Source organism: Macaca nemestrina, chromosome 15 (genome assembly GCF_043159975.1).
Source record: "Macaca nemestrina isolate mMacNem1 chromosome 15, mMacNem.hap1, whole genome shotgun sequence".
NCBI lineage: Eukaryota > Metazoa > Chordata > Mammalia > Primates > Cercopithecidae > Macaca > Macaca nemestrina.
This window is the reverse complement of record NC_092139.1, coordinates 63,357,135-63,429,223: the sequence shown is the minus strand read 5'-3', so window position 1 is coordinate 63,429,223 and position 72,089 is coordinate 63,357,135. Positions and strand designations below refer to the sequence as shown.

Genomic DNA, 72,089 nt, shown 5'->3' with positions numbered 1-72,089 from the left:
CCTGGCCTTGCCCTGCCATGACCTTGCCTTTGGCATGCCCTGGCTCTGGTTCTGCCCTGGCCCTGCCCTTGCCCTGGACCCTCCCTGGCCATGTTTTTTCCCTCGTCCTTCTCTGGCCTTGCCCTGGCCCTGGCCCCATTTTGGTCCTGCCGTGTTTCTGGCCTGCCCTGTCCATGTCCCAGACCTGGCTCTGGTCCTGGACTTACCTGTCCCTGCCCTGCCATACCCTGACCCATTCCTTGCTCTACACTGAACCTGGCCTGCCTTGGCCCTGTGCTACCCTAGCCCTTCCCTGACCCTCTGCTGGCCCTGGTCCTGCCATGGGCCTGGTCCTGCCATGTCCCTGCCCCGGCCCTGGTTCTGCCCTAGTCTTGTGCTGACCCTGACCCAGACCTTGGCCCTGCCCCAGCCTTGTCCTAGACCTGGCCATGGCTGTGCCCCTGCCCTGGACCGGCGCTGGCACTGGCATGGACCCTGGCCCTTGCCCCGGCCCTTTGCTAGTTAAGGCCATACCCTGGCCCAGCCCTGTTTCTGATGCTGTCTTGGCCCTAATTTGCCCTGGCCCTACCCTGACCCTGCTATTCTGGCCCTAGCCCTGGCCCTGTCCCTGTCCTAGCCCTAGCCCCATTGCTTGTCCTGCCATGGCCCTTGTCTTGACATTGCCCTTTCCTGGTCCTGGCCCTGGCCCTGCCCCAGCCCTGCTCTGGGCCTGGTCTGAACCCTGGCCCTGCAGTGGACCTGCATGTAATCCCGAATAGCTGAGATTACTGGCATATGCCACCGTGTCCGGCTAATTTTGTATTTATAGTAGAGATGGGGTTTCTCCATGTTGGTCAGGCTGGTCTTGAACTCCCACCCTCAGGTGATCCGCCTGCCTTGGCATCCCAAAGTGCTGGGATTACAAGTGTGAGCCACCATGCTTGGCTAAAAAATATGTTTTAAAAAATGTATTACAAAAAACAAACTAGCTAGATGTGGTTGCAGGCACCTGTGATCCCAGCTACTCAGGAGGCTGAGGCAGGGAGAATTGCTTGAACCTAGGAGGTGGAGGTTGCAGTGAGCTGAGATCATGCCACTGCACTCTAGACTGGGCAACACAGCGAGACTCCATCTCAAAAAAGAAAAAAGGAAATAATAAAGTAGTATTCTTACCCTTTTCTACTGACGTTCCCACTGAGCTTATTAGTATTATTGGCTGATGTTTATCCTTCCACTCACATCTACTTACCCATACATTCAAATGCAAAATATACACATGTAGGATGGTTGTGGTTGTATTTTAAAATGAAATTATTTTATGCACATTACTTTGCATCTTCCTTTAAGAAAATATTTTAGCTGTTCCTCAAAGCAGTTGATAGAGATCTAACACATTCTGAGTGCTCAGAAGACAGCTTGTGAAGGCAGCACCACATCAACAGTTACTCAGAGGGAACTGATTCAGGAACCTCAATTTAGCAATAGAGCCTAGGGTTTTTCAGCTCAGTGTCTTTAGCCTGTCTCTGCTCGTCATGTAAGTTACGTACTATTCAATCCAGGAGGCGCTATTTACATTGTAGTACATACATAGTCATTGCCTACTGAGTCATACAGATAGAAAAGTCAGTTATAAATTTTATGCCCCCCATTTGCTGCAGCTCTCGGTGAGAAGAATGAGTGCAGCTATAGGAGACTAGTTCCATTGGCATGCCACCTGCCTAATATACACAATTTTGTTAAGATATACAGATAGAATTATTATGCTAATAGCAAATATTTTAGGTAGCTCACTATGTTCCATGTACTCTTCTAAGGGCTTCATGTTCGTCCCCAGTTAAACCTGGTTGGGGGAGGTGACTCATGCCAGTAATCCTAGCATTTTAGAAGGCTGAGGCAGGAGGATCGCTTGAGCCCAGGAGTTTGAGACCTGCCAGAGCAATATAGTGAGACCCTGTCTCTAAAAAAAGAAAAAAAATTTAAACACTTACTGAGGCATGGTGGTGCATGCCTGTAGTCCCAGCTACAATGGGAGGCTGTGGTAGGAGGGTCACTTGAACTTGGAATATTGGGACTGCAGTGAGCGGTGATCAAGCCTCTCTTCTGCACTCCAGCCTGGGTAACAGAGCGAGACTCCATCTCATAAGTAAAACATTTTGTATAGATTCCCATAGAAATGAGTTAGACATCAGGCATAGAATTATTAGCCACTTCATGTCTGCCTTGAGTGTAAAACATGTAGTAAGGGGCAGCTTTAAACCATCTCAATCAATAGCCTCTAACTTCTCAAGAAGGTTCTTATTTCATTAATTTCTAAGCAAGAGACTACCTGGATTAAGACATTTGGTGGAGGACTCTGGTCTATTCCATTGGTCTATATCTCTGTTTTGGTACCAGTACCATGCTGTTTTGGTTACTGTAGGCTTGTAGTATAGCTTGAAGTCAGGTAGCATGATGCCTCCAGCTTTGTTCTTTTGACTTAGGATTGTCTTGGCAATGCGGGCTCTTTTTTGGTTCTGTATGAACTTTAAAGCAGTTTTTTCCAATTCTGTGAAGAAAGTCATTGGTAGCTTGATGGGGATGGCATTGAATCTATAAACTACCTTGGGCAGTATGGCCATTTTCACGATATTGATTCTTCCTATCCATGAGCATGGTATGTTCTTCCATTTGTTTTTCATTCCATTTGTCTTTTATTTCACTGAGCAGTGGTTTGTAGTTCTCCTTGAAGAGGTCCTTTACATCCCTTGTAAGTTGGATTCCTAGGTATTTCATTCTCTTTGAAGCAATTGTGAATGGAAATTCATTCATGATTTGGCTCTCTGTTTGTCTGTTACTGGTGTACAAGAATGCTTGTGATTTTTGCACATTAATTTTGTATCCTGAGACTTTGCTGAAGTTTCTTATCAGCTTAAGGAGATTTTGGGCTGAGACAATGGGGTTTTCTAAATATACAATCATGTCATCTGCAAAGAGGGACAATTTCACTTCTTCTTTTCCTAACTGAATACCCTTTATTTCTTTCTCTTGCCTGATTGCCCTAGCCAGAACTTCCAACACTATGTTGAATAGGAGTGGTGAGAGAGGGCATCCCTGTCTTGTGCCAGTTTTCAAAGGGAATTTTTCCAGTTTTTGCCCATTCAGTATGATATTGGCTATGGGTTTGTCATAAATAGCTCTTATTATTTTGAGATATGTCCCATCAATACCGAGTACTTTTTTAAAATTTTGCTAGTGATACTTTGTCTTTTTAAATAAAACTTAGACTTGGCATAACAAACATTTTGCAATAATACTGTTCTTTATTTGCTTTTTGGTTTTCTTTTTTTTTTTTTTTTTTTTTTTTGAGACGGAGTCTCGCTCTGTCGCCGGGCTGGAGTGCAGTGGCCGGACCTCAGCTCACTGCAAGCTCCGCCTCCCGGGTTCCCGCCATTCTCCTGCCTCAGCCTCCCGAGTAGCTGGGACTACAGGCGCCCGCCACCTCGCCCGGCTAGTTTTTTGTATTTTTAGTAGAGACGGGGTTTCACCGTATTAGCCAGGATGGTCTCGATCTCCTGACCTCGTGATCCACCCGTCTCGGCCTCCCAAAGTCCTGGGATTACAGGCTTGAGCCACCGCGCCCGGCCTGCTTTTTGGTTTTCAACTTACAGCAATTTATTGTTAATATTTAGAGAATAAGTAGTAAAATAATTAACTTATTAAAAATGTTCTTCCTATAAAATATTACTGTACACATCCAATAAATTATGTGCAATGGTCTCACTCACAGAGAGAAGATTTTCTAGTCCAATATCCAGGTCTAAGAAGGTTTTACGTATGCTCTACTTACTGCCTAATTCTCTGGAACTATTAAAGAATGAAGCATACAATATATTCTAAACTTCAAACTGCATTATCATCATATTTGTTTTACTTAAACCCTAATAATAAGTTTCACTTTTGACACCTGAAATTATTACAATGGGCTTCCATCATGCCAATCTCAACCTCTCAATATTTCTGGCATTTGCAGTATTTTTCTGAGATATTTAAGAAGAATCATCTGAATAGTATTTTGTTTATCGGAGCCTCAATGAATATATACATAAATTTTTGGTTAATACAGACCCTTAATCTCTAAATACAAGTACTAAAATATGTTTTTATTTTTTTGGCTCAACTTTTATACTTCAGATAGCCCAGGATTGGAAAGACCTGTTGATGTCTATTACTGTTTTATTCTCTTAGTTCTTGCTTACTTGTTTTTTTGTTTTTTTTTTTCCCAAACTGAACCTATGTTCTAAAATTCTGAAATGAATTTTTTCATGCTAGTATGAAGAGGGTTTAATTTGAACTTTTTTTTGCATCTGATCAGGGTATGTAAAAATACACTTAGAGTTTGTACATATAATCTCCAGCTAAAGATAAATATTAATAGTTTTAGTATTATTGTGTTAAATTTTCTGAAAGTATATATATCATCAATGTCTTCTATAAATCCATGATTTTTTATTTCCTCTTGTTTTTATTTCTATCAGCCACAATATATATTAATAAATTAGGCTGTATCTCTAACCTATTATCATATTCTGTTTTCCTTTTCTCCAAATAAATCATTAGTAAGTATATTTTTGCTTACTATTAAAAATGTTGGCCAGGCTCAGTGGCTCATGCCTATAATCCCAGCATTTCGGGAGGTCAAGGAGGACAGATCATGAGGTCAGGATTTCGAGTCAAGACCAGCCTGACCAACATGGAGAAACACCGTCTCTACTAAAAATACAAAAATTAGCCGGACATGGTGGCACCTGCCTGTAATCCCAGCTACTCAGGAGGCTGAGGCAGGAGAATCACTTGAACCCAGGAGGAAGTGGTTGCAGTGAGGCAAGATTGCACCACTGCACTCCAGTCTGGGTGACAGAGCACGACTTCGTCTCACAAAAATAAACAAACAAAAAAGTAAATAGTTTATCAGTTGTCCATTTTTACAATATTTCCCACTTTATATGTTACTAGTATAAGACATGTTTACAAGGATTTTAGAGAATCGTTTTATTTTAATTGTCAATTTGAGCTATTATTTATTGGCTTTTTTTTTCAAGTGGTTATGGATTTTGTATTTGCCCATGTTTAATGAGCCTTACAACACTGGTATCAGAGAACATGAGTTATTTAATTTTTTTTTTTATTTTTTACATTGACACCTAAAACATGTTTTTCTCATTTATAACATTGAGTTATCAATATATATTATTTTCATTTACTTTATTAATTTTATTACTGATAACTTTACAACTTCTAATTTATACATATTTTATAATATATATACAAAACCTTTCAGTTTTCCCAAAGTAAATATATATTGAATGTATATTAACTATTATACCATTTTCTATTATTAAATAAATGTTTTGGAAACAACTGAATAGTAAACACATTTTCATTCTAAATTATATATCTCAGTGTTACAAATAAACTAAATCAGGGCATTCTTAGAGATAAAGAACAGTACAGTGTTTACTACTATAGCAAACAAGGAGATATTTAAAAACAACAAAAATATTTAAATTAATTATAATATCAAAATATTTTTAAAAAGTATTTGCTTTAAGCAACAACAGTTGAAGATAAAACAAAATTTGTTACATATGTTATCAGGATGTTGTTGGACCATCTAATAATTGCTGCATTAATTTAAGAGTAGTCATTTTAGTTTTTAACCTTATAAATTGTATTCTTAATGCAAAATTTAGGTAAATATGTTTTCATGGAAATTACCTAGAAATTTTATGACAGATTTTTTTCAAAATAAGATGGAGTTGTTCTTCATTAAATGTATAAACTTTACATGTGTAATTGAAATTAAACCAGAGTTCAGTAAAAATCAGTGACAAATTATTAAAACATCAAGAATATTATTTTTAAAATTTTACTTTAAGATGAAATTAAACTACTGCCATAATTTTTAGAAATTAGTTTCTTATTTATTGTTTCTATAAGCATAGATTTGTTGGACATCAGTTTGTAACATGAATACGTTAAATGTTTCTTTCCACCTCTACAAATTAAAGAGAAAATAATGTAGATAAATTATGCCAATAAAGTTAAATTAATATGCTAGTTGAATTTTAAAGAATATAAGAAGGTGATTAAAATGTAAAATGAGATATATTATGTTAACATAAAAAATATAAGTGCAATGCATGAATACTATAGAATATTGATATACCAAAGTAAACACTAAGAAAGAGAGCTAAATTATTTATAACACTATAAAGTTATATTGGGCTCAAATATACAATGGAAAAATAATACTGTAATCAGTTATTGTGGAATTAAATGTCAGTGAAAACCATTAGATTGTAGCTTAATTTTTCTAGGTCATAATTCAAAACACAACCATTTTTCATATTAAGCCTACATAAATAACACTGTAGTTATTGGCCTGAAAATTATACTGTGTTACTAAATAGGTTTGATATTAAATTACCTACATAGGATGACCGCACAAAACTAATCTACCACAAAAACTCAAGTTGCTATGATTCAGAGAAACTGAAAGGAAAAAGGTACTTTTAAAGTCCTTTTTGGCTCATTTTACAAACAAAGGAATAAAAAATCCACAAAAATATTTGATTAACATATATTGTAACTTGTTTGTAAAGATAACCTGATTTCTGCTTTTGTCCCTATTCTGAAAAAAAAAAAAAAAGACAGGATTTACTTATTATGCTGGTGCTCTCCAGTGAGGCCTCTTTTGTAAAAGTTTTACAACTTTTGGTCCTGATTTCCTCCCCTCAAAAAAAGAAAGCAATGGGGCTAAACCTCCATTGCATGGAAATCCACACAAGAATGGCTAATCTAGTGAAAGTACCAGCCTGTGGCTCAGTATCTACCCTCTAATAATATTATTTAATTATTACTCCTATGTGAACAAGGCTAGTCCTTAATTTTTCTTCCACAAGAAAGCCTCAATGGAGAACATTAGCATAGGATGCAGCCATTCAGAGAAAGCAGACCATACAGTCTCTACGGATACAGAGAGATTACAAAGGTGTCCTGTTTGTGCTGTTACAACAAAATATCTGAGACCGGATAATTTATAAAAAGCAGAAATTAGTTTTCTTACAGTTCTGGAGGCTGCAAAGGTCAAAGTCAAGGCACTGGCATGTTTGGTTGTCTGGTCAGGGCTGCTGTCTGATCCCAAGATGCTTGGTTGGTGCGTTCTTTGTAGGGAAAGGGTACTGTGTCCCCACAAAGCAGAGATAGAAGGACAAGAAAGCCGAGTGCAGAGTGAAGCCTCTTTCATAAGAACCTTCCCATTCACAAGGGTGAAGCGCCCAAGACTGAATTAAAAAATAAGGAGCATATTGAAGTTCAATTTAAAAATTATTTAAAAACATAGCGTTAAGTGTGAGTAAACATGCCTATTCCTGTACCAATAATAGAAAACCTAAGGCTTCATGCTTACAGAAATTCATCAGATGAGGCCGTGATCCTAGATAAGAAAGATGAAGCTTAAAAATAAATAAATAAATGCCACCAAAAGGCCAAACGTATGTTTACAACTACCACAGAGAGAGTACAATGGGGTATTTTGTGTGTGTGTGTGTGTGTGTGTGTGTGTGTGTGTATGTGTATGTATTTTCTTACTGTCTAGTTCCTTGCTTTAAAAGTTTGGGTAGGGACAAGAGGGGAAAAAAAAGAAAAAAAGAAAGAAACTCAACTAAACGTTTGTGGCAAAACCCTATGTTTGAGCAAACTTAGCAATTTACACTCACATTATATCTTTGGTTCAGCAGCTTCAACCTAGAATGTGTGTATGAACTGATAATATCTCTGGTTCACCTAGTAGAATTGAAACAAAAATAAACGTAGAATATAGAGACAATGTCTCGTATCATTTCAAAAATTCATTTTTTTTTTAGGATCCATTGCTAGAGAATTACTGTGTTTCTTTTGAAGATGTCATAACATTTTGCTTTTTCATAGGTCTAGTATTATTACACTGATTTCTTCACACCTGAAGAAGCAGTCACTTCTTATTTTTCAATTTACTTTCATTGGGGCAGGACTTTTTTTTTCAGGCTGTGACTAGGATGTATGTTGATGGAGGTCATTTGGCTTCGCCTCTGGGGTGCTTCAGTGGCGAATATTCAGTGTGGTTTTCTTGATGATAAATAGCCTTAGGGCCACGGCATTCTCAAATGCCAGTTGTAGTAGTCGTGTACTGGGCAGGTGAGTGGGCTCACAGCCTCCTGTGTAGCTGGGATGATGTGGGTGATGGTAGTAGCAGAGAGCAGAGGTAGTAAGAAGCTTGTCTTTTTCCCAGGCACTGTGCACTTCTGTCAACAGATGTGATAGACTGTGTAGGCTGACTCCCAGGCCTGTAGGTAGTACTTGCAGGTGACAGCCAACTGCAGCAGTGACAGTGAGTTTATGCTTGACCTTTGTTAACCAGGTGGGGTACTTGGGTGTCCCAGGTGATAGGTTGACCCATGGAATACTCAGTGGTTCAGAGGTCCTATGCTCGGCCTCTGAGGTGTAGGGCAAGGGTGGGAATCAATGAAGCTGGCAGGGCTAAGCCAGACAAGCCTGCACTTGGAACCTGCGATAGCAGAAGCAAGTGCCAACCCAGAGGGGTGTGAGGCTCCACAGGCAAGTGAGCAAGAGTTGGACCCATTTGACTCTCACACTCTGGAGCAAGTGAAGCTCCCTTCCACAGCACAACCGCAAAGTTCATGTCAAACCTCACTCAGTTAGCACGGATAATAGTGCTCTAAAGATAAATAAATCATCCCAAGTCAGAACACAGGAAAAGCTTATCCTCAGTAAATAAGACTGCCAACACAATCAACAGCCAAATTATTCACAGCAACACGTTTCAAATTAAAGTAGTTTAGACAGATTTAAAAATAAATTTATATGCATACATAAAAAATCCATTAAGGGGGCCACATTCTGAAAAAAAGCATTGTAACATTTAGAAATAAGAAAAATAGAACTTAAATAACAATTTTATATCCGTATATATTTATGTTGAGTAGATTAGCCATTGAGATTAAAATGAAATGGCTATATAAAGTAGAAAGTTAGGTTAATCTATAGCTAATTAGTAAAAAGAAAGATATGAAGAAGTCATTCATAATAAAGCACCAAGTGATTAAACAGCTGCAATATATAAAACAGAGGTAATTCAAAATAGAATCCAAAATGATACAGGTCAACATATTTCAGATTTCCCAGAAAATGATATCGCTTTGGGGACACAATATTCAAACGAACAAAGTTAGACCATTTTCTGGAATTGCAAATGGGCAGAAATGCTCAAATTCAGGGAGCATAAGAAAGATAATTCACTCAGAGATTTTACAGCACCCCAGCAAATGCAAATTAGTACATCTGTAGATAAAACATATCTAAAATGTAGATTTCTCAGCCTCTGTTTCAGTCATGGGTGTTTATGTGATTAGATATCAGTTTAATTCGACATAAGCACATCTGATGTGGTCAATTTTCAGAGTATCTGCAAATTAAAGAAAAGCTGCTTGCTCATGAGTTCTTCTTTGCTCCCTTTCTATGGTCTGCAATGTGATTGCGGCAGTGAGCACTTTTCACCTTGAATGCAGAAATTAGAGTAAAAATGAGATCAATGTCCTAGGGGGTAACAAAGCCACAAGAAAATGGGGACGAAGGTCCCTGCATAACCAAATAGAACAGAGCTTTCCTATTAGCCTGGGTGAGCATGGAAAGAGATTACCACACATAAGCCAAAACCGTGAGATCTTTTTGTAATAACATCTTGGTATTTACTATCATACAGATATTTAGGTACTCATATTGTTTCATCATTTGAGGAGAAAACAATAGCGAAAGGGAGAGAAAGAGAGAGAGGGTAATGAGTGGGTAAAGTCATAGGAGAGGGGAGAGACAGAAGTTTAGACTTTGTAAAATTGTCTCATGAAATTGTTTTATTTATAATAAAAAATAAAGTGAGAGAATATCAGCTTAGGGAATCCAAATACATTGCAGCTATGTGAAATTTATAAGTTACTCCCAGAAAGCTTAAAGACTAAAAACATTAAAATTAAAGGTTGGAAAAATACACAACCAACAAGCAAAATTACTACTAGCCAAAAAAAATTGTGAAAATGATATGAACAAAAATTGGCTGAAACAAGCAAACCTAAATGGCTAGCAAACATAAAAAGTGTCAAATTTGCTAGTAGTTATTGAGAAATAAAATTGACATATATGTATATGTATATTATATATATATGCATAAATTTATATATTATAGATGTATATATCAACGTTTAATAATTAAACTAGTAGAAATCTTAAGGAGAGAAAGCCTTGGCAAATAAACATTTATAGTACATATTGTTACAAACATTATAGAAAGAAATCTGCCAGTGTCTATTTAAATAAAAGTCTATAAACATACTAACCCAACAACTCCACTATTAAAGCTCATCTGTGTAGAAATATCCATATAGCAAAATAATAAATGTGTCTCATTAAAAAACAGGATTCAGGTACATAAGTTGCTAGGGCTGCCATAACAAAGTATCACAGACTGAGTGGCTTAAAGAATGGCCTCTTAGCCGATAGTGGTGTCTCACGCCTGTAATCCCAGCACTTTGGGAGGCCAAGGTGGGCAGATCATGAGGTCAGGAGGTCAAGACCATGGTGGCCAACATGTTGAAACTCCATCTCTACTAAAAATACAGAAAAACTAGCTGGGCGTGGTGGCATGTGCCTGTAGTCCTAGCTACTCGGGGAGGCTGAGGCAGGAGAATTTCCTGAACCTGGGAGGCAGGGCTGCAGTGAGCCAAGATCGCGCCACTGCACTCCAGCCTGGTGACAGAGCAAGACAACATCTCAAAATAAAATAATAATAAATAATTAAAAAGTGACTAAAAAATAAAAAAGAATGACCTTTTACTTTCTCACAGTTCAGGAGGCTACAAGTCCAAGATCAAGATGTCAGCAGAGCTGGTTTCTTTTTGAGACTTCTGTCCTTGGCTGGTAGATGGCTCTCATTTTACATGGTCTGCCCTGTGTACACAACTGTGTCCTAACCTTTTGTTTGTATGAGGACACCAGTCATTAAATTAGAACTCACTCGAATGACTTCATTTAACTTAATTACTCTTTGAAAAGCTCTTTCTCCAACTACAGTCACATCTTGAGGTAGTGAGGGTAAAAACTCCAACACATAAACTTTGAGGGGACATAATTTAACGCATAATATGGATGGCTATTCTAATGTATTTTTAGTAATAAAGCAGAAAAATTCTGAATTACCATTAATAGAGAAATCATTATGTAATATTGTAAGTCATCTATAATACAATAATTATACAAATTTAAAATATGATTTTATTATATTAATGTGTATGGATATTCATAATATGTTATGCTATGGTTTGGATATTTTTGTCCTCCAAATCTTTTTTTTTTTTTTTTTTTTTTTTTTGAGACGGAGTCTTGCTCTGTAGCCCGGGCTGGAGTGCAGTGACCGGATCTCAGCTCACTGCAAGCTCCGCCTCCCGGGTTTGCGCCATTCTCCTGCCTCAGCCTCCGGAGTAGCTGGGACTACAGGCGCCCGCCACCTCGCCCGGCTAGTTTTTTTTTTGTATTTTTAGTAGAGACGGGGTTTCACCGTGTTAGCCAGGATGGTCTTGATCTCCTGACCTCGTGATCTGCCCGTCTCGGCCTCCCAAAGTGCTGGGATTACAGGCTTGAGCCACCGCGCCTGGCCCTCCAAATCTTATGTTGGAATGGAATATCCAGTTTTGGAGGTAGCTTGATGGGAGGTGATTGGATCATGGGGCAGTTTCTCATGGTTTAACACCATCCCCCTTGGTGGTGTCAGGGAGAAAGTGAGTTCTTGTGAGATGTGGTGGTTTGAAATTGTGTGGCACCTCCTCCCTCTCTTCCTTGTTCCGACTCTCACTATGTGACGTGCTGGCTTTCCCATTTCCTTCTCCCATCATTAGAGGACTTTTCCAGAAGTAGATGCTGACACTGTGCTTCCTGTTTAGCCTGCAGAGCTTTGAGCCAATTAAGCCTCTTTTTCTTCTTTTTTAATAAATTGGCCAGTCTCAAGTTTTTCTTTACAGCAATTCAAAATTGGCCTAATATATCTGGTCAGGAGTAAAATGTAATGGTGTTAGTTTCCTAGAAGGGAACATTTTTCCATTTTGCTTGCTAGAACTTAATTTGATTATTTCTTTTCTTTTTTTTTTTTTTTTTTTTGCTATTGAGTTGAGTTCCTTTTATATTTTGGGTATTACCTCCTTATTAGATGCATATTTTGCAAATGTTTTTCTAGAAGGGGAATCTGTGGATTGTCTATTATGTCAATTGATCTTTTTGATGTATGGAAGCTTCTCAGTTTGATGCAATCTTCTTTATTTATTTATTTTTTTATTTGGTTGCCTTTGCTTTTGGGGACATAGTGAAAGAAAAAAGTCATTACTTGGTCTAGTGTTGTAAAGCTTTTTTCCCTATGTTTTCATCTAGCAGTTTTACTGTTTCAGGTTCTACATTTAAGTTTTTATTCCTGTTTGACTTAATTTTTGTGTATAGGGTAAGATAAGGGTATACTTTTAATCCTCTGCATGTAGACATTCAGTTTTTCCAACACCATTTATTGAAGAGACTATGTTTTTCCTACTGTGTGCTCTTGCCTTTGTTTGAGGAAAATTAGTTGGCCTTAAATGCATGGATTTATTTCTAGGTTGTCTATCCTGTTCCGTTGGCTGATATGTCGGTTTTTATGCCAGTATCATGCTATTTTGATTACTATAGTTTTGTAACATATTTTAAAATCATTTATTGTAATGCCTCTAGCTTTGCTTTATAAAGAGTTGAAATTATCACAGGATTTAGTTATTGAAGATCAAAGAACTGTGATGAAATTGACAATGGCATATAGTTATACTGTGGTATAATATGTATCTAACTTAAGGCATGAAGAAACAAAGCATAGTGCATGTCTTCTTGGAAATAAGGTCCTGTAGTGGGAGGAAAGAAAATGAAAACAACATCCAAGGTAAGATTGAACTACTCATGGTCAGTATCTTATTCAAAATTCGCCAATTAGGTAAATGTTTAAATATCAACTATTACATCATGAGTGAGGACAAAGTAGAAGCCAGGATTCTCAGGCAGTGGAGATTCTGTCAAAAAGTAAGGTAACGTCAGGAGTAGAAAAGAGGTAATCACTTTCATCAACATTTACTTATGAAAGATCATGAATCAAGAGTCATTTATGAGATTTATGTACATGTGAACATATCTGCATTATTGAAGAATAGCACATTTTAAAATATAGTAATATCAAATGTTTGAATACTCAATTGAATGCATTCTTCTTGTTGATTTTACATATATATTCTATATTTTGGATCAATATTTTCTGTCATTTTAGGTATAGTTATAGAAAGCTACACTCTTTGGAAATATAGAGCAATCAATATTCTATGCTAACAAAACAGTTATGAAAAAGCTTAAGGACATTTTGAAATGATAATAAACTAAAAAGTAATGCTACAAGAAAATAAAAGCATCATGTATTGGGCAAAATCACTGACTTTCACTAGTTTTTTTCAGGTTCCTTTATCTACTACAATTCAGGGTAGTATAATTTTAATGCTTAACAAATCATCTATATTAATGTCAAGAAAATAAAGTTAAGCAACAATGTTAAATTTTTTCTGCATTTTTTTTAAATTTGTAAGATTTTATTTTTCAATACACCAACCATTTTCTGTTGATTTCAGTAGTGGTAAGTTGAGGTATATTATTATATTAACAGACTAACAAAATAGTTATATTGAAGTTCCAAGATACATTTTTTTTTCTTAATGTGCTACTAGCTAAATCTATGAATTTTGAAAACGTACAAAATATCCTTGTTTAGATGATGTTTGATGAATTATTAATTTATCCTCCTTCTTCTTTTTGTATGTACATATCAATTTGAAAATGCCAATTCTCAATATCTCAGGATTCCTGTAAATTAGAACTCATCATGTGAGAAGTAAGCAAAGGTCTCTTGGAAACCTTTGAGAACATTATGTTTTCCTTGATAAAAGTGGTTGGCAAAGCTTCTTTCCTGACATGCCTAGACTTTAAAGACTGAAGTGATGACAGACATCTTGTTACAATGAGAAAAAGATTAAGAATGTTTCAGAGAAAATGGCTCCGCTCTAGTCATTTTATTATGTGACACAAATGAATTTCCTTTAAATTTGCTTTTCGGCCATCTGTTGGGATTTTCCATTACTTATAATCAAAGCCATTTCTGATTTACATATAAAGTTTCATTTTTCATTTGAAGCACATATAGGAAGTACAATAAAAGAGAAGAAAGATTTTTAAGATTTAACATAATATAAATTATGGTATATGGGTTTTATTGTCTCAGTTATTCATATTAAACTGATTTTCATGAATTTCTAAAAAAAGTGTTTATAACAAAACAAACCATTGCATATTTCCTACAGCTATTACTGAATAAATGCTCAAGAAAAGATAAATCCTGGAATCTAAAACTTCTAGGCATGGCAACAAAAAATTTTGAAAGATACATAAAAGATACATTTTTTAGCATGTATCTACAATTCCTTGAATTTTCTTATTATAGAATAGCATTGTGTGTCCAAAATGTGTTCTTCATCTTTAAGGATCTTTCTTGAAACAAAAACAGAAACTGAACAATACTAAGCCAAGCAAGTTACAACTTATTGATTACTCTTCATCCTCCCTATCAATCAATTAAAAATGTATTTTTCCTACTATTTATTTTCTTCTATTTAAATTTTTTGCAATCTAGGAGACAGAATATAGATACATACCCTGATGATGGTTAGAAAATTAGGAATATAGCTACATAGATATTATAAAGTATCACTTGACACAACCAGTTCTTATTATAGTTCAAACAGGGTTTCACACTCATATTTTTTCTATGTTCTTTCTTAATATCAATATATTATTAATACTAAGTTGGTCATTTAAAAAATATCTTATTTCACAAAACCTCTATGTAAGAACATTTGCTATACTAATTTTTTCAATGAGTAATTGAGGCACAAATAGCATAATAATTTATTTAAGTTCACACAATTAATAATTGGCACAGATAAGATTTGAACTCAGACAATCTCACTTCAGAAACTAACTTTATCCTATAAAGTTTTACTGTTTCATTTTTTTTTTTAATGTTAAAGTCTAAAACAGGTACGCTTTTTAATGCTGACATTCTTGCTTAGAAATAAAAAATTATTTGAAGTTTTCTGGTCAAAAAATAAAGTATTTCTATACTTCTGCTTTTATTTTTTGGCAGGACATTTTTACAGTTTTCTGTCATTATAACACATGAACAATATGTTGTAAATAAGATGTCATTTTAATATAACACACATTGTTTTACATTTTAATAACAATTATGTTACATAGATCAGTAAAGGAAAACATACTATTTTTCTGAGACAAAGTCTTGCTGTATTGCCTAGACTGGAGTGCAGTGATGTTATGGTTGACTGCAGCCTAGACCTTCTGGGCTCAAGCAATCCTCCTACTTCAGCCTCCTGAGTAGCTGGGACTACAGGCATGTGCTGCCACATCTGGCTAATTTTTTGTAATTTTATTTTAATTTTTCTAAAAACAGGGTATCCTTATGTTGCCAAAGCTGGTCTTCAACTACTGGGCTCAAGGGATCCTCCCAACTTTGCCGCTGTAAGTGCTGCAATTACAAGCATGAGCCACCGTGCCTGGCCCTAAAAAATACTTTTAAAGTTTTTATGAAACTTAATTTCAGGCTACATCTGAAATCTCAAAATTAGTGTGTAAAGTTTATCATATTTTCTGAAAAGTATTTTAGTTTATATTGGCTTTATAAGCAAATATACAAGTTACTTTGTCTAATATTCTTTATAAAAATGCACTAATGTAATGAGATTAAAATATAATAAACATTAAATAACTTAATAAATTAGTACATAGAAAAGAGTCAAATGACAGTGTATAAAACTTATTTATGCCAAAGAGGAGCTGGAAAAACTGAAATTAATGTCTATTTTTAATTAGAAATTTTTTTTTAAAATTGAAAGTTACCTAATTTAAAAATTACTTTTGGAATGCAAATACATATAATTCATAATCCATATACATTAATGATTTATTTCAATATTTTAAAAATGGAGCCTTCTATACCAATGGAAAAGAAAAAAACAGGTGTTTTAAGTATATGTTTTCATAGTTGTCTCCACCATGACTGATAATTGATTAGCTATAGTTTTTCAATGACTAAAATTAAGATTTATCTGTCTGTATGAATGTTCCATTTCCTTTCCATAGCCTGTTGGAACATGAGTGTTCAAATGTTAACATAGTATTTTATACTTTTTATACTCTTAATCATAATGTCAACCAAAGTTTTGTAAACTGAATATCTGTGATTTGAACTGTGGGGACCTGTATATAGTAGAAGGATCTTTAGGAGTAAGTGGTTGATTGTTTTTGGCTGTCCCAGTAACCAACTAAAACCATTATACTTTTGACCACCATTCTCAGTTTTCCTAAGGTGTTCTACCAAAGCAAAAACAAAATCAGAATAAATTTATAATAGAATTACTTCTGAAATAAAATGAGTTGAAAATGTACAGAAAAACAGTAGTACAGTAGCCCTCCTTATCCCAGTTTCACTTTCCACAGTTTTCAATTACCAGTGGTCAACTGCAGTTTGAAATTATTCAATGGAAAATTCCAAGAATAAACAATTTCTACGTTGTGAATTGCACACAGTTTTGAATAGCACGATGAGATTTTTACCCCATCCCAGGTGGAACTGAATGTGAATCATCCCTTTGTCCCACAAATTCATGCTGTCTGCGCTTCCTGTGGGTGAATCACTAAGGAGCTAGCTGGGTTATCAGATCAACTGTTGGTATCACAGTGCTTGTGTTCAAGTCACCCTTATTCTATTTAATAAGTGCAAGAGCAGTGTTGTGCAGCAATTAGGATATGTCAAAGAGAAGTTGTAAAGTGTTTCCTTAAAGTGAAAAGGTCAAAATTCTCAATAGGAAAAGAAAAATATATATACACTGAGGTTGCTGAGATCTATAGTACAATAGAAAATGTTAAGAGAGGCCAGGCATGGTGGCTCACACCCACTTACTCCCAGCACTTTGGGAGGCCAAGGAGGGCGGATCATGAGGTAAGGAGATCGAGACCATCCTGGCTAACATGGTGAAACCGCATCTCTACTAAAAGTACAAAAAATTAGCCATGCGTGTTGGCACCCGCCTATAGTCCCAGGTACTCAAGAGTCTGAGGCAGGAGATTCACCTGAACCCAGGAGGTGAAGGTTGCAGTGAGCCAAGATCACAGCACTGCACTCCAGCCTGGGTGACAGAGCAAGATTCCATATCAAAAAAGAAAGAAAGAAAAAAAGAAATGTTAAGAGAGAGGGACCATATTCACATAACTTTTATTGGAGTATATTGTTATAATTGGCAAATTTTATATTAAATAATGTTGTTAATCTCTTTCTGTGCCTAATCTATAAACTTTATCATAGGTATGTATAAGAAAAATCATAGTACAGGTATATATAGCTTTCAGTACTATCCATGGTTTCAGGCATCCACAGAGGGTCTTGGAACATATTCTCCATGGATAAGTGGAGACTACTACTGTCCTGAAATCTTAGAACATATAATCTAATAATAAAACAAAAACAAAAACTGGTTACTGGTGACATAGGATATATTTTTGGAAAGCAGATATTTACTATATGATAAAAACTATGGAATTTCTTCATATAAAGATACTGTATTTCCCTCTTCTTCACATATAGGAGCAGGTTTAGAAACTATAATACATCACATTATATATCATACTTTCTATGTATTTGGAGGGTAAGGAAGGAAGTATCTAAATAGTTGCATCACTTCGGATATATTTGCAATAATTGTCATTTAAAATGCTTAAATTCTTTAATGTTTATAAAACTACAATATGAAACTTTCAGCCAAATCTAATATTGTTAATATAAAGACAGAAAAAATATATACACAGACAGACTGCACAGTCCTTGTAAACTATAAATCTAAATATGTGTCTTAATGATGGCCCTGAGTGTAACATACTTTTTGTGGTTGAAAAATAATGTATTCCTAACATATCCTTGCTACATAAACGATTAATCTAGGAAGAAATAAAGGAATAGAGAGGATTCTTACTAATACAATTTCTCTTGACCTACCTGTGACAAAGACTCTTTCCTTTGAGTAAACCTTTAGTCAGGTATTTGAGTCCTTCTTAACTAGTCCTGACCTCAGACTTTTCTCTGTCCTTGTAGAACCCAGTTTGAACAAGAATCTTGCTAAGTCAGTGAAGGAGTTGAAAAGATTCCACCACAAAATATGCTACTCTGGCATATTGACTATTTCCAATAAAAACAAAGCCCCCCCCAAAAAAAAACCCAAAAAAAACACAAACAAACAAAAAACAAGCAAACAAAAAAACTCAAGGCAGGTTCAAGATCACTCTTACTTTAACTCTGTTTTTTTTTAAAAAATGAGATGAAATTACCATGTGTAATACATATTCTCTATACCAAAAGTAGTAGCGTTCTTGCCATTAATGATTGGAAGGTAAAGCTGAGGAAAATCTGCACAAATAAATCTTGTTAAACTAACCTTTTTCTTCTTAGTCACTTCTCTAACCAATAAATTACTGTAACCCAAGCCCCTTTGACTCACCACATTTCACACCCACTCATGTTTAATTCAATAAATAACGAGTTGGACTCTTAACCACCTCTTTGGGTCTTCATTTCCTCATATAGGCTTTTATGCTGAGTAAAATATATACAGTTGACCCTTCAATAATGCGGATATTAGGGGTGTTGACCCTCCACACAGTTCAGAATACATGCATAACTTTTGATTCCCCCCAAAATTAACTACTGATAACCTACTGCTGACTGGAAACCTTACTGATAACATAAATAGTCAATTAACACATACACACATACCTCATACATTGTATGCATTATATACTGTGTATATAATCAAGTGGCCAGTGGTAAAGAAAGTTGGTCAAACTAACGAATGACATTTTAGATTAAAATTGACTTTTATGTAACCCAATTATTCTTACCCTATGCTCACAAAGTTGAGTTTAAGGTAGTTCGATGCAGATGGTCACTCCATTCCAAAGCCTGGGTCCAAATACCCTGTTTCCAGGAGGAGCCAGCTTTCTTCAGAAGGTGGCAAGAGCATTGCAAAGTACTGAGGAAAACTTTTTTTGCAGTATCTTTTTTCATCATTCCATATTTTGCTCTTTATAATTGCAACTTCTCTCCTTATACATGTCTCTTTTGAGACTTCTCACTTCTCTAAGGTGCTATTTTCCCTCCTCATCTATTTTTTTATATGTAGCATGTCCCTCCTTATTGTGCTGAAAAGGCTTCAGACTTGCTGTTCTTGCCAGGAAACATTTCTGCAGTGCGTATGGGAGTGGAACGACTTACAGATTGTCAGGGCAAGTCCTTACATTTGTTTTATGCTTAGGACACAACACAGAAGATAATTTTCTAAGTTAAAGATTGTATGATTTTGTCTTGACTTCAGAAACTGGTCATACTTTTTACTTTAGTTTCTAAGAACCTCAGAGCTGAGCTTGAAACAACTTGAATAATTCCAATGAGATATTTGTTATTTATCCTTTTAAAAAAATACTTCTAAAAAAATAATAAATCATTTTATTATTGCTCTAAATTTGCCAGGTTCATTTTAGAGTTTTATAAACTGTCTTAAAACTAGTTTACGGCCAGGAGCGGTGGCTCACGCCTGTAATCCCAGCACTTTGGGAGGCCGAGGTGGGAGGATCACGAGGTCACATCAAGACCATCCTGGCTAACACGGTGAAACTCTGTCTCTACTAAAAAATACAAACAATTAGCCGGGCGTGGTGGCGGGCACCTGTGGTCCCAGCAACTCGGGAGGCTGAAGCAGGAGAGTGGTGTGAACATGAGAGGCAGAGCTTGCAGTGAGCCGAGATGCACCACTGCACTCCAGCCTGGGCAAGATCCAGACTCCATCTCAATAAATAAATAAAAAAATAAATATAAAAATAAACTAGTTTACATTAAGTTGGAATAAAGTTAACCAAATTAACACAAACATGTTTTATTGCACTTCTCTTTATTCACAGATATGGCCTTTTTTTCTTTTATTTACTAATGAAATGTTTGTGACAACCCAGGTGAAACAAGTCTATTGGTACCATTTAATAAACAGCCTGTGCTCACTTTGTGTCTTGGTTTCACATTTTGGTAATCCTCACAATTTTTTAAATATTTCATTATTATTATATTTATTATGGTGATCTTTGATCAGTGATCATTAATTTTATGGGAGGTGGAGTTTGCAGTGAGCAGAGATCGCTCCATTGCACTCCAACCTGGGCAACAGAGTGAGACTCCGTCTCAAAAAAAAAAAAGTTTTTATATGTAGGGTACAAAATAATATCTGACCTTAAGGTGTGTGCAAATTTTTCTGAACTAATTAAGACTTAAATATTAACACGAGTGATTGTTTTTGTTACAATCGCCAGGTTCTGATACTTTCCCCAGAAGAAAGCATATACAAAATTTTCACATAATTTAAAAACATCCACAGATATGTACTATGGATTCAGTTTATGAATCAATAATTCAGCTCTTCAGAAGTAAAAGATGACATGAGAAAATATCTGATTTTGAGGTGGCAAGGAATAATAATGTTGAAATGTACCTTGTTAAAAACTGCAAAAGTTGTGGCTAAGTAAGACGTTGTGTGTTACTGAGATGCATCCATGTGCCCAGTGAGAAGACTTGTAAGAATCCGTTTGGGAATAATGAGAACATGAGCATTCCCCTCCCTACCTCCACCACTCCCCTCCTGCCATTTGAATGTTGTGAATATACCAAACATGGTGATTTAGGTCACTTTTATTATTTCAGAAATTCCAGATACTTTACTACTCATATTAAATAGGCCTCGAAGGGACGTTTGCCATTAATTAATGTCTAATACGAAGAAAAGACAAATGTATGTGATCTGTAGTGAATAGTAATAATACAATCTGAATAATACATTTAAAATTTTTACTCCACTTTCCAAGTAATAAAGCATTGATTCTAAATATATTCTCTATTTGTCAAAACAAATAGAAATTATTTAGTGTTTCATTTAGAAAAGTAATTAATTAATGATGTCTCTAAGTTAATTTTTTTACCTCTTTCCCCCATATCATTTTTGTATTCTATAAGAGAGCATATTTTTCTACTCTATCTTGGAATTAATTAGCAAAACATAAAGTATGATATTTAACCCACGGCTACCACATTTTATTCAGTGTATTTAGTAGGCTCTCATATATCTGGAAAAGAAAACTTAAGATATAAACATAAGCAAACTAGAATAACATCTTTTTTTCTTCTATTTACTTTACTTCTTGAATCCAATGATACAATATGGCTTCATCTACCTCTGAGAATACACTTAAAACTACAGAAGCAAATTAACATTCTCCCGATTCACAGGTAGTGCAATATTGAAGATTTCATCTCGTTGAACACATGTTGGATCAAATTTACAATACTAAAGCGCTCTTCTAAATACTGCAATGTGTAGATGGAAGACAAGCTAGTCAGGTGGCTGAGTGAACATCATGCTGGTAGGCCTTTTCAAGCTGTCACTTGCAAGATGTTTGACTGCTGAGAATGTTAGCCATAATTAATCGCAGAGATAGGAGGCTGCAAATGGGCGAGGTAATGTTCAAACGCATGGAATGAACACTAGTCATGGTAAAAGATAATAGATGTGGCCTCATTGCTTTGAGAAAATTTAGAGAATATTTTGGGTCACACGGATACATTTCTGCCTTATTTGTGAAATGTATTTAATGAAGTTACATCACACATGTAGACTTCCAGATCCTGTGTCTAACGTACTTTCCTTGGCTTTGTGGGAGAACACATATTCTAATGAAGCTCATTTTAAGGCAAATATTTTTTGAAAATCCAAAACTGATAGATATATGTATGCAGGGTTCCTTCTTATATGTCTTTTATAAACAGTGAGGTGGTATTTCTCCTTTAGTGTTTAATGTGTTTCATCACATAATGTCCTAGAAGTTTTATCAAATTTTTCTCTCCAGCTTTTGAAGGTGTATGAGAGCAAAAAAAATGCAGTCTGCTGCTTCACTAATAAAACTAGGACAAAGGCCATTCCGACTGAAATATGTGAAACACTCACTTTTATTCATTTCAAGCATTTAAAACTCTAAATTTGGACTTGAATAAAGACATTTCATAGAAAAACAATTATTTTTTATTTATTTTTTAATCTTTATAACTTTTAATAGTTTACAGCCACAGTGGCAGCTTTTATATGTGTACATGCATTTAAATACAGTTTCGTACCATAAATAGCCATGTGGAAAAATATCTGCCTCTAGGCAAAAAAAAAAAAAAAATCTTTGCCACTACATAAATACCTTTAAGTAATACTGAAAATAGATGTGAGGTAATTTTTTTATCTAAAGTGACTGTAGCCTATATTAAGACATATTCACTGTAACAATTCAAGTTTTAAAATCCTTGTTTTATAACTTGAAAATGTGTCTTTTTAGAAAAACATCTTTACATTTATCGCTATTGTACATTTATTTGGTAGGAAACAGGGATGTTTGATGTCTTGCAACAGGGATGTTTGATGTCTTGCAACGATAAAATGATCATATTCAATAGAAAATTATCTCACATTCTGCATAACTTCTGAACATTCTATAAGACAATTACAGAAGTGAAAAACCAATTTGTAGATAACTGAATGAGTACGACCATTTAATATATGTGAATAAAGGCATTTCAGAACATTTTAATGTACACTACACTTTCCGATAGTAAGATTTTAGGTTGAAATAAGATTATACTTTAAAAAGTTGACCATTTTGAAAAAATCATATCACTGTTGGCAATGCCATTTTCATACTTGAGATGCTAGTCCAACATATTGCTTATCCACTTGATTCTGTTTGATTTTATTGTTATTACATTCATGATAATGCTAAAATACACACACACACAATTACTTGGGGTTTTTTTTGTTTTGTTTTGTTTTTAATAAAAAGCCCAAAGAAAAATGCTGACAACGTTCAGTTGAAATTTTGAAACTGGGTTTTATAATTCTGCCCACACAGCAAAAGCTGAAATGGTCTATGAAGATGTAGTTTTTGAACTAATGAAGCAAGTAGTAAAACTGACAAAACCAAGTGAAAATTATACAAGGAAACACAATAATAAGTTAACAAATGAATTATATATAATACAGTTTTTCTTCATGTTGACAAGACATCATTTAATCCTTTTTAATATTTTCCCTTCTCTTATAAATAAATAAGCTTATTTGTTAATACTTTGTCTAACTCTAACTTTTATTCTGTTACCAATGTCAGTAATACTTTATTTTTCATTATTTCTCTTAAAAGTGACTTCTGATCTTGCTAGTTTGTTTAAACTATCACAAGGTCAGAAAACCAAACACTGCATGTTCTCACTCACAGGTGGGAATTAAACAATGAGAACACTTGGACACAGGGCGGGGAACATCACACACAGGGCCTGTCATGGGGTGGGGGGCGTGAGGAGGGATAGCATTAGGAGAAATACCTAATGTAAATGAGGAGTTAATGGGTGCAGCAAACTAACAAGGCACATGTATACATATGTAACAAACCTGCACGTTGTGCACATGTACCCTAGAACTTAAAGTATACTAAAAATAAATACATAAATAAAATAAAAAAATAAATACAAACATATTAATCATAAGTAAATGAAATATCTGATGATCTTATTATGTCTGGTAGTAATGTCATCTAAATATTTAAATATTCATCGATATATTCCTTTGCTAAATTTTCTTTTATTTCTCTTTTATATTAAACTTTTTTTAGAGAGCACAACTCCAAATCATCTTTTATTAATGTAGAAAGGTCATATTTAGCAAAAGACACAAGGCAGGGAAGTGTCAGGCCTGAGGCCTGAGCCCGTGCTGAGGGAGAAGGAGGCTGGGGGCACGTGGGAGAAGTGCTGGGAAGGGCTGAGTGGTGGGGCCCACAGAAAGTTCCAGTGGGCAACACTGTGGGCAGGTCATGGGTGGGACTCACGGGGACCTCGCTGCTAACTCTTGTTGCTTTGGCGGAGTGGGGTGGGGGGAAGGGAGGATCGTTAGTGCTGCCACCTGGAGTGAGAGCCACCCCTTGGTTTCTGAGGGCACCATCAAGGGACACAGGACCCAGGAAGCCCAGGATGGTTAGTGCAACTAGGGATGAGGGCCAGGGAGAAGCAGGTGCTCTGGAGTGGCCGGGAAAAGTCCAGACACAGAGGCTTAGGAGCTTCCTGTTAAGTGTGTGGGTTCCGCTCTGTCTCCGCCAGGCACTCTGACTAGGGATGGATGATCCCTCTCTTCAGGCGCTCCGTGGTGCTCTTGCTGCCAGCGAAGGTGGTCCGGATCCCTTTGCCCATCTCCCCTGTGACCGACAGCAGTTCCGTGTGGGTGCTCTGGCAGCTCTGGGCGCCAGGTGGTTTCATGGCCTGCACGCAGCCCATGGAAGGCGGTCCAAAGTCGTTAAACAGCGGTCTGAAAGGGACAGCGGCTCCTGGCACTGAACCCGACGGCGACAGGACGCTTCCTGTAGGGACCGGGGTGCCCGGCCCAGGGGTGCTGGAGCCGGGGGTGCTGCTGGGGGCAGGCATGATGGATCTGTAGAACATCCTCAACTTCTGGGCACTGCGGAGCCAGCAGGCCGCTCCTCGGGGGTTGGCTGCCTGGCCGCTCAGCCGAGATCTGATTTGCAAGCTGGCTGCACACCCCGTACTAAATCTATGTTAAATTTTTTAACTGCCGTTTTTATTAATCTAAATACAGTTCAGATATTCTCGATGAAAATTTCACATTTGAGTTGAGACGTACTAAAATGTAAAATACACAATGGATTTCAAAGATTTCATAAGAAAAAAGAATGCAAACTATCTCTAGTAATTTTTACATTGATTACATGTTGCCACAGTATTTTGGATTTATTGAGTTAAAATATGCATTATTTTTTTAAAAAATCTATGCTACATTTTTGTTAAAAAAATTTAAATAAACTATGAAATTACTTCTTGGGATAGAAAAGGGGACATTATTAAATATTTACCTAAATTTTTTTCAAAAATGTATCTTTAACAAAAACATTATCAAACAAAACAAAAGTATTTTAATTTTGAATAGGTAAAATAAACTTATTCCTGCTGAAATTCAATCCTGGTATGATTTCTTTTTTACGCATTTGAGGACTCTGTTTATAACCCAGATAAAACATAAAGCTTATGAAACTCCTCTGAGAATGTCGAACACAAATTACCTGTATAGATATCAGGGTGCAGATGATGCTGAGGCCGGGCTGGCTGAAGAAGAGCAGGATGAAGATGCTGTACTGGCACAGGGGCTGGCCCCAGGTCACCCGCCCTTCATGTACATGGCGATGGTCACCTGGCTCACCAGCAAAATGAACAACAGGTCGTTGGTGGCCAGCCGCATACCAGTGTGTAGAAGGCGGTCTCCTTCTGCTCCTCGCGCGACTTGCACAGCAGCACGATGGCCACCAGGTTGCCCACCACCCCGAAAATGGACGGTCCAAGGCTGTCCAGCAGATTGGGCTCCAGGTGAGGGACACATTGACCTGGGAAGGGGTTAACATGACGGTGGCTGGTGGTGTGCAGCCCTGGAGTGTGAAGCTGAGTCTGGGGTGATGGAAGAGAGACAAAGCCTCCATGAGTGAAATGACCACCTGCAGGATGTCAGAGCCACGCCCAGGAAACGGGATGCTAACATGACAAGAGAGGATCTCAGTCCCACTCTCTGGATTGCAACCACTTACCAACTGCAGCCACCCAAATCTCCAGGATCGCTCTGCTCCTGCCAGCGGCACACCATTGCTGATCTTAATATGTGTAAACTGAGCCTCACATTCCTCTTCCTCCCCCCCACCCCCCCCCACAACTATCTCACTACTCTGACAAGAGCCATCTTCAGGGAAAGGTAACTCCCTAGTATTATTCCTGACAGATTCTGAGTTAATAAAATGCTCATGGAAACCCTGGAAGACAATTTGGAGAGTGTTCTCTTTCCTCCCTGGCTCCGCTGGCAGTGCCCCATCTCCACGCCTTCTACCCAATGGCCCAAATCCCATGTCACGTGTAGCGGCCCCAGTGGTGGCCTCTGCACGACCCCCTATGGTCAGCCCTCAGCTGTCTTGGACCAGCCTGCAGTCTGCCTTCACCTCCTCCTGCTCAGCCTGGAAAGTGCCAGGGCTTTGGCTTCTGAGAGCCAGGTCTCAGTGGCTGCGATTTAGGGATCTGAGGTCAGAGTAGCCAGTTTTCAAAAACGTGGGAAACAAGAGGGCCAGCGGGATGGATCTGGAAAGAACAGTGCTGGGTTACTCGTTCGATTTTTTTCCTTCCTTCAAACATGAGTCCCAGCTTTGCTGTGCCCCCCGTGTAGGCTGTGGGAGGACAGCTTCCAGGTGTGCGCCGCACGCACGGGTGGCAGGAAGCCTGGGTTCCGGCTCTGGCCGCTGTCCGCCCCAGTCGCTAGCAGTGTCAGCAGCTACTGATGTTGGCGGCTGCCGCTCACTGGCATTTATAAAGTACTCCACCCTTGGCTGGGTGCGGAGGCTCACGCCTGTAATCCCACCACTTTGGGAGGCCAAGGCGGGTGCATCACCTGAGGTCAGGAGTTGCAGACCAGCCTGGCCAATATGACAAAACCCTGCCTCTACTAAAAATACTAGAATTAGCCGGGTGTGGTGGCGGGTGCTTGTAATCCCAGCTACTGGGGAGGTTTAGGCAGGAGAATCGCTTGAACCCGGGAGGTGAAGGTTACAGTGAGCCGAGATCAGGCCATTGCATTCCACCCTGGGCAAAATGAGCGACACTCTGCCTCAAAAAAACAAAACAAAACGAAACAACAAAAACCCCTGCTCCTCCACCCCCTAGCATCAGAATACAGCAGAACATTTAGGTACCCACAGAACATAAACCAAGATGGTCTGGGTCCTGCATTTTAACAAACATTAGAGTTTTAAAAGAACTGAAATCATGTAGAATGTATCCTCCAGCCAAAATGGCATCCAATTCAAAATAAAAAAGTAAGATAACAGCAAAATCTTAAATACTTGAAAGATAAACAGCACACATTTTAGTTTTGTTGGTTTTTTTCTTTTTTACATTTTTATTTATTTTATTTTAAGTTCTGGGGTACATGTGCAGGATGTGCAGGTTTGTTACACAGGTAAATTTGTGCCATGGTGGTTTGCTATACATATCAACCCATTGCCTTGGCATTAAACCCAGCATGCATTAACTATTTTTCCTGATGCTCTCCCTCTCCCGCCCCCATCCAGGGGCCCCATTGTGTGTTGTTTCCTTCCCTGTGTCCATGTGTTCTCATTGTTCAGGTCCTACTTATAAGTGAGAACATTAGGTGTTTCGCTTTCTGTTTCTGCATTAGTTTCCTGAGGATAATGGCTTCCTGTTCCATCCATGTCCCTGCAAAGGACATGATCTCATTCTTTTTTTATGGCTGCATAGTATTCCATGTTGTATGTGTACCGCATTTTCTTCATCCAGTCTATCATTGATGGACATTTGGATTGATTCCATGTCTTTGCTATTGTGAATAGCGCTAAACAGCAAGCACACTCCTAAGGGAAACGTCTCAAGGGAAACTATTAAATATATTAAACTGAATAAAAATACGACATATCACACTTGATTCAACACAGGTAAAGCCAGTGCTGGCAGGAAAATGTGTTTCACTAAATGTGTATGACGGAAAAGTAGAAATTTCTCAAATAAAATTTCAGCTATCACATCAAGAAAGTAGAAAATAGTAGCAAAATAAAACCAAAACAAATATAAGAAAGAAGCCCGAGCTCTGAGCGGCAGCGGTGGCCACCGGCAACAGCACCGCCACGAGTCTCTTGCGGGCTTTCCTCAGAGGAGCCTGTCAGCATCCTCCAGTTCCAGGCGCTCTAGCCCCTGTCCTGCTTCAAGAGGCTTTTTCCAACCAGAGGCCTCTCCTCCATAGCCTGAAGGCTCGGCCAATTCCCACGAAGTTTGCCGGGAACGCAAGGCTGTCACTGATATTCGTGGCACCAAGACTTGTGCGCAGGTTGCACACATTGGCCACTGTCTGTGCCACGTGCAGTGACGCCGCCTGAGGCGCGCACACCTCACGCGCACCCGCGTAACGGCTTGGCTAGCCTGTAAAGGCTAGGCCTGGCTCTGCGTTCCTGGCTTGGCTTGGCGTTCCTCGCTTGGCTCGGCGTTAATCGCTTTACCCGGTGTTTCTCGCTTGGATTGACGTTTCCTCCATCGCGTTCCTTTGCTGGGCTTGACATTTTCGCTGCTGGGCTTGGCATTCCCTTGGCTGGGTTGGGTGTTTCCTTTGGGCGGGGCGGGGCGGGGGTTGGCCCTTCCTGGGGGGGGGGGGGCGCGGGATCACCCCGGGTGGGCGTGGGCTTTCCCCGGCTGGGTGTGGGTTTTCCCGGGTGGGGTGGGCTGGGCTCCCCTGCTGGGGTTGGCAGGTTTTGGCTGGGATTGACCTTTCTCTTCAAACAGATTGGAAACCCAGAATTTCCTGCTAGTTGGTGAAACTGGTTGGTAGAGGCGATGTGCTCGCGACTACCGGCCTCCCCTGGCTGTTCAAAGCAGATGGTGGCTGAGGTTTCTTCAATACCCGCTGCCTCCGCTGTGAAGAAGCCATTTGGTCTCAGGAGCAAGATGGGCAAGTGGCGCCACCACTGCTTCCCCTGCTGCAGGGCGAGCGGCAAGAGCAACGTGGGTGCTTCTGGAGACCAGGACGACTCCGCTATGAAGACACTTAGAAGCAAGATGGCCAAGTGGTGCTGCCACTGCTTCCCCTGCTGCAGTAGGAGTGGCAAGAGCAACGTGGGCACTTCTGGGGACCACCATGCCTCTGCTATGAAGACACTTAGGAGCAAGATGGCCAAGTGGTGCTGCCACTGCTTCCCCCGCTGCAAGGGGCGCGGGGAGAGCAACGTGGAAGCTTGGGAAGACTACGACGACAGCACCTTCATGGAGCCCAGGTACCACGTCCCCAGCTGCAAGGGGCGCGGGGAGAGCAACGTGGAAGCTTGGGAAGAGTACCAGGACAGCGCCTTCATGGAGCCCAGGTACCACGTCCCCCGCTGCAAAGGGCGCGGGGAGAGCAACGTGGAAGCTTGCGAAGACTACCACGACAGTGCCTTCATGGAGCCCAGGTACCACGTCCCCAGCTGCAAGGGGCACGGGGAGAGCAACGTGGAAGCTTGGGAAGACTACGACGACAGCGCCTTCATGGAGCCCAGGTACCACGTCCATGGAGAAGATCTGGACAAGCTCCACAGAGCTGCCTGGTGGGGTAAAGTCCCCAGAAAGGATCTCATCGTCATGCTCAAGGACACTGACGTGAACAAGACGGACAAACAAAAGAGGTAACCGGGCCTGGGCTGGGAGGAGGTGGGACGTGGGGGGATGATGGGGGCATACCCTCCTGGAGGGATCGGGGTCCTGGCTTTCTGTTCCTCCGCAGGCCCCACACCACCCTGGGTGTGGAAACCTCAGAGAGGTCAGGGCACAGGCCCTTTATGAACAACAACACAGAAACAAAACTTTAGCTGATTTCCTATCCGATTATAATTTCCCTTATAGAACACTAATAGACTGTATGAAAGTGACTTAACTCGCAAAATCAAGTCGATGCAGCAGATTATTTTTAATGTACACATTTTAAAACAATGTTCTATACATTATAGAAAGGTGTATATTGAGAACTAAGTCCCATAATATATCCACTTCTGGGCGAAATATTTTTCAAATAAAATCCAATATGGATTTGATATCAATGTACCCTATGTAAATATGTCCTTTACTGAGGAACCTTACAAGGAAACTGAAATGGGAAGATGGTTTGTGTCCTTGAATAGGAAGATTCGTTTTTCTTAAGATGTGAGCTTTTTCTGTGTTTATCACTTTTACGTAAGCCAAATAAAAATAGCAAAGTTTTAGCATTTTTACACTGCACATCCTGTATTTTATTGCTGTAATAAATTAATTTTTTGTACCAGAATGGAAAAAGACTGGCTTTTCCAGATATCAAAATGTGAATGTGCTATTTCCACAAATTGTTTACTAACAGCTGAAAAAATATCAATGAATAGAACAGAATAGGAAATCCAGAAATACCCAAATATATGTAAGAATTTAGCACTTGATAATGGTGATGTTTCATATTGATAAAGCAAGATTAATCATTAATAAATGAAATGCATGCTGTTTGGAGAAAACTAGCTAGATTTTTATGTCACAAAAGTAAGTTCCTGGAGTATAGATTAAAATTTTTAAATATACAAAAGGAGAAAAGTACCAGAAGAAAACACAAAAGTCTATTTATATATGCAACTATTTATTTATTTATTTATTTTTCTGGGACAGAATCTCACTCTGTTGTCCAGGCTGGAGTGCAGTGGCGCAATATCAGCTCACTACAACCTCCGCCTCCCGGGTTCGAGCAATTCTCTGCCTCAGCCTATTGAGTAGCTAGGATTACAGGTGCCCGCCACCACACCCGGCTAATTTTTTGTATTTTCAATAGAGGCAGGATTTCACCATCTTGGCCAGGTTGGTCTTGAACTCCTATCCTTGTGATCCACCCGCCTCAGCCTCCCAAAGTGCTGAGATTACAAGCCTGAGCCACTGAACCAAGCATATATATGCAGATATAATAAAATAAGCTCAATTTAAGATTGGGCAAGGTACTTTTTTGCATATCTACCAGTGACTTGTGCACATAGGAAAACGTAGTGTTCCTGGTAAGAGAAGGAATTTAAGTTAGAAGAGGAATGAAATACTGTTTTCTATTGAAGTTAGAAGAGGAATGAAAGACCGGCCGCAGTGGCTCACGCCTGTAATCCCAGCACTTTGGGAGGCCAAGGCAGGTGGATTACGAGGTCAAGAATTTGAGACTAGCATGGCCAGCATGGTGAAACCCCGTCTCTACTAAAAAATACAAAAAATTAGCCAGGCATGGTGGCATGCACCTGTAATCCCAGCTACTCAGGAGGCTGAGGCAAGAGAATTGCTTGAACCAGGGAGGTGGAGGTTGCAGTGGACTGAGATTGCACCACTACACTCCAGCCTGGATGATGGAATGAGACTTCATCTCAAAAATAAATAAATTAATTAATAATAAAAATAAATAAATAAAGGAATGAAATACTGTCTTCTATCCACAAAGTTTGTGAGGGTGAAGAACAGTGGTACTTATGTAGTTGCTGAAAGTTTAGGCTGCTGCAACTTTTCTAACACACTTCGATGATAAGTACCACATGTTAAAAGTGTGTATGCCTTTTACCTATCAACTCTATTATACTGAAATATCTATATGAAATAGAGACATATGTTTTTCTTGGTATTGCTTAAAATAGCAGTGTATTGAGAAGAGCTCACATAACGATTTTATGAAAAAATTTCAGTGCATCCATAGGATGGAATAATATGTAACCATTGAAGGTGTCAGTAGATACAGAGATATGTTGATGTGCAAAGATGTACTTTGCTATATGAAGTGAGGAAAAAATCAGTTTGTTATACACCCACACAAACAGAATCTGCTCTTGTGTTACCTGAAAACATGTAGAAAACATAATCAAACTTATTTCTGGGGATTTGTAAGTGAAGTTCTTCCCTTTCTCTTATCTGTGATTTCTGCAATGAATATCTGAAAAGTTTTAGTTAAATTTCACTAGTAATGAAATAATCCTTGGGAAGAGAAGGAATGTGCTACTTGCATAGATACAAATAATTTCTCACATTTTGTTATTTATTTTTATTCCTGTGGATAACTATCTTCTGTGAACTTTTACCCTCTTGAGAAGTAGAGGGTTTCTGTTTACCTGTTCCTGTAGATTTTATTGTATATACATTTTATTATAAAATTATCTTTTCATTATATATATAAACATGTGTAAAAGGTATGAATTAATTATTTTATTTTAGTTATATATTTATGAAAACTAAAATAGCAAATATAAATGACCATTACTATTGTAAATGTATTGCTCTACTCAACAGGAGCATTCTTTAAAAATATTGAACTCCCAAGCTGTGTTTATGCATTCTTTCAATCCGTTTAGTCATCAAACATAAGCCAGACACCTATTATGTGGAAGGCATATTCTACTATCTCTCAGGATCCTTCCATCTTTGAAAACTTCATATTTACCTGCTGGGCCTGAGCAAGTTGAGAGATTTAAAATTGGGGCATTAGGAGGTAATCTCAATTGAAACTTTTCTTCCTTCCTTTCAAACAAAAGCATTTCTGAAGGTAGACAATAGTAAAAGATAACCCTCAACTACCCTTCTGAAAATGTATAAGTCTTGGGTAAAGACTGTTTTAGTACTTTTAAGAACTAAAATGTGGCACACAAACAGCATGGAATACTATGCAGTCATAAAAGAAAGAACGAGAGCATGTCCTTTGCAGGGACATGGATGGTGTTGAAGGCCATTATCCTTAGCAAACTAATACAGGAACAGAAAACCAAGTACCGCACGGTCTCACTTATAGGTGAGAGCTAAATGATGAGAACGCACGGACATCTAGAGGAAAGCGACACACACTGGGGCCTATCAGAGGGTGAATGGTGGGAGGAGGGAAAGAAGCAGGAAATAGAACTAATGGGTACTGGGCTTAACACCTGGGTAGTGAAATAATTTGTACAACCAACCCCCTTGACACGTTTTTACCTATGTAACAAACCTGCACATCCTGCACCTGTACCCCTGAAAGTAAACGTTGAAAAAAAGCTCCACAAATAGTTTCATAAATTCATTTTAAAAGGAGAAGAATTATAACAGTCTTAAATCCTAATATGAATGATTGGAAATATCTAATGTACATACATTGTATAAATCTAAGTATTGATAAAAATGAGCCCATGCCATTCATTTGAATTTCAAGCTTTCTTTGGCTTAAAGTTTTTGAAAACCAAAGTAAGAAATAGATTATTTTAGAAATTTGTTTGTGTTTTCACCTCAGCCCTCTTATTCCATACTTCTTTTAAGAACTAAAATTTATCTAAATGCTAGTCATCTGACTGGAACCGCCCCAGACGTGTTATATTGTAACATATTCTACTTAATGTAAGGCACCAGGGATTGTATGATGCCCCATTATTGTATGTCTCAATAAGAGAATTATTTAAATGCTGCCAATTATAGTTATAGTAAATCATGAATTATAAGTGGTATTTCAGTGTGAGAAATGGTGAAACATAGAGACAATGATCATCTTAGAATCACTAAAATACATCGTTACCTGTAATCTTTAAAACATACCTGAAAGTGTAGGTATAATTGTATCATCTCATTGAATTCAAATGTTGTCTTTAGTGGTATTAGTAAAAATTATAATATCTTACAATTACTGAGCTGTTATTTGTGTTAGGAACTATTCTATATCTTTCGTGTAGAGTCTTATTTAAGCATTACTGTGGTTTCCTCTGAGAAATCGACTCTTTTCATTCCCATTTTATTGATGAGGAAATTGAGGGCCAAAATAGGTAAGCAACAGCTGGGAAGCATCAGAGCTTCAAGTAGGATTCCAGCCCACGTTGAATGCCATTCAAGGGCTCTGCTCTTCCTATTCAAATAGGCTGCTCTTTCATTCATACAGTGAGTCATGAGGTAATAAGTAGTGTGCTTTCTTCAAAGGGAAATTAAGTTTGTTTTGAAGGCAGAGTAATAGCAGGCTATTCTGTGTTTGCTATTGCATGAATCATTGATGTAGCTGTAGATAGTGCACTACAATTTCCTAAAAAGTCTTCTCACTCTCATAGGACTGCTCTACATCTGGCCTCTGCCAATGGGAATTCAGAAATAGTAAAACTCCTGCTGGACAGACGATGTCAACTTGATGTCCTTGACAACAAAAAGAGGACAGCTCTGATCAAGGTATGCAGTAGTCAACTATATCAGCATGAGATGGCTTTGATTTCAATACATAGCATAAAAATGAGTTTTCTCATTTAAATGGAACTAGTTGGTGAAAGCTGTGGAATGTTACTTTTAATTCTCAGGACTTATAATTTATTTTTGGTCTAATACTGACAGGCTGTACAATGCCAAGAAGATGAATGTGCATTAATGTTGCTGGAACATGGCACTGATCCAAATATTCCAGATGAGTATGGAAATACTACTCTACACTATGCTATCTACAATGAAGATAAATTAATGGCGAAAGCACTGCTCTTATACGGTGCTGATATTGAATCAAAAAACAAGGTATGGGTCTACCAATTTCATCTTCAAAATACTGAAATGCATTTATTTTAACGTTGACCTGGGTAAGGGCCAGTTTTCCATATTTGGAAGCTCAAGCATAACCTGAATGAAAATAGTTTGAAATGAGTTAATTATCTAAGACTTTATTTTAAATATTGTTACTTTTAAAGAAGCATTCGAGGGTACAGTTTTTTTTTTTTTAATGCTCTTGTGGTTTATGTTTTTTTTTAAAAACACTGAATTTGTATAAGGTAATACTTTGTTTTTTTTTATGTCAGGTTTTTTTTCCCCTAATAAATGTAAAATGACAAAATTTGCCCTGGAAATAGGTTTTACATTAAAACTCCAAGAAAACTCAAACACGGTTCAGTGAATAGTAATCCTGCCCCTTTGGCAAGTTCCAAAAAAAAAAAAAAGCAAAAAAAAAACAGTAATAGATAAGAGGTGATGGATTTCTCAGTGACAAGTCTTTTTCTCAGTGACAAGTCTTAAGATATTTCTGATTGCACATGAGGCAGAAGCAGAAAGGGAAAAAGACAGCAATCAGAAATATCAAGGCCAATTTGGAAATTGGGTAACGGAGGGAAAGACCATGAAGAGGTTTTCTGTGTGTGTGTGTTGCTGTTGATCATTCATTTGTTTCCTTTGTATGGTGAGACAAGGTTCTTTTCAATTTTAGAGAATGACAGTTTTCAGTTTGGGAGAGAGAGTTAGTGGGTTGTAAACAGCTTAGAGATCAATTTCAGGAAGCCTCTGAGGATCCAGATAGGCAGTAAATAGGTGGTAATGTAGTGGGAAACACTTGAGCAGAGGGAACGACAAGTAATTAACTGACTTAGTGTCCTATTCTGGTAAAAATGGCCAATTGGAGTCTCAACTCTGCTTTCAACTCTAGAATATGTTGATGGGAAGGTGGGTGATAAGGGGCTTATAAGGAGCAAGGTCAGGTTGGATTTTGAGTTTACTAGACCTTGTTCTACTCTTACCAGGGAAAATTATGTGATGTTTTCAGCAAATGAGTCTCTCTCCTACTCTTTCCTCTTTTTGGCCAAATCCTCAAATGATAAAGGGAATTGGTTATGTGGATGAGCGCTGAGACTGAAGTAATCATCTATTGCACTAGCTTCCAGCTAGAGTTGTGCATTCCAGTTACCTCAGGAAAATTTTCAAATAATCCACAAGTCTAGGCTTTCCCCTGAAGGTTTTGATAGAGTAAGTCTAATACGTACATTTAAAAATGTTTCCTTGAAGCCAGGCGTGGTGTTGCAGGGCTGTAGTCCCAGCTGCTGGGGAGTCTGAGGTGGGAGGATTGCTTGAGCTCAGGAGTTCGAGTCTAGCCTGGTCAACATAATGAGACCCTGTCTCTAACAACAACAACAACAACAACAACAACAACAACAACAAATTTCTCAAAATCTGGATACACTTCTGCTTAAGAACCATGAATACATAAGTGTAATATGTAAATTCTTATGTCTCAGAAACGTAAGATATTTCCAGAAGTGTTGGAGTTGCATATGTGCTAATTCCTTTAAATCTTTCCTTTCCAATAACATTAATCTAACTTTTTTTTTGGTTTGTTTTTGAGATGGGGTCTCAATCTGTTCCCCAGGCTGTAGTGCAGTGGTGTGATCACAGCTTACCACAGCCTTGACCTCCCCAAGCTCAGGTGGTTCTCCAATCTCAGTGGGTTTTTTTGTTTTTGTTTTTTGTTTTTTTGTTTTTTAGTAGAGATGAGGTTAATGCCATGTTTTTCAGGCTGACCTTGAACTCCTGGGCTCAAGTGAATCACCCACCTCAGCCTCCCAAAATGCTAGGATTACAGGTGTGAGCCACCATTCCTGGCCAAGTCTGACTTTTATATGTGGATGAGACATTAAAATGAATATTATTGGCACTATCAGCTTACGGAATAATACCTTTTCCTTTATACCTTCTGTTATTCCCTGCCATTCAGAACGTCTTTAGAAATTTGCAGTGAGTAGTCTTTCGTTAAGTAGAGAATGGCCCTCTCAGGATTTTGTGTCTCTTTGTTCACTTATTCAAGTGCTTAGGTCAGTAAGTCATTGTTAAGAGCAGAGTTTTCTCAATTAGAATTGTAGCAAATTCTAAACCTTTTTTTAAATCAATTGAAGCTGTATTGTGGACTATCCATTATGTCTCTTATGTTTGCAGAGCTTTGACATAATCAAGATGGCAGGTTTAAACACTAAAAACCATGGAGTTATTAAGAATACAGACGGGAATTCTGTTAGTTTCAGTAATCCTATGAACTGATGATTTAGTTAACAATCTGGAAAAAGTAAATACAAATAGATTTTAAATGAATGAATGGAAAAATTCTTCAAATGGGCAGTAGGAGTATTAATAGCAATTTTTATTGCACATTGGAGCTTGAACTTTTGGTAAAACATGTGAAACTAAAGAAATATTTTACATTCAAATTCTTGCTTTATACACAAGAATTTTGTCTTAGGGTTGGATAATATAGAGATAAAAGATACATCCCCTGCCCTCAAGAAGCTCTTTGTTTAAATGGAAAAAAAATCATCATCCAAAAGTGCCATGCCAAATGCTGGGTTAGAAGCAAAGAGTCTTAGAAGCAGTAAATGTTGAAATGAGTTTTTGAGATGATCAGAGTTGATGTGGTCAGGCAGCGAAGGGGTGTTTCCAAGGGAAGCAGCAGCATGTGGGAAAGCACAGAAGAGTAAGATGGAAGCAGCTACATTTGATTTACTTTCTATGAGTGTAAGTCCACGGGATCTTATATAAAGTTTCCAGTTCAGCTGAGAAATAGGTAATTTTTTGAATTACATATTGTTTTTGTTTTATATTGTTTTACAGCATGGCCTCACACCACTTTTGCTTGGTGTACATGGACAAAAACAGCAAGTGGTGAAATTTTTAATCAAGAAAAAAGCTAATTTAAGTGCACGTGACAGATGTGGAAGGTATAGTTATTTCTTTTAATCTGTGTGTTGTTCGAGATTGATAGCAGTCACTCAAGTCATAAATAATAAATTAGTAAGATTAAATTATACTTATTGGGACATAGTGATGAGTATCAACACAAATCAGTTAAGTAGAAAAACAATTATTTGGACTGGGCAACATGAAGAACAGTTTTAGTAGGATTCATCTTCTCTTATTGTATTGACTGATGTTATTTGTTGTATGATGTTTTTGGTTAGATGAGATTATGTTAGTTAAAGGGATTTCATGTTAATTTTATGAAATGTGAACTTTAGCTTTTAGTTTACTTTATGACCCAGTATTGAACTTCTTAACCTTTTCTAGTAGTTTTTAACCTCTGTGTCTTATATGCTTTTCTGCTAAATATGCTGCATGAAACCTAAATAGGAGTTGAAAATCCTTTTTTCTATTCAATGACTCTGCTTTAAGTTGCCTTGTTTGAAGAATATTAATGTTAGCTTATCCCTACTTGACAATTAATTGCTATTCCCACATACGGTGGGTCCAACAGCTTTTCCTTTTTTATTTCCAGTGTATTTTGATGGTTTTATTTTTAATTGGTATGGAGAGAGGGAGTGAAGATAGTTTTAAGTGGATACACTTTTCCTTTAATGAAGGCAAGCCGTAGGTGGGTGATAAAGAGAAAAGAGCTAGGCTTTGAATTCACACAAGACTGGGTTTAATCCCTAGCTTTCTTACTTGGTAAGTGTGTGACCTTGGGAATCTTATTTACCACCAAATGTGTTGTCACATATGAAAAGTAGGAGAATATATCCTTCAAATTGATTGTGCATAAGTAAGGAAGATATATATGGCATTTAATTCAGTGCCTAGCACATGCTTATTGGCATCATTAACTGAAACTCCTATGACTATTCTTACCATTATTATTAATATTACTGCTTTCAGCAAGCAGAGAGGTCTTACTTATCTTACCCTCTAGCTGATTTTCTATTACAGCATATCAATCTAGGGAAGCTGTAAGGAAATTTTCACTTATAACCTTGTCCACTTCAGATAAGTGGCCCTAGCATTGTTTTTTGCCCATTGAAAGACTTTAAATTAATGTCTTCTACTTTCCAATACCTCACCGAGATAAGAGGTTTCCTTGTTGTCCCTTCTTTTAAACCTTGTTGGTATTTTACAAAGATGAACACTTAAGCACCCAAGTGCTTGTGTGTTTTAGTGCATGTAAATCTTTAATTCTGTATGGACAGGCAAGATGTTAAGTTGATAAAGTATATCAAATTAGCTTTTAAAATAAGTTTATTACAGTTCCTAAGGGAGAAATTATCTCTGTCATTTTAGAAATGCTCTGATACTTGCTGTATGTTGTGGATCAGCAAGTATAGTCAGCCTTCTACTCGAGCAAAATATTGATGTCTCTTCTAAAGATCTATCTGGACAGACAGCCAGAGACTATGCTGTTTCTAGTCATCATAATGTGTAAGTGTTTACATTAAAAGGCGAATTAATGCTAAATTGAGGTTTAAAATAATTATAACAATAGCATCTTACATATCAGGTGAGATGTCATAGTGCGGTTCAGCTAGTTTTAGAGTGGCAGTCAGTTAGTCCCCTGCATCAGCAAGAAATCAAAAAAAAAGCAAGATGATTTAGAAGTACCAATGGATACAGGATTCTTTATCTCAGGACTTTTAAGACCTTGATACTTAGAGATCCCAACATTGTTCATTTCATCCAAGTATAACACCTATGGATGGGATTAAAAAACAGTGTCATATCTTTCATTTTTCTGATTAGTTATTTGAGTCTTGAAATGTCCAGCTTAACAGAAAACCTTGTACTGTCTTCTGGAGACTATTTCCTACATACTCCTTGAATTTTTCAATAACTGAAGGGATTCACTAAATCCAAGGAAGACAGTCCCTTTTATCAAGTCAGAAGGAGGAGAATAAAAAGGACATTCCAGTCATTCTGATGTTTCCCTTGTTTCTGTTGCTGTGTTGTTGCCACTCAAACTGGTCCTGTTGCCTGGTAATGGTTGACCTTTGACACCAAGATGCCCTTACTGATTCAGATCCCTCAAGTCTTTAAGTTCCCATATCTATGCTTCTATGCTCAGCCATTGTTCCCAAAGCACCAGCACCCTGCTCTGGCAGCTGGGCATCCTGACTTGATCTGCAGACAAAGTGAGCAAAATGACACTTGCCCCCATATTCAGAACCTAATGTGGAAACCACATCTTAGCCAAGAATTAGCTGAGACCTTCATGGTACAAAATCCTTTGAGGCCGTTGTTGGTCTTTTCTCTGGCAGATATTAATTGGGCTTGTTCTAAAGGGTCAGAGGGGTTCAAATAATGTGACAGAAAGAGATCAGTGTTTGTTTCTTCTTCTTTGCTATCAGATCTGTACTGTGAGGCACCTTTATATTCTGTATAGAACCTTAGGCAGTAGAAAGTCCCATATGAACCTTCTCCAAGCAGTGGCTCCCAGTTGTGGTCGGCCCTTGAGTGATCTGTTTTACATGATAATGAAAATCGTCCAAGCTACTTTCATCTGTAACTCAAGATTTTAAAATATCTTCAAATTCTACCTCACAGGGAGCCATTGAAGAGAATTCTCAGAATCTCAAGTAGGTTAGTTGGACTTAACAGAACCAAGCCCTGTGCATGACTCATCACTAATCATGTGTAAAAATAGGGCTTTGTGCTTGCTTCCGCAGCACATATCCTAAAATGGGAACAATACAGAGAAAATTAGCATGGCTTCTGCATAAGGAAGCAGCACAAATTTTTGAAGCATTCCATAGTTTGGTCAGTCACTGGAAGGTCATTTGACTATTTGCTGACTAGCTCTAAGGAAACAGTGTGAATCAAAGCAAAAAATGGGTGCCACCAAAATATTGAAATTGTGATTTGTACTAAAAAAATAGTCATGTAAGATGGTCTATGAGGTGATTCAGAGCTGAATAATGTGTTTGGTGCAAAATATGTTGTTAGTGTGTATGTCAAAAATTAGAGAATGTCAACTTACAACTTCTTCATGGAAACTAAAAAACATATAGGTAGAGTTTTGGTCTCCATGTCAGCTGGAATTGAACATCAATATAAACCATTATCCTAAGAAACATCTGCTGACTCAGAGTTGGAGTCGGTAGAGAAGGATCACTGGTCCAAGCCAGGTCTTAACATCCATTGGTTTTTCTGCCGTTGGTGTGATTGGTCAACTCCGTAATAGTGGACACTCACATTATCTACTTTAATAAGATATTTATGAGTAAATTTAGTTACAAACTAAGACGTAGTTGAGATGCCCAGAATTATAAGCCCTAAGGAGCAGGAAAACTAAGAAGCAAAATTAAGACTTAATAACATTTGCTGAAAACTATAACATTTGCATATTAGAACCTATGAACAAAATATGCATTGGGTTTTATTTGGGATTCCAAGATAATTTTAGTTATAATGTTTAGGAACAGATTATTTCTTTGCTTTACTATTTCTCTGAGCATTTAAAAAATGTTATCTTGTTAAATCTTTGTAACAACCTAGTGAAAGAAGGTAGCAAAGTCCTCACTTTGTTGAAGAAGATAAGCAAGTCATCCAAGAACAAATAGCAGCTGTTCATTATGGAGCTAGGACTTAAGCAGAGTTGGAACGCTTTCTATTATGTCATGCTAATGCAAGCTAATTTACTGGGTCACACTGCTCTCGATTTATGAGCATTTCACCCTACATTTTTGTCTTCTTTACTTAGAAGCTTCAAGAGAAGTTTGTAGAATGTACTCATAAGTGGATGGGATAATACTGTTAAGTTCTGATATTATGATATTGTTTGAAATACTCTAAGAATTTTACATTTGGTAAGTGTTTTACATCAGTATTAAAATAGTAATTTGGTTTATTACATTTTTATACATAGAATTTGCCAATTACTTTCTGACTACGAAGAAAAACAGATGCTAAAAATCTCTTCTGAAAACAGCAATCCAGGTAACCCTTGTGATAGTGAATTACTTTAGGTCAGTTGTCCCTGATCTTTTTGGTACCAGGGACCAGTTTTGTGGAAGACAGTCTTTCTATGGGCTGGGGGAAGGTGGGGATAGTTTCAGGATTATTCAGTCATGTTACATTTATTGTGCTACTTTATTTATATTATTATTACATTGTAATATATAATGAAATAATTATACAACTTACCATCATGTAGAATCTGTGGAAGATCTGAGGTTGTTTTTCTGCAACTAGATGGTCTCATCTGGGGGCAACATGAGACAGTGACAGATCATCAGGCATTAGATTCTCATAGGAAGCACACAACTTAGATCCCTCGGGTGGGCAGTTCACAACAGGGTTCATGCTCCAATGAGTATCTAGTGCTATCACTGATCTAGGAAGGGGCAGAGTTCAGGCAATAATATGAGCCATTATTATTGGTTGGCTGTAAGTACAGGTGAAGCTTCCCTGGTTTGCTTACTGCTCACCTCTTCCTGTGTGGTGTGGTTCATAATAATCCATGGGTTCATAATAATCCATGGACTGCTACCGGTCTGTAGCATGGGAGTTGAGGACCCCTGCTCTGGGTGGTCCTACCATAGATAAAAAAGTAAAAGTAAGGAACTTTTGATCTCAAAAGAATGCTGAAGCAAAGTTATGTTACATATGCTTGTCCCAACAAGGTCTCACTATTACTGACTTCATTCCTCCTCATTTGAAGTTGGAAAGAGACACATTTACTTTGTTGGAGGAAGATGTGCTCTTCTACCTGCTGGTTAGTTGTCATGATAAGAGCAATTTTGTTAGAACAAATGCTCTGCTACCATTTGCCAAAAGATTGTCATAATAAATATACAAATTTCTCAACTCTAGGCTCAGGAGATTATAATAAAAGTAGAAAAATGTTTCACAATAACAAAAATGCTAGTATGCTACCTGGTTGTGGACACCTAATACATTGTATAACCCAAACGATATGAGAACACCTTTAATTTAGCCATCAATTTATCAAAGAACTTTTATAAGTTTGGTTTTATAAGTTGCAGGAGATAAAGATGGAGCAGATGTAGTTTTGATCCTTAAGGTGCTCATAATAGAGCTGTCTCTATTTCATTTCTGTGCTTTTTCAATAGAATTTACAAAGAAAATATTTCCATTTATGTTTTCACTTCACTTAGCAAATAACTATTGAATGTCTTTTAGATACTAAGCATTTTTCTAATGCAATAGAACACAATTAAAAATACAGACAGGAGTTTGTTATTATCATTGTCATTATTTTTTTATTTTACTACTTTATTCAGTTCTTACTGTGTGCTAGATGCCCACTGGAAGCTTATAATTTATTATATATTGATTATGTGCCAGACATAAGTGAGGAGGAAGGAAAGTTTTGGTAAAAAAAAAAAAAAGTAGGTATGATTCAAGGGAAGCATGCAGAGTGAGAAGAATTTTTCTAGGTAAAGAAGCAGAAGAATAATGTTTGACAGAAGGAACATGCAACGAGATTGTGTGTTGGCCAGAAGGAACATCTAAGGAGATTGCCTGTTTGGCAGGAAGGGCAGCAAGTACAAAAGACAAGATGCTTGAGTGAACTTTGCAGGGTTTCTGAGCAGTTCAGTTCTGCTAGCACCAAAAGTGTGAGATACCAGAGGTTGGGAATGAGGTGAATACTTAGGTAAGGCAAGTTTATGACAGACTTTTTAATACTACAGAAATGAGTAGATTTTATCCTGTGGGCCATGGGAAGTTTACCAGGTAGAATGCTTTGGACTGCAAATACTGATGAACAGTGGTGAAAACAGTAGGAACCAGAGTTGTTTTGTTTGTTCAGTGATATCCTAGGGATCCCTCTTGTCCCTCTTTCTGTGCTGTCGACAGTGTTTTATTCATGTCTCCTTTCATGGTCGGGTAATCTGCAACAGCTCCAAACATCTTGTTCTCACAACACAACATCTCAAGGGCATCTTTTCTTCACCTGTGTTTTCTAAACAGGGAGAAAACTTAGAAGTACACAAGGGGCTTCCTGTAACATTTCATTGGCTGTGTTACACTACCTGCTCATTCCCAAACCAGGCACTGGGAATGCAAATACGTGATTAGCTTAGAATTAACGTTTCCCTTTCTAAGGCTGAGGAGGGAGATTGGGATAATAAACACCCAATAGACTTGTGTTTCTTCTGCAAGAAAGAATAAGGAATGGCTATTGGTAGGGAGTCGACAATGTTTGCTGCAGGGGCTCATTGGAGACATGGGAGCAGGGGAGTCACAAGATTAAATGTGATTATTAAGGCATTCTGGTTATGGTGTAAAATGGGTTAGCAAGCTTTTCCTGTAAAGGACCAGGCGGGAAATATTTTAGACTATGTGGTCTCTGTCATAACTACTTACCCCTGCTGTTGTCTGCTGTTGTAGAGTGAAAGCCACCATGATTCTATGTAAGCAAACAGGCATGACTGAGCTCCTTTAAAACTTTATTTACAAACCATAAGGCAGATTTAATTTGGACTGTGGCCTATAGTTTCCTGGGATTGGTGGAAGGTTACCATGGAAAGAAACCAGGAGACAAAGGAAGCTTTTGCAATAGTCAGCTATAGTTTTCGTCACACGTCCTTGGACTAGTATCAATGTATTATAAGGTTTTCACCCATCCATGGTGGAATAAAGTTAGGAATCTCAGTTACTCATTTTAATATGTTAGTCTTTGTTTTTATGGTGTTATGCCTTTTTATTTGTTTTGCTTAATTTTTTCATGTAAGAACTAACATTAGTAGTTGACGGTTTTCTTTTAAATAGAAGCCATTTTGTAAAGTTTATGTTCCTAGTGGCAGTGGGAATATAAAGCAGAGGCAGAAGAGAGGTATAGTCCATATGATTTAGTGATAATTGAATGAGAAAGGCTTGGGGGACCGAGAGAAATGTCAGATGATTTACAGGTTTCCAGGTCGTACACTAGTATTTAACCTGGACATGAGGAAGGAGTAGGAAATTTTCTGGTGAATACAGAAGAGCAAAGAGCTGCAGGTCAGCAGGAATGACCATTTTTTTCCTATGCATGTTTAATGGAATATTCATGTAGTATATTTTGAGTAGGTAATTGGATAACCAGCATTTATAACTCACATCCTACTACTTTGACTCTCAGTAACAAGACTTATCAAAGATCAAAGAATCTGAAAGTTGATGAAACTGTCCATGTGTATCACCATCAGTGACCGAAAGTCGGCATCCACAGAACACAGAATTGGGATAGGTGAACTTAATAGATAAAGATGAATATCAGAATTGTGTTCCTCTTAGGGAATGATAGTCTCCATGACCTGTGTGAGTCACGGCTGCCAGAAAAGAAAGAGAGCAAGGAGTGTATTAAAGAAGCACAGCAAATTCAGTCCTAGAGTGCCCTGCTTGACTTCATTGGGCATTTTTGTGTTCTTCCTTTAATAACAGCAACATATAAATAACAAAAAGAAGTAAGAGAAAGAGTGTTTTTTTATAGGCTAGTATTTAACGTAAACTTGAGAGTGAGTACCAAGATTATACTTAGAATTTACAGACCGGGTAGGAAGACGAGATAGAAATCTGAAGATTACTGACTCAAACACAGTGTATTTTCATTGCTTTATTGTCAAATCTCTGAATTCACAACTGTGAATTATATTCATATGCACTATAACTTTAGAAAGCACCTTCCCAAACCAAATATTAAGTGATTTATTATAATTTCTTTGAATTATTATAGAATTGACTTTCCAAGTGCTCATGAGAATTATTGAGAATTTGCTACATAGTAACATCTCAGCTGTGTCCACAAGAGCTATCTGTCACCTTGTCTTAATGACTATTGGCTCACTAGGAATATTGGTTTTGGCATTAAAATGATATTTTTCTAAATGCAGATAGGACCAGGGATCACTCTTGAACATTAATGTCCAAGCATCTTAAAATTACACATCAGGTTTCATAATCTGACTTCTGCCCCACTCTCCATCTTTAGCCCTTTTCCCTGTGCGCCCTTTCTCTGGCATTACTGAGTTGCTGGTAATGTCCTACTCACTCGTTCACTCTTTCAGGCCTCACTCCTGCTCTTGCTGCTGTGTGGAATGCTGTTACCCTTTCCTTCCCTCTACCACTTTTAATCTGGCTAGCCTCAATATTTCAGTCTGTGCTTGGGCATGTGTTCTAGAAAAGCCATCCCTGATATGCTTTATTTTCATTGGTTTTAAACCCTAATGCCTAGCATGTATGTAGCAGGACTCAATAAGAAATTTCTGAGTAAAATAAAGACTGTTTTTACAAAGATGATGTGCAAGACTGTTCTCTGCAGTCTTGGAGCAGAGGGGACAGATATGTGGGGGAATAACGTAGAGTTCATGTGGTAAAGATGCAGTAGAAAAATCAGTGAAGTCAGAAGGCAGCCTCAAGAAGGAGGTACCTTTTTATCTGGGGAAAGACATGCAGAATCAAGGAAGACTTCACATATCATTGTTTTAAAAGATGAAAATAAGGCCAGTTGTTGTGTCTCACAACTGTAATCCCAGCATTTTGGGGGGCTGGAGGAGGTGGATCACAAGGTCAAAAGATCAGGAACATCCTGGCCAATCATGAAACATCATCTCTACTACAAATATGAAAAATAGCTGGGCATGATGGTGCATGCCTGTAATCCCAGCTTCTTGGGAGACTGAGACAGGAGAATCGCTTGAACCAGAGAGTCAGAGGTTGCAGTGAGCTGAGATTGTGCCACTGCACTCCAGCCTGGTGACAGAGAAAGACCCTGGCCCAAAAAAAAAAAAAAAAAAAAAAAAAAGAAGAAGAAGAAAAAAAAAAAAGAAAAATAAATAAATTTGTCAGAATAGTAGAGGGAAACATTTTAGATATTAGGAAGACATTGTGCACTAATAAAGGTGTCAGTAGTAGTTTTGGAAATCATTTATAAGGTACTATTGTTGCAGAAAACAGGAGGCAGGAGAGACCCAGTGGGTGAAACAGGAGGATTTTATTTCGGTGCACACCGGTTCAGTGGATTTGCATCCAAATGCTGAGTCCTGAACAAAGACAGAGCCTGGCTTATAAAGGCAAGCTTACAGAAGCAGAACAAAGGCAGTTAATCATATAGTGACAGTTTTGCAACCTCAGCATAGCTTGTGACTTTACAACTACATTGAAGGAAAAGAAGAACTTGCAAAATATATACATTTGTACAAATAGCTATGAGTAAATGCTGAGGGGAAGGGGAGACGGTAAAGGAATTTGTTTTCTTAACCTTGCTCTGGGATGTCTGGACCCATACCTGTGGGCTCTGGCTTCTTGGACAGGGTCAACACAACCTTACCTGGGCCCTGCCTGTTACTATCCTTAGAGTCAGAGTAGTTAAGTGCAGGAAAACTTGTTTCTCTTTAAAACTAAATTTCCTTTTCATTACATTTACTGCTTCATGATTAGGAAGTGGAGAACAACATTCTGTGTTACCTTATATGTTTCTACTGTATTTTAAAATTGTGTTTCTGGTGGTTTTGTTCATTTATGTTGGGTGGATGAATTTGTGAGTGAATCTCATCAGGCGTCTCCCCAAGTGGTTTGTTGAAGTCTTAGAGAGTGATTTCCTAAGTAACTATTTCATGAAACACTAAACACTCAATTTATGAGATAAAATAAAATGTTGTCTTAAATCTATTTTTATAAAGGCAATAGTTTTTAACTGTTCTAAGTGGTTCATTTTAACTGAATATATGGATTTCTCAACAGAACAAGACCTAAAGCTGACATCAGAGGAAGAATCACAAAGGCTTAAAGGCAGTGAAAATAGCCAGCCAGAGGCATGGAAAATTTTACATTTAAATGTTTGATTTAATGTTGTTTTCTTTGCTTTAATAATATTAGGTAGTCCAAATGAAATTATCTTTCAGACTAGGTTTTGAGGATGAATAGATTCTTTTTTCTAAGAACTTTTTAATAGATTCATAAAATTTAATAAATTCAGCAACCTCATTAACAGAAGAATCAATAGATTCTAAGTTAGCATTTGAAACTTACCTTAAAAAACATAACCACTATAAACTTTAAAATACTCTTACTTTACAATATTCTTATTTAAAATATTCTTATCTGCCTTTTTGATTAGCTTATAGGTAATCTTTCCTTTTGGAATAGAGGCAAAAGAAATTCCAGAACTTTGTTATTTTATTCTTACAACACCCTGACATAATAAAGAAAGTAACATCAATTATTGGATTATATTATTAAGCAATAGAATTATGAACAATGTAACACTGATGGTCCCTGAGCTGGATTCGTGGTTGAAGAGTAATCATGGCCAGTGATTGAAAATCTGCAGTTTTATATTGCAGTCACTGATAGCAAGGTGAAAGATGTATTCTGCCTTGTGATCTCTCATTGACCTCATCTTTTCTCTTCAGGGAGGGAACCAGGTCATAAAAGCAACCCAAATGCCTATTACAAGAATCGTATCTTGCAGAATGGGACCTTTGGTGTTAGTGCAGAAACACAATAACATTTGAACTTACTGCAGTTGCAGAAAATGAGTACAGATTATTAAAATTTTTATCCACTGTCATTAGTACACATTAGAATATATTAGAACTGGACTTAAGCAGATAAACTAGATACATAACACTATCATATTATGACATATAATTTCAATTAAAATTTAAGAATTTGCATTTCTTTCTGTTTGGTGTTGATTTCAGCTCCTAATAACTGAAAGCATGCCTACAATTCAGTTAGTAATCTGTAGAGGCTCACTGGTTAGGGTTTGGTGAGGTAAACTCTTTTCAAGTGAGGAAGACTTTGCAACACTACAAATCATCCGCTGATGCATTTTTGGCAGATTTAACACGTAATAAATTAAGTGGAGTCCAAAAAAATCGTGACAAAGTTAAGTTTGCTGGTTCATGTTTATCTTCTCCCGTTGGCTAAGGTGAATTATTTTTCTCATGTTAGTCAGAAGCCAGTGATGTGGCAGTAGCTGAACGTAGATTAAAAAGTTAATTTTTAATTTTAATTATTTTAACAGTTAAATTTTAATTTTAATTATTTTCTAATTTTTCATTGTCTATACTTGATTACTTAAAATAAAATTATTTTTAAAACATGCATTCCAAAAGAGGAAACATCACAGAAATACAACAAGCAAATTAACCTTCTATTTTTGCATTTGCAGGAAATGTCTCAAGAACCAGAAATAAACAAGGATGGTGATAGAGAGGTATACCATTATATTCAAATGTTTCTGTTGAATTAGATTTTTACATTATGTTGTTTAATAAAGTGTTGTAAGTATAGGCACACATGATCCTATCATGTAAGTAGCATAAATCATCAGTGAAAAATTTAATATTTAACTCAGAAAGAATTCTGTAGATTGAGTTTTAAAGAGATACAAACCCCAGAAATATTCTTTCATTATTATGGAATAATCCTGAATGGTGCCGTAAAGTGCTAGGTCATGCGACTTTAGGAGGTTTGGATCAATCATTTTATCTTTCTTGGTTTTAGTCTGATTATCAATAGTTAATGTGGCTAAAGAAGATAATTTCTTATTCTGTGTATCTTCCAGCTAGAAAATTGTACGGCTATCGAATGTGAAATTTGGGGAACATCTTATTTTCTGGGCATCCACGCTTGTACCTCAGCAGTTTCACTCTGCTCCTTGTGTTGTGGAGAACTTTGGTTCCCATGTTTCAGTGAGAACCATCATGTTTTTGATATCCCAGGGACCAAATGAAAAAAAATGATCAAAGGCAGTGGGGGAGAAGAATATCTCAGTGCAGAAAAGTGCAATCTTCCTTTCTATTCCTGAAGCCCCACAGTGTCTCATCCTCTAAATCTGACTGCTTAATGTGAGATCTAGGTGGTAAAGACAGAAGAAGACACATTTTGCATCTTTGTCTTTTTATTTGTGTGTTCCCACGAGTCAAATGGGATAAATACATATATAAGATTCTGAAGAGTCATTGGGAATAAAAGCACAAAATGAAGGAGGGCCCTTTTTGAATTTTGAAAAATTCTGTTTTATTCAGTCAAGCAGAAATGAAGCAAACTTTACAATGATATGATAATTACATCTTAAAATTAGATGGTAATTGTTCTGTATATATGATCAAACTTAAGTGTGAAATATTTTTAATGACTACAATAATGACAAACTGAGTCAATTGATAAAATCAATCAAAAAGGTTCTTTTTATTCAATAAAGTGAATATCCTTAATATCAAACTTCCACTCAAGGCTGAAGAAGACATGAAGAAGCACGGAAGTAATAATATGGGATTACCAGAAAACCTGACTAATGATGCCGCTGCTGGCAATGGTGATGATGGATTAATTCCACAAAGCAAGAGCAGAACACCTGAAAGTCAGCAATTTCCTGACACTGAGAATGAAGAGTATCACAGGTAAGCCTATGGCAACATTTAATAGGAGACAGCCATATGCTGTCAAACTAATCCTAATTTGGGCTAATATTCATGATTAAAAATTTTATATTTTTCCTAGGAAATTCAGCCTTGCCTGGTAATCAGAAAAATGAAAATCAGCAAAAAATGAGTTACCATTTTTTCCAGTCATTAATTTATTTGAAAAATAACGAGTATTGGCAAATGTGAGGGGAAAGGAATTTCTTTACATTTTAGTGAACTTTTATTTTAGCTTCAGAGGTACATGTGCAGTTTGTTATATAGGTAAACTGTATCATGGAAGTTTGGGCTACAGATTATTTCATCAGCCACATAATAAGCAAAATACCCAAAGGTAGTTTTTTGGTCGTCTTCCTCCAGCCATGCTCCACCCTCAAGTAGACCCTTTTGCCTGTTATTCTCCTCTTTGTGTCCATGAGTTCTCATTGTTTAGTTTCCACTAAATGAGTAAGAATATGTGGCATTTGATTTTCTGTTTCTGCATTAGTTTGCTTAGAATAGTGGCCGCCAGCTCCATCTGTGTTGCTGCAAAGGAAATGGTCTCATTGAAAAAGACATGTCGTACACTGTTGGTAAATGCATTTCGAACATTAATTGAGTAGCATATTCACACACACATATATAACATAGTAAGGATATATATGTATGTTAAGGATACTTGTATAGATTAGTTATGTATATACTTACATATAAGAACATTTATTACAGCTTCATTATATCAAAAGATGGGTCCTTATCAGTAGGAATTTATCATTATTAAAAGTAAATCCTTACCAATAGGAAATAGCTCAATTTTCATTCCCAGAAAATAATGTAGTATGGAACCATTTTTTACAAATGAGGTTAGATCTAGAGTATACGGATTATTTCACAATTAAAATGTATTTAAAACCTTTACTTTGCTAACACATCTTAAGATAATTTTGTTAGAATTCTTGTAATATCTGCTGTGTTGCAAATGGAAGCTGCATGCTCCATTGACACTGTACCTTGATTGCTAGTTATTAAATTTTTGTTGTCAGTGCCTGAGTGCTGAAATATTGGATCTTCAATCTGAATATTGCCAAGGGATTGTATGGGGATCTATATTTAATATAAACATTTCAGTATATTGGGTAAAACTTTTATTAAAATGTATCAAAGGATCTTTCATCTACTAAACCAGGATTTGGTCAGATTTTTCTGCAAAGAGTCAGTTAGTAAATATTTTAGGCTTTACAGACTGTATATATATTTTTGAGACAGGGTCTCTGTTGCCCAGGCTGGAGTGCGGTTTTGTGATCATGGCTCACTGCAGCCTCCACTTTCTGGGCTCTAGTGATCCTCCCACCTCAGCCTCTCTGCTAGCTGGGACCACAGGTGTGCAACATCACACCCAGCTAATTGACTCTGTGAACAGTAGAGTGAATAAGCGTGGCTGGGTTCCAAGATACTTGACTTACAAAAACAGGCAGTGGGATTTGGCCCACAGGTGCTAATGTGCTGACCTTGTGCTAAAAGGAAGGTGCTACTAATGCAGTAACTCTTATTCATAAAAGTGTCCGGCATGTGTGACATTATCCTTCCTTTTAGAAAAGGATATATTTCAGTATTCACCACACCACATTTTTCCACAGTGACTTCATATAATTTTTTAAATTTCATTTATAACATAAGACTATTTTCTGCATTTCTGCCACTTTATTCCTGTGAATAGAACTCAGTAGTTTACTGTGATCAATTACTTTGTATATTTGATGAGTATCAACTGTTCTAGAATTGGTTGATTTTTATCAAGCCAGAAATACTCTCCTTGAAACGTTTAGTGTTTCTTGGTCTTTATGTATAAGCATGAACAAAGTGATATTCAGCTTATGGAATCTAGAATTGTTTAAGGTGACTTTTAGTTCTATAGTTTTAAGGATTTAACACCTCAGTCTGGCACTTTTAATGCCACATGTGTATAATTTTATAACTTTTAAAATATATAATTGTTATGTAAAATTTGAAGACTACACCTGTTATATAAAATTTGAAAATAATTGTCTATTATTTTCCATGACTGTGGAAGAAAATAACAACATTCTCAGCCATGACTTCTAAGTATGATGTCCTTAAAAGAACATGTCTACACTCATGAACTCAATTTTCTTTTCATTCACTCTTGATCTCACACCAGTAAGTCTTCAGTTTCAGTACTCCTCCAACATTGTTTTTCCTCAAGATTATCACTAATTTTTTTCTGTAATAAATCTAGACATTTTTCGTACACTTCATTTTATTTAATCTGTTAGCAGAATTTGAGCCAATGGAGGACATCTCCTCTCTAACAGCGTCTTCAACTTGGCTTTCAGGACCTCAGTCCCTCAGGCTTTTCCTCCTGCCTTTCTAATCCATTCATCATGGCCTCTTTTGCTTGCTCCTCCTCATCTTTCTCCATTTGGACATTGTTTTTTCCGAGGGCTCAGTCCTCAATCTTCTCTCTCATGACTTTTTCTTTTTTTGAGACAGAGTTTCACTCTGTCACCCAGGCTGGAGTTCAGTGGTGTGATCTCGGCTCACTGCAACCTCCACCTCCTGGGTTCAAGTGATTCTCCTGCCTCAGCCTCCTGAGTAGCTGGCATTACAGGTTCGTGCCACCATGCTCGGCTAATTTTTGTATTTTTAGTAGAGACAGCATTTCCCTATGTTGGCCAGCCTGGTCTCAAACTCCTGACCTCAGGTGATCTCTCTGCCTTGGCCTCACAAAGTGTTGGGGTTGCAAGTATGAGCCACTGCACCCAGCCCCTCGTGACTTTTTCTACCGTGTATATGCTAGTGATTTCCAAATGTATGTCTCTGGCTCAGATCTCTCTCCCTAATTCCAGATTTCCATATGAGCCTGCCTACTTGATATCTCTATTTGGTTAGCTATTGGGTATCACACACTTGTCTGACCCAAAATTGGGCTACTAATGGCCTTTCTGAAATCTACCCCTCATGTATTCTTTCCTACTTTGGTTAAGGGCAACTCTTCCAGTTGCTCTGCCAAAAATCTCGTTGTCATTCTTGACTCATCTCTCTCTCCGTCTCTCACACCTTACATCTATTATCTCAGTAAATCTTGTCAGGTCTACCTGAAGAATATGTCCAGAAGCCAGTGATATCTTCTACATCTGAGCCACCCTCTTCTGCAGTCTACATGAGTGTCATAGACTGGTAATTGATAGTCCTGGCTTTTAAAAACTTCCCTTTTCATCAATTCTTAACTCAGTGGATGTACTTAAAATATAAGTCAAATTGTGTCAGTCCTGTGCCCCAGCCCTTCTGATTGCCTCCCATTTCACTCTGAGTATGTATCAAATTTCCTCCTAATTATCTCCCTTGCTCTGCTTTAGCCACACTGAACTTCTTGTCATCCCTTCTCTACCACTAGTGCTTAAAGACTCCAAGCACACCTCTGTACTTGGCAGTTCCCTGTGTCCGGAATGCTTTTTCCCCGGATATCCTCCTAGCTTACTCTTTCCATTCCTTCAGTTCTTTATTTAAAACCTCCTTTCTGCTAAGAAGTAGAAAAAGGGTAAAAAGAAACACATTATGGAACAACCACTTTCTGAGGAAGAACCATGTACTACCCAGATGCATCATGCTTAAGATTCACCTGGGAGTGTACCAGAGAGGCTCTCTAACGTAACCAAGGGAAGGTTCAATGAAACAAAGTGATTTATCATCTCTAACTTCAAATCCATTTGTATCTTGACATCAACACTCTTAACCTTATATCATCATTTCTTAGAGTCTTTGATATACAAATAAAAGGTTTTTTGTATTAGAAAGAAAGAAATCCCCTTTCTCAGCAGAGACTTTTCTGACCATCCCAACTTTCCTACCACCCTCCCCATCAAAAACATAAACGTTTCATTTTCCTGCTTTAGTTTTTCTCCTCTAACATACTGTATATTTTGTCTTCTCTGTCTATTGTTATTGTGTGTTTATCTCACTCTCATGAATAAGGATTTTATTTTTCACTACTATATCCTCACTGCCTAGAAAAAGGCCTAGCGTATTGGATGTAGCTACCTAATAAATCCTTATTAAATGAGTGAATGGAGTTTATCCTGGGTATGTTGTTTGATTGATTCTTACTTTAAAATTTTGAGATGGGTCATTCTATTAGTTTTGTCTGGTAATTATATGCATTTTAATAATTGTTTTGGCTTTTTATAATAAGCTACATTCTTTATATTAATTTTTTTATTTAGGGAGAAAAGCCCAATATTGTGGTTATTCATTATTTATTCTTTTATTTGTAATCATAATTGTAATTATGGTAAACTGAGTCAGAGGAATTGCAAACTTTACTAGTATTTTATTTGATTTGATTTTTGAGATAGAGTCTCACTCTATCACCCAGGCTGGAGTGCAGTGGTGGGGTCTCAGTTCACTGCAACCTCCGCCTCCTGGGTTCATGTATTTCTCCTGCCTTAGTCTCCTGAGGCGCTGGGATTACAGCGCCATGCCACCACACCTGGCTAATTTGTGTATTTTTAGTAGAGACTACTAATTTCACCTTGTTGGGCAGGCTGGTCTCGAACTCTTTACCTCAGGTGATCCACCCACTTTGGCCCTTCAAAGTGCTAGGATTACAGGCATGAGCCACTGCACCTGGCCACCTGCTTTTAAAAAAAAAAAATTGGGGTGGCACATTTAATGAACTTACAAATTCTTTTCAAGGGATTATGAACCTTTGGTATTTGAAATAAAATGACAGAGTTGGAAATTTTTTGCTTCCTATAGTAAGAGGAATACTGCTCCGGCACTGGCTATTCTGATGGAGCAGGTGCTGCTGCTTGGCTGTATTTCAGAAGCAAGCTGCTCACATCTGTATTGGTTGGTGAGCAAGACCAGTGGTCATTGATTGGTTGATTAGATTTCAAACTGGCTCTGGGTGGCTTCTTGTTACCATTGGTACAGGTCATTTCTTTCCTAAGTTACACTCAACTTTAACTGAACATTTTCTGTTTAAAAGTTGCCTTCAATTAATATATTCAAAATGAAACTATTTTATATTCCAGAATTTTAGACCTCATTTTAAAATTGTGGTCACGATGAATTGGTTAATAATAGCTCTCAGGAAGATCTATTTACATTTTTTAAAATACATATTTCTTTGCATAATTTATTCCTTAAAATTAATTGCCTTGTTTCTGTTATTGGTATTTCTAGAAGCTTTTGTTCAAGTCCTAACATAAACTCCAGTAGGAGGTTTTAGTCTCTTTGTCAGTTAATATATGTATATGGTAGTGATATTCTCTTTTTAAATTCCTTTTCTTGTTCACTGTCTTCTCTGTACAATAACAGTAATATTCTTATGCATTTTTACCTCATTAAAAATAATTACAGTTTTCAGGTCATGTGATGCCAACATGTTTGTTCCTTTTGCTTGGTGTGTGTGCTGCTATTCAGGCTCTGTTGTGGTTCTACATGAATGGCAGCTTTTTAAAATAACTCTGTGAAGAATGACATTGGTACTTGGATAGAAATTGTATTGGATCTGTAGACTTCTTTGGGCACTATGATCATTTTCACAATATCAGTGCTTTCAGTCCAGGAACATAGGATGTATGTTCATTTATTTGTGTCATCTCTGATTTTCTTCAGTGGTGTTTTCCAGTTATCCTTTTATAGTTGACTCACCTCCTTCGTTACATATTTTCCTAGGTATTTTACTCTTTTGCAGCCATTGTCAAAGGGACTGGGTTCTTGACGTGACTCGCAACTTGGTTGTAGGTAGTGTATAGTGGTACTACTCATTGGTATTTGTACATTTTGTAGCCTCTGAGACTTTACTGAATTCATTTATCAAGTCTAGGAGTGTTTTGTAGGAGTCTTTAGGGTTTTCTAGGGATAAGATCATATCATTGGTGAAGAGATAATTTGACTTTCTTTTTTCCAATTTGGATGTCCTTTATTTCTCTTGCCCAATTGCTCTGCCTAGGACTTCCCAGTTTTATTCTTAACATGCATGAAATAAAAGTAAAATCAAAAGTGATTAATGATTACTTTATTTCACATCTCTGTCACATACACAGATAAAATTAATTCAAAGTTGTATGTTAAAAACACAATATTAGACCCTGTCTTGTTCCAAAAGGAATTTCTAAGTTGTCTATAAAATACAGAGGAATCAAGAATATAAGTGGAAAGTGTTTCCCAAAAATAAATATAAAAAGTATGGGTTAACACAGGGCTTCCCAATCCCCAGGCCATGGACCAGTACCAGTCCCTGGACTCTTAGGACCTGGACCACAGAGCAGGAGGCTAGTGGCAGGTGAGCAAGCAAAGTTACATCTGTTTAAAGCCACTCTCTGTCACTCACATTACTGCCTGAGCTCCTCTTCCTGTCAGATCGGTGGTGGCATTGGATTGTCATAGGAGTGTGACTCAAACCCTGTTGTAAGCTGCTTACACAGGGTATCTAGGTTGTTCACTCCTTATGAGAATCTAATGCTTTATGATCTGTCACCATCTACTGTCACCCCCAGATGGGACCATCTAGTTGCAGGAAAACAAGCTGAGGCTCCCACTGATTCTACATTATGGTGAGCTATGTAATTATTTCATTATATATAAGTAATAATAGAAATAATATGCACAATGAATGTTATGTGCTTGAGTCATCCTGCAACCATCCCCCAACTCAGGTCTACAGAAAAATTACCTTCCACAAAACCAGTCCCTGGTGCCAACATGGTTGGGGAGAACTGGGTTAAGAGATGTGAGACCCCTTTGCCTTGTCTTGGATTAATGTGCAGATATGCATTGTGTGAATGACATCTGATGGCACCATGTTGCCCTGTAGATCATTTTAGGGACACCTCCAGTATTTCATGAAAATCAAAATTTCTTCTAGTGATGAACAAAATGATACCCAGAAGCAAGTTTCGGAAGAACAGAATGCTGGAATATCACAAGAAGAGATTCTGACTGGTAAACAAGAGCAGATGGAAGTGGCTGAAAAGAAAATGAATTCTGAGGTATTTTCTTTAGTCATTTTCAAATGTTTTAATATGTGTATTTATTTAAAAGACAACTTTATGTATTTTGGAAAGTACACAGGATTTTTAAAACAGAAGTGCAATGTTTAGATACCTACGTGTACATTGTGGAAGGGTACAATGCTTAAACAGTTATGAATAAATGCAATTCTTATAACTGACTGTAAAAACATTAGAAAAGTAGTATATTGATAAAACTTTCTTCAGAAAAAGGAACTTAAAGAACTTTAAGAAATTGCTTCTGTCCAAATATATGCATAGCTAAGGTTCTTACAATGGTGTAGTTGATAGATTAGATATCAGAGAATAAACCCAATTTAAAAAATATACTCAAGCATATTAATCTTATATTTTATGCATTTGGGTTTTTTATAATTCAGAGAAAGGCTTTTCCAATTCTGAAATTCTAAAAATCCTCTAGTGACTTATTTTTCATGGTCTTTAAATAAGTATTTCAACTTTTTGGAATTTACACATTTTTAGATTTGAAGTTTTGTCCAACTTTTTTCCAGTTAGATATCCACTATGGGAATTCTTTCCTTATACAAATATAAATGTCATACTTTAATTTCAGAAGAAGTCATGATATGTCATTCTCTTGAGTGCTAATTAAAAGTTCCCTTTGTTTATTTAGGTTTCTCTTACCAATAAGAAAGAAAAAGATCTCTTGCATGAAAATCGCATGTTGCAGGAAGAAATTGCCATGCTGAGACTGGAAGTAGACAGAATAAAACAGCAGAGCCAGCTAAGGGAAAAGAAACTTTTGGAGGAAATTGAAAGTGTGAAAGCAAAGAAAGATAAAATTCTAAAGGCTGTAAAATTAAGGGAGGATCATTAACAAAAATCAGCATTTAAGTACAGTGGACAGCTTAGCATTTTGACAACTGAGAATAATGATAAACTTCTTAAGGCTGTAAAATTGAATGAGGAAGCATTAGCAAAAATCAGTATTTCAGTAGAGTGGACAGCTTAGCATTTTGACCGCTGAGAATGCTCAGTTCTGAACTGCAGAATGTAAGACACAGCTAGGAAACACTGGAAATGGAAATCCTATCATGTCGTTTTAGACTGACTACTGCCCTACATGACTGTGATCAATGTCAAATAGATGAAACAGACTTCTTTACAGAGAACAAACATGAACAGGTTTATTTACAGGAAGAAATGAATTCTCATATATCTAACCTAAAAGATAACAGTGAGATTCTTTCTGAACAACTCTAATGTTGACAGCAAAATTAACAGCCTAAACATTAAGCTGCATCACACAGGATAAATTCTGAGAGACAAGATGGGGCAGGCCCCCATCTTTCCTGTTCAGACAACTTAGTCATTCTAGTGTGTGGGCTTTGGAGACTACAAACCCATCAAGGGCAGAAGAGATCCTGTGGCACGGCACAGCTGCTTTACCAAATCATGGCCAGACTGCTTCTGTAAGCAGGCCCTGATCCTGTTCCTCATCACTGGACAGGACCTCCCACCTGAGGCCTCTAGCTACCCCCACCAGTGTTCCCTGGCCAACGGAGATTTGAAACCTTCCTGGGACAGAGTTCCCAGAGAGAGGGGAGGGCCACCACCTTTGCTGTTTGGGCACCTAGCCGTTCTGGCCCATGGGCTTTGGAGAGCCCAAGCTGACCAGGGGTGGAAGTGGTGTCTCAGTGCAGCACAGCCACCCTCCAAAAACGTGGCCAGACTCTTGTTTAAGTCAGTCTCCGACCACATTTGTAAACACTGGGTGCAGGCTTTCAACCAGGGTCTCCAGCCACCTTCACTGCTGTTCTCTGGCTGACAGAGGTTTCAGACCTCCCTGAGTCAGAGCTCCAGGGGAAGGACCAGACTGTCATCTTTGCCGTTTGGACAACTTAGCCATTTCAGTCTTCAAGTTTCAGAGTGTCTGAGGCAACCAGGGGCTGAAGTGAACCCCCAGCACAGCATAGCCACTCTACAAAAATGTGACCAGACTTCTTTTTTAAGCAAGTCCCTGTTCCTGTTCCTCCTGACTGTTCAGGACTTCTCAACTTGCCTCCAGCCACATCCTACAGGTGTGTACAGATTGGCAACTGGTTCATACCTCCGAGGTGCAGAGCTCCCAGAGGAAGGGGCAGGCTATCATCTTTGCCTTTTTGCAGACTTCACTGCTGATACCTTCAGGCACTGGCAAATAGGAGGCCATTGGGGACTGGAGTGGACCCCCAGCATACCACAGCAGCCCCACAGAAAAGTGGCCAGACTGTTATGTGGGTGCCCATTTCCATATCTCCTCAATGGGTAGGCCCTCCTGGCAGGGTCTCCAGCCAGCCCCCCACTGGAACTATCAAGCCTGTAGCAACTTGGCAATTCCCTGGACTGAGCTTCCAGGAGCAACTGAAATCCTCTCTGCCGCTGCCTCTGCAGTGGAACTGCCCTTGCTTCCCTCAGAATATCAAGGGAGCAAAGACCCTAAGTGCCATATCGACACCTCCAACAAGCTGCAGTTGACCCAAGGAACACACCAGTCCATTTCCCACAGGTACCACACACCCTGCACTGTTCATCACCAGACAGGGAACCCTGACTTGGGCTCACAGCACAGACCCTCCATCCTGGGGTGATTATATTAAGTAACTGCTAACTTACATCTCTCTCGGGTGGAGCCTCCAGGAGACAAAGTTGTAGAGCAACAAGTCAGATGATATGCAGCCCAGAGGGCAGGGACAGCTATCTCTCTAGCTCTGCTTGCTCTTATGAGACACTTTATCCCAGCACTTAAGGAGTGCTGTGGTCAGACCAGCCCTGTCTCATGTGCAAGATTGCCCAGCACAGATCAGGTCTAAGAGTTACCTTCTTTAAAAAGGGGAGTTGCTTAAAAAAGAAGTCTGGCCATGTTTGTGTAGAGCAGTTGTGCTGTGCTGGGGTTCACTTTTGAGAGAGTTCTCTGAGACCTGATCTCTGCTAGGCAGTTTTGCACATCAGGTGAGGCTGGTCTGACCTCAGCACCCCTTAGTCAGCTTGCCTCTCCCAGGACCCCAGCCAGGCCACACCTGCTTACAGGACACTCTCGGGTGCACACACTATAGCTTCTGTACCAGTGGACCGTGCCTGATTAGTGGAGAGCTGCAGCAAGGTGGCCCCTACAGCCATGCACCAGCCTGCACATCACCTCTCCATACTGCAGCCCTTTATATGGAAACTTCTCACATCCCTTTGCTGTGTGTGTTTACACAGGTGGGTTTTTCTGTACTTGCCCTGATAGCACATGGGAGTGCAGCACACACACCAACCCACACCAATTGCCACTGAAGACGAAGCTGTGGTTGGAACAGAGCCAAAAACCCCATCCCTGTCAACATCTCACCCTTGAGGTAATGTTGTGCAGAGAAAAAGGGACCTTCTTATATCCTGAGCGACCACTGCTGCTTTGGGGGAGGGGGGGCTCAGAGAAGGCACCCAGAGGTGCACTGGCCAGCAGTCCACCCCAAACCAGCACTGCCTCCAGTGTAACAGCACACAGAGTCAGCAGGGGCCCCCTGGCCCACACCCCAGCTGTCTTGTCTCCACCCCCTTGTCAACGCTCTCAGGGAGGCAGGGACTCCTGCATCCGCTAGCATTCCGCTGCAGCTGTCCCCTCAGTGCAGTGGACTCCAAACCTCGAGGAGCCAGAGAACAAAGATGGGGCCCAATACACGTTCCCCAGAGTTAAAGCACACAGTTCAGGAATTGGGAGCTGCATGTTGGCCCCCTAAAATCCGCCAAAAACAAAACCAGTTGGCTGAGTTCACCTTACACCACAATCAAATCCTCAAGGTCATCAGATATAATAAAAGAAAAATATCCTGTCCAAAGGTCAGCAACCTCAACGACTGAAGGAGGATAAGCCCATAAAGATGAGAAAGGATCTGTGCAAGAATACTGAGAACTCAGAAAGTCAGCATGCCTCCTTCCCTCCAAATGACCGCATCAGCTCTCCAGCAAGTGTTCAGAACTGGGCTGAGGCTGAGATGTCTGAAATGATACAAGCAGAGTTCAGGATATGGGTAGGAATAAAGTTCACTGAGTGAAAGAAGTACGTTGTCATCCAATACAAGGAAGCTAAAAATCATTGTACAACACTGCAGGAGACGACAGACAAAATAGGCAGTACAGAGAAAAACATAACTGACCTGATAGAGCTGTAAACCACACTACAAGAATTTTCATAATGCAGTCACATGGTGATTGTGTGTGATGGCATTATGAAAATTATTGTAGTGTGTGTGGGCACCCGAGAGTGCCCTGTAAGCAGGTGTGCCCAAGCTGGAGCCCTGGGAGAGGCAAACAGAGTAAGGACGGCAGAGGTCTCACCAGCTCCATCTCATGTGCAAAACCACCCAGGAGAACAGATGAAGCAGAGGAAAGAATCTCAGATCTTGAAAACTGGCTTTCTGAAATAAAATAGGCAGACAAGAATGGGGAAAAAAAAAGAATGAAAAGCAATGAACAAAATATCTGAGAAATATGGGATGATATAAATGACCAAATCTGTGACGAATTAATGTACCTGAAAGGGATGAGGAGAATGGAACCAACTTGGAAAACGTACTTCAGAATATCATTCATGAGAATATCCCCAACCTAACCAGACAGCCAACAATCAAATTCAGGAAATCCAGAGAACCTCAGTAAGATATGTCATGAGAAGATCATCCCCAAGACACACAGTCATCAGATTTTCCAAGGTCAAAATGAAAAAAAAGTATGTTAAAGGCAGCTGGGGAGAAAGGCAAGGTCACCTACAAAGGGAATTCCATCAGACTTAGCAGACCTCTCAGCTGAAACCCGACAAACCAGAAAAGATATTCAACTTCTTAAAGAAAAGAAATTTCAACCCAGAATTTCATGTCCAGCAAAATGAAGCATCATAAGTGAAGGAGAAATAAGATCCTTTTCAGACAAACAAATGCTAAGGGAATTCATTATCACCAGATCTATCTTACAAGAGCTCCTGAAGGAAGCACTAAATATGGAAAGAAAAAACCATCACCATCCAGTACAAAAACGCACTGAAGTACACAGTTCAGTGATGCCAAAAACCAACCACATACACAAGTCTGCAAAATAACCAGCTGACAGCATGACGACAGGATCAAATCCGCACATACCATGATTAACCTTAAATGGAAATGGGCTAAATGCTCCAATTGAAAGACACGGGGGCAAGCTGGATAAAGAACCAAGACCCATTTGAGTATGCTGTCTTCAAGAAACCCATCTTGCATACAGTGCCATACATAAGCTCAAAATAAAAGAATGGAGAAAAATATTTCAATCAAATGGAAAACAGAAAAAAGCAAGTGCTGCACTCCTAGTTCCTGACCAAACGAACTATAGCAATAAAGATAAAAAAAGAAAGAGGGCCGGGCGCGGTGGCTCACGCCTGTAATCCCAGCACTTTGGGAGGCCGAGGTGGGCAGATCTCGAGGTCAGGAGATCAAGACCATCCTGGCTAAGACGATGAAAACCCGTCTCTACTAAAAATACAAAAAACTAGCCGGGCACGGTGGCGGGTGCCTGTAGTCCCAGCTACTCGGGAGGCTGAGGCAGGAGAATGGCCTGAGCCTGGGAGTTGGAGCTTGCAGTGAGCTGGGATTGTGCCACTGCACTCCATCCTGGGTGACTGAGCGAGACTCCATCTCAAAGAAAAGAAAAAAAAGAAGGAGATTACAAAGGTGGTCCTGACCTTTGATAAATCTCATTATTGATTGATACCAACCTGGGCTATCTTTATTGCCCAAACCAATAGGATAATTTGCTGAGGTTGGGGAGCTTCTCCCCTGCAGAGAGTTCCTGATCTCCCAAAATTTGGTTGAGATCTAAAGTTGATTTTGCTGTACAAGTCCTTTTCTGAAGTTTTACTCATTTCCAACAACGAAGGCAAATTTTCCTGCTTCCATGGCGATGGAGAGCAGGCACTTCCTTTCCTGAGTTTCGGCTTGCTTCTGACAGGAAAGGTGAGTGTCAGTTTTTTCCAGCTTCTAAGACGGCAGAGAACGATCACCAGCCTGAGCCTTATTTCCAGGTAAGTAACTGAATTAGACTTTTGTCTTAAAATTTTTTCTAATGACTAAAATTTAAGATTATCCACCAGCTACTTTTAATTTCTCCTTACCATGAGAACACTCAGTAATCATATAAATGGTGCATTTGTTTGTTTTGCTTTGTGTGTGTTTGTGTTTGGGGTTTTATTGTTGTTGTTTCACTTTTCTCCCATCTCTTCCTGACTTGGTCAAATCCAAGGGAATGTTCCAAATTGTGGGGAGCAAGGCATCTGAATTGGCTAAAAGCCCTGTGGCTGCAAAAATGAAAAAAAAAATTCCAGTTATCAGAAAATATTTTTTATTTTTATTTTTTTTTGTTTGTACATAAGCGGGCTCACCTACATAACAAGGCCATCTTTTGCTAGCCAAGGCCAGGCTGAAGGAGTAGTCTTGGTGACCCAGTGTTAAGATTCTGCCTGTTAACTACAGAAACCTGAGTTTGGTTCCTAAGTCTAGTTCTTTCTGTTTGATGTTTGTGTTACTTTTAAAATATCAGCAGTTTGTCCAAGCTATGATGTGGTAGTAAAAGATTCAAAAGGATATTTTTTTAAAGTTCTATGATTAAAAGTTTACTTAAAAGCAAATTTCTTTTTTTTTAAATTATACTTTAAGTTCTGTGGTGTATGTGCAGAACATGCTGGCTTGCTGCATCCATCAGTCCGTGATCTACATTATGAATTTCTGGTAATGCTATCCCTCTCCTAGCTCCCCACCCTGACAGGCCCTGGTGTGTGGTGTTCCCCTTCCTGTGTCCATGTGTTCCCATTGTTCAACTCCCACTTATGAGTGAGAAGGCATGATGTTTGGTTTTCTGTTTTTGTGTTAGTTTGCTGAGAATGATGGTTTCCAGCTTCATCCATGTCCCTGCAAAGGATATGAACTCATCCATTATTGTGGCTGCATAGTACACCATGGTGCATATATGCCACATTTTCTTTATCAAGTCTATCCTTGATGGGCATTTGGGTTGGTTCCAGTCTGTGCTGTTGTCAACAGTGCCTCAATAAACATACGTGTGCATGTGTCTTTATATTAGAATGATTTATATTTTTGGGGGTATATACCCAGTAATGGGATTGCTGGGTCAAATGCTATTTCTAGTTATAGATCCTTGAGGAATCTTCACACTGTCTTCCACAATTGTTGAACTAATTTATACTCCCACCAACAGTATAAAAGTGTTCCTCTTTCTCCACATCCTCTCCAACATCTATTGTTTCCCGATTTTTTAATGATGGCCATTCCAACTGGCATGAGATTGTATCTCATTGTGATTTTGCTTTCCATTTCTCTAACGACCAGTGGTGATGTGCTTTGCTTCACATGTTTGTTGGTTGCATAAATGTCTTCTTTGGGAAGTGTCTGTTGATATCTTTGCCCACTTTTTGATGGGGTACTTTGTTTTTCTCTTGTAAATTTGTTTAAGTTCTTTGTAGATTATGTATATTAGCCCTTGGTCAGATGGAGAGATTGCAATAAATTTCTCTCATCCTGTGGGTTGCCTGTTCACTCTGATGATTGTTTCTTTTGCTCTGCAGACACAGTAGTTTAATTAGATCCCATTTGTCAATTTTGGCTTTGGTTGCCATTGCTTTTGGTGTTCTAGTGATGAAGACTTTGTCCATGCCTATGTCCTGAATGGTATTGCCCTACTCAAGGACATTTCTGTGCCTGAGTGCCATACCACCTAAAGTAATTTATAGATTCAGTGCTATTCCCATCACGCTACCACTGACTTTCTTCAAAGAATTAGAAAAACTGCTTTAAATTTCATATGGAACCAGAAAAGAGCCCACACAGCCAAGAGAATCCTAAGCAAAAAGCACAAAGTTGGAGGCATCACAGTACCTGACTTCAAACTATTCTACAAGGCTGCAGTAACCAAAAGAGCGTAGTACTCATATCAATCCAGATATATGGACCAATGGAACAGAACAGAGACCGCAGAAATGACACCATGCAACTAAAACTGTCTGATCTTTAACAAACCTGACAAAAACAAGCAATGGGGAAAGGATTCCCTATCAATAAATGGTGTTGGGAAAACTGGCTAGCCGTATGCAGAAAACTGAAACTGGGCCATTCCCTTACACTTAATACAAAAATTATATTAAGATGGATTAAAGAGTTAAATGCAAAACCTAAAACCATAAAAAACCTATAGAAGAAAACCTAGGTCACCAACTGCAGAGAAAGGTACTTGCAGTGAAATGCATGGTACAAACACGCATTCCCGGCTTCCCTGAGTGGGTCAGGTTGACGAGTGGTCCACCTGCTCCTGGCGGATCCCTGCAGACATGGCTGGTTGCTCTTTGAGCCAGCTTGGCCTTGCCTGGCATGCACAAGCTGCAGTGCAACAACTGTGCTTCAAATGGAGCCACACAGAGAAAAGTAGCAGCAGGATCAGGAGCAGGGTGTGCGCTGCCTTCAGAGTTCTAGTCCATTCCTCAGGGCTCAGATGGCACTGTGGGCTTCTTCGTTGCAAAGAGGGAGACCACAGGCCATCTTGAGGAGTACTTTATGTTCAAGTGCAGAAAGCAGCCAGGAGTTCCACCCAGTGGACTCGGCCTTCTGTGCCCCTGGCCAGATTTAGAATTTGACCCGAGGCAGGACAAGCTCACTCAGAGTAGCATGGTGGTAGCTGGGGTCTATGCATGCCAGGTAAGGACAAGCTAGCTCCAGGAGCAAGCAGCCACGTCTGCAAACGTGTGGCTGGAACAGGTGGAACAGCCACTGACCTCACCCACTCAAGGAAGCAGAGATGGTTTCAACAGCCAGACTGGCTGCCACCTGATGGCTGATGGAGCTGAGGCCTGAGGAGAAGCAGATGGCACTGGGGCCCTAACTCTAGGGTAGAACTGATGTACCATGAGCGGCAGAGAGTGAGGTTGGTGGCTGGTCCACCAGCTCCTGGCAAACCCTTGCAGAGGTGGTTGGTTGCTTTTTGAGTCAGCTTGGCCTTGCCTGGCATGCACAAGCCTCAGTGCAACAACTGTCTTACACATGGAGCCACATAGAGGAAAGGAGCAGCAGGCTCAGGAGCAGGGTGTGCGCTGCCTTTAGGGATCCAGTCAATTCCTCAGGGCTAATATGGCACTGTGGGCTTCTTTGTTGCCAAGAGAGAGACCACAGGCTGTCTTGAGGAGGACTTTCTTCTCAAGTTCAGAAAGCAGCCAGGATTTCCACCCAGGGGCCGAGGCCTTCTGTTACCCTGGCCAGACGTAGAATTTGGCCCTAAGCAGGACAAGCTCACTCGGAGCAGTACTTTGGTACCTGTGGTCTGTGCATGCCAGACAAGGCCAAGCTGGCTCAAAGAGCAACCAGCCACCTCTGCAAGGGTGCCCCTGGAGCAGGTGTAGCAGCCACCAACCTCACCCACTCAAGGAAGCAGGGATGGCCAGTTTCCAACAGACTGAGTGACTGCCACCTGATGTCTGGTGGAACAGAGGCAGGAGGAAAAGCAGATGGCACTGGGGCCCTACCTCTAGGGTAGAACTGATGTACCATGAGCGGCATCGAGTAAGGTTGGTGGCTGGTCCACCGGCTCCTGGCACACCCATGCAGTGGTGGCTGGTTGCTCTTTCAGCAAGTTTGGCCTTGCCTGGCATGCACAAGCCTCAGTGCAACAATTGTCTTACACATGGAGCCATATAGAGGAAATGAGCAGCAGGCTCAGGAACAGGGTGTGCGCTGCCTTTAGGGTTCCAGTCAATTCCTCATGGCACAGATGTCACTGCGGGCTTCTTGGTTGCAAATAGGGAGACTACAGGCCATCTTGAGGAGGACTTTATGTTCAAGTGCAGAAAGCAGCCAGGATTTGAACCCAAGGGACTCGGTCTTCTGTGGCCCTAGCCAGACTTAGAATTTGGCCCAAGGCAGGACAAGCTCACTTGGAACAGAATGTCCGTAGCTGGGGTCTGTGCATTGCCAAGCGAGGCCAAGCTGACTCAAAGAGCAACCAGCCACCTCTGCAAGGGTGCGCCTGTAGCAGTTGGACCAGCCTTCAACGTCACCCATTTAAGGAAGGAGGGATGGCCAGACTTAGAAATTGGCCCCACGCAGGACAAGCTCACATGCAGCAGTGTCTGTTTCTGGGGCTTGTGCATGCCAGGCAAGGCCAAGCTGGCTCAAAGAGCAGCCAGCCAACTCTGCAAGGGTGCGCTCAGAGCAGGTGGAGCAGCCACCAATCTCACCCACTCAAGGAAGCACGGATGGCCAGATTCCAACATACTGAGTGGCTGCCACCTGATGGCTGATGGAGCAGAGGCCTGAGCAAACGTAGATGGCACTGGGGCCCTACCTCTAGGGTAGAACTGATGTACCATGAGCGATAGCGAGTGAAGTTGGTGGCTGCTCCAACTGCTCCAGAGGCACTCTTGCAGAGGTGGTTGGTTGCTCTTTGAGCCAGCTTGGCCTTGCCTGGCATGCACAAGCCTCAGTGCTACAATTGTCTTACAAATGGCGTCATATTGAGGAAAAGAGCAGCAGGCTCAGGAGCCACGTGTAGGCTGCCTTTAGGCTCCAGTCAATTCCTCAGGGCTCAGATGGCACTGCGGGTTTCTTCATTGCCAAGAGGCAGACCAGAGGCCGTCTTGAGGAGGACTTTATGTTCAAGTGCAGAAAGCAGCCAGGATTTGCGCCCAGGGCCCTAGGCCTTCTGTGGCCCTGGCCAGGCTCAGAATTTGGCCTCAGGCAGGACAAACTCACTCAGAGCAGCACTTTGGTACCTGAGGTCTGTGCATGCCAGGCAAGGCCAAGTTGGCTCAAAGAGCAACCAGCCACCTCTGCAAGGGTGCCCCTGGAGCAGGTGGAGCAGCCACCAACCTCACTCACTCAAGGAAGCAGGGATGGCCAGATTCCAACAGACTGTGTGGCTGCCACCTGATGGCTGATGGAGCAGAGGCCTGAGGAAAAGCAGATGGCACTGGGGCCCTACATCTAGGGTAGAACTGATGTATCATGAGCAGCAGTGAATGAGGTTGGTTGCTCATCCACTGTCTCCTGGCACAGCCTTGCAGAGGTGGCTGGTTACTCTTTGACCCAGCTTGGCCTTGCCTGGTATGCACAAACCTCCGTGCAACAATTGGCTTACAAATGGAGCCATATAGAGCAAACGAGTAGCAAGCTCAGGAGCAGGAGGTGGGCTGCCTTTAGGGCTCCAGTCAATTCCTCAGGGCTCAGATGGCACTGCAGGCTTCTTGATTGCAAACAGGGAGACCGCAGGCCCTCTTGAGGAGGACTTTATGTTGAAGTGAAGAAAGCTGCCAGGATTTCCACCCAGGGGACTCGGCTTTCTGTGGCCCTGGCCAGACTTACAATTTGGCCCCATGCAGGACTAGCTCACTCAGAGCAGAATGTCAGTAGCTGGGGTCTGTGCATGCCAGGCAAGGCCAAGCTGGCTCAAAGGGCAACCAACCACCTCTGCAAGGGTGCACCTGGAACCAGTGGACCAGTCGACAACGTCATCCACTGAAGGAAGCAGGGATGGCCAGATTCCAACAGCCTGAGTGGCTGCCGCCTGATGGCTGATGGAGCAGAGGCCCGAGGAAAAGCAGATGGCACTGAGGCCTTACTTCTCAGGTAGAAGAAGTTATGTACCCTGACCGGCAGCGAGTGAGATTGGTGCCTGGTCCACCGGCTCCTGGCGCACCCTTGCAGAGGTGGCTGGTTGCCCTTTGAGCCAGCTTGGCCTTGCCTGGCATGCACAAGCCTCAGTGCAACAATTGTCTTACAAATGGAGCCTTATAGAGGAAATGAGCAGCAGGCTCAGGAGCAGGGTGTGCGCTGCCTTTAGGGTTCCAGTCAATTCCTCATGGCACAGATGTCACTGCGGGCTTCTTGGTTGCAAATAGGGAGACCACAGGCCATCTTGAGGAACACTTTATGTTCAAGTGCAGAAAGCAGCCAGGATTTGAACCCAAGGCACTTGGTCTTCTGTGGCCCTAGCCAGACTTAGAATTTGGCCCAAGGCAGGACAAGCTCACTCGGAGCAGAATGTTGGTAGCTGGGGTCTGTGCATGCCAGGCAAGGCCAAGCTGACTCAAAGAGCAGCCAGCCATCTCTGCAAGGGCGCACCTGTAGCAGTTGGACCAGCTGACAACCTCACCCACTTAAGGAAGCAGAGATGGCCAGATTCTAACAGCCTGAGTGGCTGCTGCCCGGTGGCTGATGGAGCAGAGTCCTGAGGAAAAGCAGATGGCAGTGGGGCCCTAACTTTAGGTGTAGAAGAAATGGTGTACCCTGAGCAGCATCGAGTGAGGTTGGTGGCTGGTCTACTGGCTCCTGGCACACCCTTGCAGAAGTGGTTGGTTGCTCTTAGAGCCAGCTTGGCCTTGCCTGCCCTGAACAAGCCTCAGTATAATTATTGTCTTACAAATGGAGCCATATAGAGGAAATGAGCAGCAGGCTCAGGAGCGGGGTGTGCACTGCCTTGAGGGCTCCAGTCCATTCCTCAGGGCTCAGATGGCACTGCAGGATTCTTGGTTGCAAAGAGGGAGACCACAGGCCATCTTGAGGAACACTTTATGTTCAAGTGCAGAAAGCAGCCAGGATTTGAACCCAAGGGACTCGGTCTTCTGTGGCCCTAGCCAGACTTAGAATTTGGCCCAAGGCAGGACAAGCTCACTCGAAGCAGAATGTCCGTAGCTGGGGTCTGTGCATGCCAGGCGAGGCCAAGCTGACTCAAAGAGCAACCAGCCACCTCTGCAAGGGTGCGCCTGTAGAAGTTGGACCAGCCTTCAACGTCACCCATTTAAGGAAGGAGGGATGGCCAGACTTAGAAATTGGCCCCACGCAGGACAAGCTTACATGCAGCAGTGTCTGTTTCTGGGGCTTGTGCATGCCAGGCAAAGCCAAGCTGGCTCAAAGAGCAGCCAGCCAACTCTGCAAGGGTGCGCTCAGAGCAGGTGGAGCAGCCACCAATCTCACCCACTCAAGGAAGCACGGATGGCCAGATTCCAACATACTGAGTGGCTGCCACCTGATGGCTGATGGAGCAGAGGCCTGAGCAAACGTAGATGGCACTGGGGCCCTACCTCTAGGGTAGAACTGATGTACCATGAGCGATAGCGAGTGAAGTTGGTGGCTGCTCCAACTGCTCCAGAGGCACTCTTGCAGAGGTGGCTGGTTGCTCTTTGAGCCAGCTTGGCCTTGCCTGGCATGCACAAGCCTCAGTGCTACAATTGTCTTACAAATGGCGTCATATTGAGGAAAAGAGCAGCAGGCTCAGGAGCCACGTGTAGGCTGCCTTTAGGCTCCAGTCAATTCCTCAGGGCTCAGATGGCACTGCGGGTTTCTTCATTGCCAAGAGGCAGACCAGAGGCCGTCTTGAGGAGGACTTTATGTTCAAGTGCAGAAAGCAGCCAGGATTTGCGCCCAGGGCCCTAGGCCTTCTGTGGCCCTGGCCAGGCTCAGAATTTGGCCTCAGGCAGGACAAACTCACTCAGAGCAGCACTTTGGTACCTGAGGTCTGTGCATGCCAGGCAAGGCCAAGTTGGCTCAAAGAGCAACCAGCCACCTCTGCAAGGGTGCCCCTGGAGCAGGTGGAGCAGCCACCAACCTCACTCACTCAAGGAAGCAGGGATGGCCAGATTCCAACAGACTGTGTGGCTGCCACCTGATGGCTGATGGAGCAGAGGCCTGAGGAATAGCAGATGGCACTGGGGCCCTACATCTAGGGTAGAACTGATGTATCATGAGCAGCAGTGAATGAGGTTGGTTGCTCATCCACTGTCTCCTGGCACAGCCTTGCAGAGGTGGCTGGTTACTCTTTGACCCAGCTTGGCCTTGCCTGGTATGCACAAACCTCCGTGCAACAATTGGCTTACAAATGGAGCCATATAGAGCAAACGAGTAGCAAGCTCAGGAGCAGGAGGTGGGCTGCCTTTAGGGCTCCAGTCAATTCCTCAGGGCTCAGATGGCACTGCAGGCTTCTTGATTGCAAACAGGGAGACCGCAGGCCCTCTTGGGGAGGACTTTATGTTGAAGTGAAGAAAGCTGCCAGGATTTCCACCCAGGGGACTCGGCTTTCTGTGGCCCTGGCCAGACTTACAATTTGGCCCCATGCAGGACTAGCTCACTCAGAGCAGAATGTCAGTAGCTGGGGTCTGTGCATGCCAGGCAAGGCCAAGCTGGCTCAAAGGGCAAACAACCACCACTGCAATGGTGTGCCTGTAGCAGTTGGACCAGCCGACAACGTCATCCACTGAAGGAAACAGGGATGGCCAGGTTCCTGCAGCCTGAGTGGCTGCCTCCTGATGGCTGATTTAGCATAGGCCTGAGGAAAAGCGGATGGCACTGAGGCCTTATCTCTAGTGTAGAAGATATGATGTACCCTGACCAGCAGTGAGTGAGATTGGTGGCTCGTCCACCGGCTCCTGGCACACACTTGCAGAGGTGGCTGGTTGCCCTTTGAGCCAGCTTGGCCTTGCCTGGCATGCACAAGCCTCAGTGCAACAACTGTCTTACACATGGAGCCACATAGAGGAAATGAGCAGCAGGCTCAGGAGCGGGGTTTGCACTGCCTTTAGGGTTCCAGTCAATTCCTCAGAGCTCAGATGGCACTTCTTTGTTGCCAAGAGGCAGACTACAGGCCGTCTTAAGGAGGACTTTATGTTCAAGTGCAGAAAGCAGCCAGGATTTATACCCAAGGCACTTGGTCTTCTGTGGCCCTGGCCAGACTTAGAATTTGGCCCAAGGCAGGTCAACCTCGCTCGGAGCAACATGTCAGTACCTCGAATCTGTGCATGCCAGGCAAGGCCAAGCTGGCTCAAAGGGCAACCTGCCACCTCTGCAATGGAGCTCCTGTAGCAGTTGGACCAGCCTTCAACCTCACCCACTGAAGGAAGCAGGGATGGCCAGACTTAGAATTTGGCCCCATGCAGGACAAGCTCACATGGATCAGTGTTGGATTCTTGTGCCTGTGCCTGCCAGGGAAGTCCAAGCTGGCTCAAAGAGCAACCAGCCACCTCTGCAAGGGAGCGCCTGGAGCAGGTGGAGCAGCCACCAACTGCACCCACTGAAGAAAGCAGGGAAGGCCAGATTTCAACAGACTGAGTGGCTGCCACCTGATGGCTGATGGAGCAGAGGCCTGAGGCTCCTGGCACACCCTTGTAGAGTTGGCTGGTTGCTTTTGAGCCAGATTGTCCTTGCCAGACATAGACAAGCGTCAATGCAACAACTGTCTTACAAATGGAGCCATTTAGAGGAAATGAGCAGCAAGCTGTAGAGT

General features: G+C 39.8%; 1 non-coding gene and 3 pseudogenes across 1 annotated transcript; 3 read left to right on the top strand and 1 right to left on the bottom strand.

Moving 5' to 3' along the window:
* Positions 1-83, top strand: part of LOC139358371 (uncharacterized) — a 6,073-nt pseudogene extending 5,990 nt beyond the window's left edge.
* Positions 84-24,100: 24,017 nt separating this feature from the next.
* Positions 24,101-25,264, bottom strand: LOC105467288 (cyclin-dependent kinase 2-associated protein 2 pseudogene; annotated as a pseudogene).
* Positions 25,265-28,644: 3,380 nt separating this feature from the next.
* Positions 28,645-58,959, top strand: LOC139358605 (POTE ankyrin domain family member G-like; annotated as a pseudogene).
* LOC139358982 (U6 spliceosomal RNA) lies at positions 40,068-40,174 on the top strand. Its single transcript, XR_011614482.1, has one exon. It is a non-coding gene; the product is annotated as a U6 spliceosomal RNA (small nuclear RNA).
* Positions 58,960-72,089: the final 13,130 nt, after the last annotated feature.